Here is a 72,089-nt window from a genome sequence, read left to right on the forward strand (position 1 = left end):
TTTCTTTTGAAACATGGTTATGAACCACATGAGTTCTTGTGGAAGCCAAATATTGAAGCTCAAGTGACAATCATCAAAAGGGAAACAGACATTGAAGAATGCAAGAGCATAATTCCCTATTCTAGAAACTGGTTATGAGACTGATGAGTCTTGTTAATTGGTTTATGAGGATCCAAAACCAAATGAAATGGATGATGATGTTGTTGATGACTTGCAAGATACAATATCTTGTGATTCATCACTTAACTGATCACTTTCACCTAATGAGCAGGAGCAGTCCATAGAAGTGAATGATGTATGGTACATGGACAATGGATGTTCCAGGAGCATGACCTATGATTAAAGATCATTGGTCAATTATGAAGAAAAATTTGGAGGCCCGATTTCTTTTGGTAGTGATAAAAATGGAGGGAAGATTGTGGGAAAAGTCATTCTAACCAATGTTTCTTTTGATAATGTTTTTCATGTGGAAGGTCTGCAATACAACCTTTTGAGCATATCACAGATGTGTGATAAAGGTTATAAGGTTGGATTTGATGAATCTCACTATTTCAATTTGAAACCTGAGTTTGTGATTCCACCGGATATGATTATGATGAAGGCCACTAGAAATGGAAACTTGTATAAACTACGAATGAAAGATGTCATTTCTAGAGGTGGAACATGCTTTGTCTCCAAAGCATCTGAAAATGAATCAAAATTGTGGCATAGAAAGTTATGTCATGTTAATCTCAAAAACAGGAACAAACTTGTTAGAGGTGAACATGTTATTGGTTTACCAACAAGAGAGTTCAAATTGTATGATAAATGTATTTCATGTCAGAAGGGGAAGCAACATAAATCATCTCACAAAACAAAACTCTTAAACTCCATTGAACAAGTTATTGAAATGCTTCATATGGATCTCTTTGGTCCTGTGAGTGTTCCAAGTATTGGCAAAAAGAGATATTGTTTGGTGATAATAGATGATTATTCAAGATTCACATGGGTAGACTTTCTAAGTTCAAAGGATAAAGTTGCAGAGATAATCAAAAGTTGTGTAACCTGGATTGAGAATCAGCTAGATGCAAGGGTTAAGGTTATGATAAGTAACAATGGCTCTGAGTTTAAGAATGAGACAATGACTGAATTTTGTCAAGTTAATGTAATATTTCAACACTTCAGTGCCCCTAGAACTCCAAAATAGAATGGTGTTGTAGAAAGAAGAAATAGAATATTAATTGAGGATTCAAGGACCATACTTGCAAATGCTTATTTACTTGTGACATTTTGGGCAGAAGCAATTAACACTGCATGTTATGTTCAAAACAGAGTCCTACTCAAAAATAGATAAGACAAAACTCCATATGAGATTTTATACAAAAGAAAGCCCTACATCAAGTTTCTCAAGCCATTTTGTTGCAAATGTTCTCTATTAAACACAAAAGATTATTTGAACAAGTTTTAGCCAAATCTTTAGACTATTTCTTTGTTGGTTATTCTTCACACTCAAAGGCATATAGAGATAATATGAAAGATTATTTGAGTGTGATTAAATCATCTGATATCATTTTTAACGAGAATCAGTTCAACATTGTTGATGGAGCAACATGGTTGTTTGATCTTAAAAAGTTGATCAAGTCTTTCAAAATCTATCCTGAAGACGTTGATGAAAACTCTTATATAACAAGTGTTCCTAAAGTAACTTTTGATAAGAAAATTGATTTAGACAAATTATAGTCTAAATTTGCTGATGAAGATCATGAGTTCTCTTTTAATTGGAAGATTTCTGAAGGAGATGAAAATGAATATAAGCCAAATGAACAACTTGATCATCCACAAGATCAAGAAAATCATGACATGAATAATGATCAAACAAGTGACCAACAAGACAGTCAAGATTTGAAACTTTCTTACAAAATTTGAATATGGGAAATGATGTTGAATCAACATCAACTCAAAATGTTGAAGAAGCTGGAATGAACAACGAATCACCAGATCTGATCATTGAAGAACTTGATCTCAGTGACTCAAATCTTGATTCAAACATAACTTCAAATCAAATTATTGAAACTTCTTCTCTTCAGAGAGATCATCCTGCTGAAAACATCATTGGTGACTTGCATGATAGAGTGACCATAAATGCATCTGAAACTACAAACATTTGTTTGTACTATTGCTTTCTATCTCAAATAGAACCTAAGAACATTGTTCAAGCTTTGAAGGACAATAGTTGGGTAGAAGCAATGCAGGAAGAGTTAGCTCAGTTTAGAAATCTATAAGTCTGGGAACTAGTTGACAAACCAAGAGGAAAATTTGCAATTGGTACCAAGTGGGTTTTCAGAAACAAGAAGGATGAAAGAGGGACTGTAATGAAAAACAAGGCAAGATTAGTTGCACTTGGATGTCTACAACAAGAAGGGATTGACTTTAAAGATGTGTTTGCTCCTGTAGCAAGGCTAGAAACAATAAGAATTTTCTTAGCCTATGTTGCATCAAAGAATATAAGAGTGTTTCAGCTAGATGTTGAATCTACTTTCTTTAATGGAAAGATAGAAGAGAAGGTGTATGTCACTCAACCTCCAGGTTTTGAGGACCTTGATTATCCAAATAGAGTATATATTCTTAACAATGCTCTATATGGATTACATCAAGCTCCAAGAGCTTGGTATGATGAGTTGTCTAACCACCTAATTGCTAATGGTTTTCAAAGGGGAGCCATTAACAAGGCGCTCTTCTACAAGAACAGGGGAAGAGATTTACTTCTACTTCAAGTTTATGTTGATGATATCATATTTGGATCAACAAATGAACATATGTGTTTAAATTTTGAAGAGGTCATGAAGTCCAAATATTGTATGAGTTCTATGGGAGAGATGAATTTCTTCCTTGGATTGCAAGTTCAACAAAATATGGATGGAATATTCATTTGCCAATCCAAGTGTGTACAGGACATCTTGAACAAGTTAAAATGCCAAGCCTTGAAGACTGTTTCTACTCCAATAGACACACATGAGAATATAGTAGCTGATGAAAAGGGGAGCCAGTTGATCAGCATGAATACATAGATAAGATTTCATCACTTATGTATCTGACTGCTTCAAGGCCAGATAAGTGTTTGATGTGTGTGTATGTGCAAGATTCCAAGCAAATCCTAAAGTATTTCATATCACTGCTGTCAAGAGAATCTTTAGATACCTGAAAGGAAAGCCTGACTTGGGTATTTGGTATCCCAAGAACAATGCTTTTGATCTCCTTGCTTACACAGATAGTGACTATGATGGATGCAATATGAGCAGGAAGTCAACATCAGGCGGTTGTCAATTATTGGGACAAAGGCTGGTGTCATGGCAGTGCAAGAAGCAAACAAATGTTTCAATTTCAACTGCTCAAGCTGAATACATTTCTGCATCTGCTTGCTGTGCTCAAGTCCTCTGGATTCAAAATCAACTGCTTGATTATGGCCTGAATTACTTGAACACTCCTATTTTCATTGATAATACTGTTGTTTTGTTCATTGTTAAAAATCATGTTCAACACTCCAAGACCAAGCATATTGAAATTAGACACCATTTTATCAGAGATTGCAATGAGAAAGGACTAATAGAAATGAAAAGAGTTGACACTAGTGACAACTTGGCTGATTTGTTCACCAAGACACTAGATAAAACTAGACTCAACTTTCTATTAAAAGCTCTAGGCATGATCAACTCTGATGAAGTCTGATTGATGATATACGCTCAATTTGCTAACTAATTATTTGTTCAATGGTCTTGAGTGATTTAATTGTTATTTGTGTGTGAATATGTGAGTTTTTTATGCTTGAAATTTTCTTAAATTAACATGTCTGACTTAGGTATCTATGCTTCTTAGGTATGTTTCTGTGATTAAGTTTCATGCTAGTTTGATGCGTATGATTAAATATGCTTTGAAATGTTTATTTGCATACTTATCTAATAACTTGATCATGATTTGATGGATTGAAATGATTATGTGCTTAGGGCAGGTTAGACTATACATGTTTTATCTTGATTAGAACCTCATGTTAGCCTGCTTGTACTTATGCACTAATGTGATCTAGTGATTATGTTTGATTATATTACAGTTTGCTTATGTCAAAACTTGCTTTAGGTGTAAATTTTTTGTGCTTAAATAAACATTTTCAAATACGTTTTCAAAGCAAAATGTTTTTGACAAATGAGCAACTTAATGGTGTTAAGATATGATAAGATTATTCAGTTTCAAGCTTTAAAGAAGCTTAAAAGGTTTTTTTAATAAAAATTGATCCAACCTTTTAGGAAATGACAGTAGATTGATTATTTATACCAATAATATGGATTTAATAGGCTAAAAAACTATTAGTGTAGTCATTGATATGTATATTAGCTTCCCATGATGTGTAAAAACTGAGGTGATATAAACAAATGAATATGTTAAACTTAATGTGGAGATACATTGTTGAAATATGCATGTTTCAATATAAATCTCTCCAAATGATAGGCTGAAAAGTAACTACCCAGTCATACACAAGCATGTTGGTATTTGGTCACTCAAAATGAATCATTTTATATATATGACAAAGAACAAATTTGGGCAAAAGGATTATAAATCAACCAAAAGTTGATAAATTTTACAAACATGAGGGTTTAAACTAAAACTACAAAGGTGGGGCATTAATGTAACTCCTAAACACCTTGAATGTAAGGCATGTAAGTCCGTATTGCGTGGCATGTAAGTCCAACGTTCAACCTCAAGTTTGAAAAGTTTTGAAAAGTTGAATTTATTAAAGAAATTTATAAATGTTCAGTCATTAAAATATTTGACCAAATATCAAGGGGTTGAAGTCAATTTGGGTGATATGGAGAAAGCCAAATAAGCCTTGAGAAGAAATATGGAACATCATAGTGCAATAAGTGTTATTCATTTATGTATTAAGCAATTAATTGAATCTTAAGCATATCACCAAATTGATGAAATTCATGATAAGTAATTACATGCTATTAACCTGTCTATGTGTCACAATAATGCTGAGAATGAAGTATTGAAAGGTGTCTTAATCAATATGATCCCATGTTGAGATCTTTTCATAAAAGAGAAAAGGATTTGAAATGATTACACTGAAATTTGATCTCATAATGCACAGTTTGCTTTTGAAATTTGAACTAAAATGAGAAAACTGTTTATAAACAAGGTTTAAGTCAAAAAGTGTTGAATAATCACTCTGAATATGTATGAATATGTACTTTCGAGTAAGCTTAAATGTTTATGAACTTTCGGGTAAACTAAGCCGTGTTATTTGAAGTTTAACTCATTCGAGCATACTTGATAAATGGTTGATATGAATGTGTGTGACTATGCTTTGAATATATTTATCGAGTAAACTGGTGTGTTTTATTTGAAATTTGTCTATTTCAAGCATACTTGATAATTCTTGACTTACAAGTGTCTGAATAAATATTTTTTGAGTAAACTTGACTATTTACTTGTTGTTTAGCTCTTTCGAATAAATTTGGTATATTTTTAGGCATACTTGTTAAAATATTAATTTACTTAAGTGGTGATTATACTTTGTTCCTTAAATTTCAAGTGTTTACGAGTAAACTTTGTTTATCGAGAAAGTTTATGCTTCAAACACACTTGTATATTAAAATTTTAATATCTCAAGTGTTCTTCAATCACACTTGCAAATTTCACGTGTTTCCGAGCAAACTTTGTTTCTCGAGTACACTCTATGCTTTGAACACACTTTTATGTTACCATTTAACATTATAAGTATTCTCAAGCATACTTTGGGTTTTTGAAGTATTTTCGAGTAAACTTGGTGTTTTTAAGGTATTCGAGTAAGGTTTGACATTTAGGAATATTTCTAAGTTGCTATTTTGGGATCTTTATTGATCTCCAGCAAAGTTGTCTATTTGAACAAATATACTTGATTACATGGCTTGTGAATAACTTCACGAGCAATCCAGTATATTCGAGTAAACTTCTTTCATTTTATTTACTTGGTATATTTTTAATAACTTTAAAACACGAGTAAACTCTAGATTCAAGCAAGCTTGGGTATAATACTTTGTCGAGCAAGCTTTGTGCTTGAATATTTGTAATCGGGGTTTTGGCAGTATTCATGTACTAAATGACAAAAATCATTTAAAACCCACTTTCAAATGCACAAAGCGTACACTATAAAAGAGGGACATAGAAAAATTTTTCATTAATTTTCTCTCTCTCTCTCTCTCTCTCTCTCTCTCTCTCTCCCTCTCTTTATCTTCTATTATCATACACTTGCTCGCGACCTAAGATACCCAAACGTTGCTCACTAATCCTTCCCAAATATTATCATCCACTTAATTCGAACATGGTAAGCTTTAATTTAATGATTTCCGACACTCGTTATATGGGTTTAGGTCTTTAATTTTCAATTATTCTGAAATCTCTATTTTATGTGTAGGTTATTATATTATCAAAGAACAGGTTCATAAAGACTATCCTTTTATACTTTCTTCTTCAATTATATATACTTGCATGTTCAATTTATGTTCACATTGACTAACTAATGCTTTGAATGTGTGTTTCTGTTTGTATATATGGAGAAAATGGTTTATAAATTCGAGCTAAAGCACAACATGAGCGCGTTTCTCCAAATCACCGAGGAGAATCATCTGTTGGAGCACATGATAAATTGGTTGATACTCTTCAACTTAAGGTTCGCGCTGATTGAAAGTCCAATAATTTTACAGAAATCATCATCAAGATTTCTGGAGATCCGCCCAACTAATTGACGATGTGAATGGACGGAGGATAGGGGCCACTGCGCTCGGCCGGGAGGTTGAAATAACGGAACAACTCATAAGAGCAAGCCTCTAGTTGAATGATAACCTTGATGTTCAGTTATCTTATTACCACAGCGTTTATTGAGAATTTTTCAGGGAATTATGGGTTATCAAGGGAACATAAACGAAGGGAATTTTTAGAAAGGGATGTTTCAGTTCTCTACCGTTTCCACATTCATCATATTATTCAAAGTTTAACACCAAGAAGAGGAACGTGGACTTTGATTAGTATGGAGATATCGATTGCAACTGTTGTTGTGATATATGATAGACCATTTAACCTCTCAAGGATGATTTTTGAAGGTCTAGTCACAAATGTGAGAAAGGAAGAGAAAGATAAATTCTTAATGTACCCGAGGTATCTGCAAATAATCTTGAACATCTTACATCCAGATCTTCCAACTGCTGGTACTACACATGTTCTGCAAGATCCTAACGTCTTTAGAAGAATAAACAGATTGGGGGCAACCGTCCAATTTAATCCGGAAGTGGAGTTTGATATCCTTCTGTGGTTGGTGAATAATAACATGGAGGTTATGGAGGTTCCTGTTTCACCAATGGTAAGCAGTGATGAAGAGGAGAGTGATTATGAGAATAAAACTGATGATGATGATGATGGAGGAGGAGGAGGAGGAGGAGATTTTGTTGTTGATGAGGAGGTAGTAAATGTTGAGGGGGAGGTACCACAAGATAATACTGTTTCTAATCCAACACCACATGTTTCACCACCACCACAATCACCGCCTCAATCCCAATTCCATGAGCCTTATATACCTTCACCACCTCATTTTCCCCAAACATTTGAGCCAGTTATTCCTTCACCTCCATCTTCCCAACAAACCCAAACCCAATCCCAGTCCCAATCCCAAACCCAAACTCAAACTCAAACCCAAACTGAACCAGAACCCTATATAACAGAACTCATTCCTTCCCATCTCATAAACCAACCCAACACACCATACCAGTCACCAACACACTCACAAGACTTTAACTAACATGACATTCCATTCTCACCACCTACCCAAAGCCATATACCTTTAATCAAAACCACAAACCCTTTACCTCTCACAAGCTCTCAAATGCTGAATTGAAGGAGAGAAACGAGGAGTTGGAATCCCAGCTAGAACAAGCACTTCTCAAAATTCAAACCGTGGTGTCTGAGGTTGAGAAAAACTTAGATGCACCAAAATAGGGGGAGAATGTCCCTGTAGGTGGAGAAATTATTGTTGATGATGCATTGAAACATATCGAGTGTTATACATCAGTGATGATGATGGTGAAGAAGTGGAAAGGGAGTCTAATGAGGTTTATGTAGTTGATGAGGTTGCTGATGTGAGGGATGAAAATAAGAAAGTGGTTGACGAGGAAGTGAATTTGAATATAATGTTAATAAAGATGTGGGTGCTGATAATGAAATTGAAAATGTTGAGGAGACTGTTGATGATAAGATGGTTGGTAATGATGAGATTTTGATTGATGCAAAAAGTGATAAAACAACTGTATTGGATGATAATATAGAAGAATCTGTTAATCTGGTGAAACTGTCATTCTATCTTACAAAACTGAGGAACTCAATGACGATTATGATGAAGTCAGTTCTCAATTGGTGAAGGAGAAGGAAGTTGGACCATCTAGGTTGTTAGATATGGAGGAAGAGAGGAGGAGATAAAAGGGGAAAGCAGTAGCAGAGATGAAGGCCAACTGCAGCCTATTAAAAGAAAAATAAATAAGTCAATTGACCATCTGTTATTTGTTGAGGAATCTGCAGAAAAAGGAAAGAAGAGACATGATAAAATTATAAATGAATGGGTTCAAAGGGACACTTCGAACTACTTTCTAACACAAAAGGAGATAGATGAACAGATAGTTATTATGGAGCAGATTGAATTGAAGAAGAAGTTGAGTGAAGAACAGGGAGGTAGAAGAGGAGGTGATAAAAGGGCTACTAGTACTACTACAGGCTGAAGAGGTTGATAATGCTCTAGCCCTTGTAGTATATAAATTTCAATTTGAGAATCTTCAATAAACTGTAACAACTGCTGAACCATCCACTGAAATTGCTGATAAACAGTTGGTGACAGACTATGATGCAAAAAGAATTCAAGAGGAGATGATAAAGAAGGCCAATGATAAAGTAATTGAAAATCTGTAGAATGAAATAAAATCAAATGAAAAAGAATGGGCAGTTGATCTTGTGAAGTTTGTTAGGAGGAAGAAAAGGTTTGGAAACAATATACCTGAGGAATTAATACCAAAATAGAAAAAGAAGAAAATTGTAAAAGAATATAAGCAAGGGGACAAGGAGAAGGAGAAGAAGAAGAAGGAAAGTACTATTGAAGAACCTATACAGGCTGTCCTTTTGCAAACTGTAAGGCCAGAAGAATATGAGCAAAATGTAGACATAGAATCCAACGAACTACAAATAGGGCATTGGAGGACATTTCTGATCAAGAGGATGATGAGGAAGGGGAAGGACTAAAAGAAATGGAGGATAAACTTGCTTAACCTCAAATCCATTAGTCTGATATACATGTTGAGAACATAAAGGCAAGACTAGAAGAGTTGAAGAGAGAAGATCTGAGAATAATCAATCTAATGAGACAAGGTTTTAGATTTGAAGAATTAAATGAACTATCTGAAGAAGACCTTAATTTGTTGTTTGAAAGAAAGAGGGATGAATTGTAGAAAGAGAGAGAGCAAAAGAAGAGACAGTTGAAGCAATACATCTCCTATCTAAAAAAAAGAAATGCACATAAGAACAACTGAAGAATATGAGTTATGAAGATATGGAGGATGTTAGCAAAGCTCTGAAAACCCAAGAAGAAGAAGATGAAAGAAAAAGGATTGAAAAGAGGGATATTGATGAATTGAAGGGAAAAGACAAAGTGTTCAGGAGATTTGGTGGGAAATGTGGATTCTTATTAGAACATGGGTATGATTTTGAGCAAGCGAACTCTATGAGCAAAATAGAAGTAGAGGAAAAGTTCAGAAGAATATCCCAAAAAATTGAAATATGAAAGTGAAGCTGCAGCTAAGGAAATGAAACAAAGAAGATTAAAATAATTAAAACAAAAGGAAGAGGAAGATAGGGAAAGAAAGATTAAGGCTGACAGAGCCAGGGCATGGATGGCTGAGGAGAAGAATAAAGCCTTGTCTAAAGACAAAGAAGTTTTTCTTGAGAGACTTATGGAGGCTAGGGGTAAGAGATGAAATGAACAAACTGACTACTGCACCAAAGAAAACACTATATGAGTTAGAACTAGCAAAGTACAGGAAGGAATTGAAAGAATCATACAAATCTGAGGAACCAACTCAAACTCCTTCCTTGATCCGTGAAGTAAAGAAAGAATTAGTTGATTTTGAAGTAAACACTCAGCGGCTGCCATGGGAAGACAAGGAAACGATTAACACTCTAAGTCAAGCTATGTTGAAGAAGGGAATGCCAGCTGGAGTGTTTGATAGTTTGGGTGAATCTCAGTTGAAGGACTTATTTTATAAAGAGAAAGAATATTTTGATCAGGTTGAGGAAGAGAAAAGAAAAATAATGTCTTTGTAGTCTGGTCCAAGAAAACAGACTGTCAGAAGACCAAGATCTCCATCAAAGGAGCATATGGACAAAGAAACCATGAAGATGATCAATTTTTTTCGAAGGAAGGTGTTGACTACCTTTCTCTTATCATGTTAAAGAAAGAAGATATTATGAAATTTTATGAGTCAAAAGGACATGTGAGAAGGCCCCAACAGGTGCAGCCAACAAAGACCATGTGGTAATCATGACCTGGTGGTAATCATGACTAGTGGTAATTATGACCAGGAAAATTCAGAAGTTCAATGAAATGGAAGAATTTCTCAAATACACTATGAAAATAAGACTCATTATTTTATCTTGAAAAATTTTGAAGGTGTGGCTCTGGAAAAATCATTGAAGCAGTCTCTGACTTAGAATATCTCCATGCGGATGATCTTCATGATATAATGAGATGGAACCTTCCAACTCAACATCCATTCCACGAGGAGATATCTATATTTCAACAAAAGGCTACTACTGTGAAGCTTGATAGAAGCACAGAAGCAGGGAGCTCAAGGAGATGAATACTTTTGTTTTTGATTATGTTTATTTGATATGTAATGTCCTTATGACAGCATTTGAATATGTGATGTTATTTCTTTTAAGTAATGTAATTTATTGCTTTGAGAATTTGATGTGTATTTTTAGACAAGTGTATGTAACCTACAAGGGTATTGGTTCATCTGAGTTTGTTCCAATTTATGGGGAGATTGTTGGGATCAGGAATTGATCAAGGAAGATTGGAATCTTCTCAACCTCCTCAAAAAATGGGTATGTGTGGAATTCGAGCGAAATTGGCACTTCGAGCAAGCCTAGAACTTATTCAAGCAAGGTATCTTACTTTTGAGTAAGGTTATCTTCTGGAATTCTTCTAAGTGTTAGTTCGAGCAAACTATGCTTCATCAAGCAAGGTTGTTCTTCAAGTCGAACAAGGTTTGTTTCAGAGCAAAACCCTTGACTTAACCAAGCTTAAACCAAGTAAATTGGGGGTCGAGCAAGGTTTATAAACAGTGATCTCAAGCACACTTGTAGGAAGTTAATGGAATCATACTAAGGACTTTTACGAGCAAGGTTCAATCATGAGCAAGCTACAATGTCACCAGCACACTTAGTTTTTTTTTATAAAGTTGAAGACAAAAGGTTGAAGAGATCAAAAAGAACAGGTTTGGTCGTATGATATTATCGAGAAAAGTTTGATATTATTATGAAGATTGAAGTCTGTTGAAAAATATTTTCTTGGAAAATTATTCTAAGTAAAGCTTGCTCGAGGAACTGTTCCAGCACACTTATGGTTACAAGGTTTGCTCGACAAAGACAAAAGCTTACTCGAAGACCTTTTACACTTGTAATATTTGGAATACGTTTGAATATGTTATGTAACAATCATTAGGATTTCTAGAAGGTGTCAAGTGTGCCTATTCAAGGAATGTTTAAGTCACATTTATGGGTGTGAGTGATTTGACAGATGATTACACTTTCTTAGCAAACAAAATATTTGTACAGAAAGTAGCCACCGCCTGACATTCCAGCTAGAAACCCTTGATATTTTCTTTGTATTCTGAGTTAATATTGATGGAAATTTTTTGAGTGACTTGTGTTTTGTCATCTTTGTGTTATTTAAGAAACAACTTGAATATCATTGATTCCGCCTTTGATGTTCATTGGGTTTTCACATAGGCATTTTCGTAACCGTCTTGTCAACATTTAGTTGTTGGTTACGATAAGTGAACAATTGATCCTGCCAATTACGGTTTTGGCTTTTAGCCGCATATGATAATGAATAAGTAAGTCTGTTATGAACGGTAAATGTTTTAAATGATTTTGGTGAAGATAAATATTTTTGCGCATATATTAATGGTTATATAATAAGTATGTTATGATGCATAATGTAAACAAAAGAAAGCCTGCAGCCCTGATACGTGTTTACATTGTAGTATGCTAAATGGGAAGGGATAAAGCAAATATATGATAAGCTTGTTACCCTAATATATGTTTACATTATGTACTTGGTGTTGCTTCTAGGATTTGAGGATGATATTATCAGTTAATCGATCCTTAAAGTTTGTTGTGGGTCGAACACTGCGAAGATAAACATTTGAAGAATCCATGAATTTTTATGAACATTCGTAGTTTCGCAGAGCTTCCCTGCGAAACTAAGAACGTTTTCTTGAAGATTCAAACGTTTTCTTGATACTTTCGCTAATTAGAACGTTCATAGTTTCGTAGGGAAGCTCTACGAAACTAGTGAATTCCTACAAATGTTCTTCAAAATTCATGGATTGTTCAAATGTTTATCGTTGCAATGTTTGACTCGCTGCAAAATTTAAGAATTAGTTACATGATAATATCTTTCTCAATTACTAGAGCCAGCAGTTCTCTCCTTATGATGGTACTATCAATTCATCACAATATTCAATGATAGCCCGTTAATCATCTTCCCAAGTAAGCTTATGAAAATATGTAATAGACCATAACCGATCAAGTATAGTATGATTTCAACGTAATCTTCGAAGCCTTTGTTTATTGTTCCTCCCATCAGTTGTAGCCCTCATATGTTTGATCGGTCAATTCCCCGTATCTCTCAATTGAGGATAATATATAACACAGACAATGAATAAGGCTTCAACTTTGGGCGAGAGACTTCAACTTCAGCAATAAAACATCACGCTCTTCATACATTAATGTATCACCCTAGCTAGATAATGCTTGGTGGTTGAAGACTACAAGGTAATCTTCAAACATAGCGTAAGGTTCGCAATCCACAGATAGGTGTTTCTTGATCATGGCACACTTAGCCTTTCCGCTATCATCAACCGTTACGTTAGTGATGTCAATGCCACCGACAATCTTCAGCTTGGTTCTCATTCCTTGTAAGTCCCTCCGTTTAACGACATAAGATGAAAATTTGAACCAAATTAAATAGAGTGAGTGATATTATCAATATGACAAATTGATCTTTAGTTCTTCGAGGATTATGATAGTTGGAACTAATCATCATTGATCTGCACACATCTTCATAGAAGAAGACAGAAGATTTCCAATATCACTGTTGATAAGTTCTTTTGAATCGTCGTAGTCCCTGGTCTTTGCAATGTTTCTTCAACTTTACCTTTCAATATTTCCCCAAAATACCCCTTTTTAGGGAATATCTAGGTACTTTCACAAGTAGGTATGCCAAAAAAGATCCGAATGTGCATACCCTCCAGTTTTGAAGCAAAAACGAATTTTCACAACGAGCATATGCTCTGTAAGGAAAATGTCTGGTTTCACAAGATACCAAAAACATTCGCATATCGAAACCTTCGCTATTGTATGAGAAACTTGAACTTTCGTTCGAGATTTGAAAACTACGAGAACAAGGTAGATTCGTAGAATGAAGAACCAACTTTCGTAGGATGAAGATGAAGATTGCCCTATGTTTGTAAGATCTGGAACTTTCACAAAAGGAACTGCTCGTGAGAAAAAAATTCCCAAAACAGGAAAAAATACCCTAAAATCTCCAAATCTGTAATCCTTTAACATCTCTGGCTAGTTTCTAATGAAGATACAACCGAAAACAACCCGAATCAGATCACTATCGCTGTGATACCAAATTATAGGTTCCTAGATCTTGGTTTATGAATTGATTTTTTGTGACGAACGATAAGACAGGTTGGTGTGAGCCAATAGATCAAACACAAACATAAATATAAATAAAAACGATACAAAGCAATGATTTCGGTATACGAGTTCCATTAATCAAACGATTATATCACTTTCTCTCATCCTGGGTTAGCTTGAATAGTGGTGGTGGCTCAGATACATAATTGATCGACCTTCACATATTAGGTATTAGTTCCCTATATATAGACCCTTGAGCCGGTTTGGTTCACCTAGCCGCCACTCGTGACCGAACACATGCACTTTCGCAAAGATTCATGGAGGTTCGCACATGCCATCATCAACATCTGCATAGAGTAAATGACCAGAATCTCATACTCCATCGTGGAGATTCAAATGCTTTATTGATACTTTCACTAATTATAACATTCGTAGGGAAGTTCTTCGAAACTAACTAATTCCTGCGAAACTTCATGAATTCTTAAAATTTTTACCTTTGAAATATATAGTCCGTTGCAACCTCTATGGATCAATTAAGTGAAAATATCATACTCAAATCTCATAACCAACAATTGGTCTTACACGACATTTGGAATGATGGTGTCATGGTCATAGCCCGACAGGTCTGTATGGTCATCTGGGAGATGTGAATGTATGAAATGAAAGTAGGAAAGACCAGCGGACCTAATAAGTGTTAACTTTTCTAGGGTAAACGAAGGAAAGGCCTTCAGCCCAAATTCATGATTAACTTACCTGCATATGTATGATTTATGAATGATGAATAAGTATTTCTTACATGATGTTATTACAACATTAACTTGACACGATATGCTATTATGTTTTTAAGTTATGTTGACTGTGACCTTAAAGTTAGAACACACTCAACGAAGCTACTTTTACTATGCACATAAAATTTATTTCAGGTATCTTATGTTAGCAAGGAGTGCATTGATGGGCTATCCAATTTAGAGCCTGACATCCATTAAGAATTTTATGCTGGGATCATGCTTATTTATTAATGACATTGTGCTATGTAAGAATGCTTTAAGACTCCTTTATGTTCTAGCTGCCTACGTTAATGAAATTATTTGGTTTGAGAACTATGCCTTATGAGTAATCCAACAAATAAACTATCCATGTTCAGGGAAATGTAAATCATAAACTTGTGATAAAGGAATTAAAACAATAATAACTACCCATTAATATAATTCTATTACCCATCTAGCTAAAAATTATAAAAATGCCACATGTAAGTCTAGTATTAATGTAACATATGTAATTTATGTAATTCTCTAATATAATGAAATTTAGCAAAATAAATATAATATAATATAATATGTAATTAACGTAATATATGTAATCCAATATATGTAATTTCATGTATACTCTACTCTACTATAATGTAATGATGTATACTCTACTCTACTATGATGTAATTTAACGTAATGTATGTATTATATATATGAGCATTTGGTTAGCCTTTATAATCTATAACAAGACTTTTTCATATATACAAATACAATAGGCTGCTCTCTTCTTTGTTGTATTCTAATCTGTTAAAATATGAAGCAAACTTCGTTGAAGATGTTATTGCTCGCGTTATTGCTTTCAGCCTATGGTATTCTCGTATATGTATCCTTTTCAAATTTTAACATGTTTTGACATAATTGCTAACAAATCGTATGTTGCAGCTTTGGAATTATCATTAGGTCTTACTAATCAAGCCTTGTTAGTGACAAATCAAACATTATCTACCAAAATTGATGACAATAAGATTGATTGTGAACCTGTCCCGAGATGTAGGGTCGATAGTATATGCTCCAATTGGTGCAAATGTACAGGCCAAGGTACAGTAGGGAAATGTGTTCATAATCATTGTGAGTGTGATAACTAAGTTTTGTTTATCATAAATAAAATCTTAAAATTTCGATAATGATTATATGAATAGAGTCAATTGCGGGCTTATATGTGCTTGAATATTATTTTTAATCAACTAGACCATTTTCTTATTAGTTTTATTAGTTTTACAGTTTTATATGTTTCAACTTATTCCAAACTAAACAATTCGTAATTGTCATATATTAATTAAACTACTAAAGGAAGAAAATGAAAGATTGGGCAATGAGTAGTATCAACAAACATAGGGTATGCGTAGAGTGAGGTGAGTGCAAACATTTTCCTTGTCTTAATAGATAGAAATTTTGTTTCTAGTGAAACTACTAGTTCTACGTGTGTATCTAATAATAAAAAACTATCCACTATCACTTATCACAATTAGGTTAGCCCTATATACTTTAGCCGTTTCTCCTATATCATTTTCACCCGTTTACAATACATTAATTTATAAATTGAAAATATTATAAAAGAATAAATTTTAATTTGAAAAAATATTTAGTTTAAAAGAAGAACTGATTTCCATATCGCCGACTCATTTTCTATCATATCTTATATCACAATATTTTTTTGTAACTCCTAAATATTCATTACTAACTATATAACAAAATTACGAGTAAATATAATAATTATTATTATTATTTTATAGTTTTAAACTACACTAATTACATTACAAAAAATAAAGTAGAATAGTAAATACGTATCTATTTATTTGTACGCCTCTCACGTTAAGATTCATTTGTGTGTGTGTCTAGGGTATGGTTCACGCGAGTAGTGATATTAGTGCGAGAAGGGAATCTTAGTCATTAATTTAGCATAATCAATTGTCCTAAATAAATATAGCAGACTTATAATTAACAAGAATATAATTGACGAGGATTTTTAATGTCAAGACTAATTTGGTCTTGTAAGTTTTTTAAGGTCAAAATGGAGTTGTCAATAGCATTAAATGGTATTTATTACCAATAAATCCAAAGTTACAATTTAATTTGTTTGAATTTATATTTTTAGTGATTAATTTTTTTAATGAAAAGTATTACAAATTATATACCAGAATACCTTCACTCATAATTCGTCAAATGCGTCATATACGGTTTACCAGATACATGTTATGCCTACACAGATTCATGTATGCCTACACAAATTCATGTACTGTGTTGATGGTATTGTAAATGTGTATATGCAAATGTTTCATATATTATATTACTATTATTTGTAAAAAAAAACTTTATTTTGTTCTTTGTATACTTTTATACGTGTAATGTGTGTGATATTATAAATTGTCTAAAATATTGATAAAATATATCTAAAATATAAAAAAATCATTTGTAACTTTTGGATAAAAGATAATAAAAAATAAATAAAATAAAGTACTAAAACATGATTTGGATAAACTACCGATTTGGATAATTAACAAAAAGTGTGATGTGGATTAAAAAACATGATCAATAAAATAACATGCTAATTTGGATATCTACCGAATTCGTAGAAAATTATGGCAAATCAACATCTCAGACTACTTGAATTTGCATCGATATTACGAATAAAAATTAACATGTAAATATAAATGATGATAATGAATAATTAAGAATTAACTGACTATAAAGAAATTGAAAGAAAACAAAACAAAATATAATTAGAAACCTCCATTTATTAGTTACAATAAAAAAAAACAATTACCCTTCTAATTATATATACACAAAAATAAAAAAAGAAAAGTTTTGATTGGTTTATATGATTTTTCGCATTTCTCAGAGTAAGATTATTTATCGCATGAACTTAATCATATATATATATATATATAGAAAGGTTCAAATAAGAATAATGAGTTTTCTATGAATAGTAAGAACCAACAAATTTTTGACATTTGGCAATACAAATGATGGTGAAAGAACAATTCTAGAAAACTATGTCGGTTATAATGATTAAAGAGTAATTCTAGAAAACTATGTCGGTTATTGGTGATTTTAAATCTCAACCATTGATTAACATGATCAAATGGCTATGATTTATTCATAATCTTCCTAGGAAACTACTTATTTTTAGGATAACTCTCCCCTATATATATATATATATATATATATATATATATGTATATATATATATATATATATGTATGTATGTATGTATATTAGTTTGAACCCCCCCCCCCCCCGTTTTACTTATTTAGGTTTTTATTTTTAATCGTTTTGTTATTTTATATTTTATAATGATTTCTTTTTATTTTTTAACGTAATTTTTTTTATTTAACACGTATATATTAGTTTGTTGTGTTCGTTATATTTTTTAAACTTTAGCCTATTTTAGTTAAGATGTGTAGGTTTTTTATATTTTTAACACAGGCATGTTTATCTTTTTAAACAACAAACATGAACACAAATATTTGTCATATGTAAAAGAGGCAGTTGATGTAAAGGTGACGATGGTGAGTGGTAATCAGAAGTTAACTGGTGATGGAGAGCATAGACCAGCGACAGAGAATATGTAGAGAAGATTAATTAAATTAGTGTTTGATGGTGAAATGGTTTCACAACTAAATGAGATATTATAACCCGTTTGAGGGCTATCCGGGTTTGAGGAGACCCATGACCTATAGAAAACGATGGAGCAATGATGATGAAAGCAGGAACCATGATACGAAGCATGCAGTCAATGGTGTATCGCTTCTATTGAATAACGACTCAAAACCCTAACACATCATCATCTCTTGTCACTCATCATAATCAAATACATCAAAAGCTAAGATGAATCTTCAATCTAAGAACTTGAATCATTGTGGATGTGATGCTGGAAGTATCATGGTCTACTTATTTCCTTATTTGTTTAACAATTTATTTGATTTCTTTTATTTGGTTTCTACGAATGAATTCTTTATGGGAACAAAATATATTTCATAAGCATGTTTCTAAGAATGAATTCTTACTTTGAAAAAAATGTTTTTTTAACATTCGTTACATTTTGGAGTTAATGGACTCGTTCATTTACATTTGTTACATTCTGATTTATGTTTGTTAAATTTATTGGCATAATTAAAAGAATTCACTAGTTTACATAATTAAAGTATGTAAACATGTAAAAAGCACATCTGAATGTAAAGCATACATAATTAAAGTATGTAAACATGTAAAAAGCACATCTGAATGTAAAGCATATAAAATTTGTAAATATATGAAATGTCTGTTTTTTGCTTAATTTTAAAATATGTAAGTGAAAATGATTTACGTTTCTTACATTCGATCTACGTTTCTTACATTCTAATATACATTTCTTACATTCCAATTAATTTGTGTTACATTAACGGACGATATTAATATAAAAGTGGAGAGAGAACACATGGGTCTCGATGCCTGCTTTATATGACAACTCCTTAATATTTCTAGAGAGAACCCCTTTTTTTTCTTTTCTTCTCATCAAATTTGTATTCCCATTTTACCTTAAACTAAACAAAAAGTGCATTTTACTTTTTGCAAACAATCTCAACCATTGATCTTGAAGATCAATGGTCTTGATATGGGTCTCTCTCTCTCTCTCTCTCTCTCTCTCTCTCTCTCTCTATATATATATATATATATGGAAAAGTTAACGTACAGATGCAATTAACGTGGTAATTGTGAGAATCAAATAAATTAATTATGTATACATGTAGAGTAATTATGCAATTAGATCATAGAATAATTATGTAATTACTTTATGATGTAATTACATAATTACTCTACTTGTATATATAATTACTATACTTGATTCTCACAATTAGCACGTTAATTTCATTCATTTTATATCCAAACCCTAAATATATATATAGCGTAAGGATCCTAAGAAAACTTTTTGACGTTTTTTCTGGGCCATAAAAGCAGGTCGTCGATCAGGTAGTAGGAGAATATTTCAGGATGTGTACCCCAAATGAGGCGCTTCAGATCTTAGAGAAAGCAGCTAAAAAGAGTACTACATATAATTCTACTCGTAGTATTCATACTCAAAGGGCGTTCATCATGTTGATTTAAACGTCCTTGTATCTGCCTAGTTAAGTCTCTCATCAAAAGATTTGACCAAATGCAAACTAATCTTGTCAAATCTAATTCTCGGTGTGGGGTGGGTGATGGGAAACACCCAACTAGTAAGTGCCAAGAGGACATGGTGATATAGGATGTTGACTTTGTACACCGACAAAACACCTACAATCTGGGATGGAAAAACCACCACAATATTAGCTGGAGAGATGGTGGTAGCAATCAGAATAATCAAAGACCACCGGATTTTTTATAGAAAGCCCAATTGTCATAGTTAAAACCAAAATTAATCTTACCAACAAATGCCCCAATTTTAGGGTTCTAGTAGTGATAATTATTCAGGTAGGGGGTCTAGTGTTGAAAGTTTTTTAACCCTACATTTGGCTAAGACCGAGGCCTCAAACAAATTGGCTAAAAAAAGAATTTGAAGATTGATGAGACTCTACATAGGCATGATATTTTGTTGAGGAATCAAAAAGCATCCATTCATACCATTAAAAAATCAAGGTGGACAGATTGCTCAACTCCTCTCTAAAAAACAGTAAGGTAGCCTTCCTAGTAACATTGAGATGAATATGAATGCTGAGGCTAAGGCTATTACCCTAAAGAGTGGTAGGACTACCATTCAAGTTAATGCATCGGTATCCATACCAAATTCGATTGCTGATGAGATCGAGACAGAGACTCTAGGTGAGGTGCACATGTGTAACATCCTACTTTTGATAATCATAAATAAAAAGAATTGTGTTTATTTAACAGTGTGTTAATATTTAATTAATTTAAATAACATAAAAGAGTGTGGGCTTGGTTAATGAAAGATGGAATAAGAGATGGTGATGGGCCTTAGGTCCATGGGCTTGAGAGTGTATAAATACACCTTAAACCTCCTTAAAACCCTAAAATCTCTCATTCTTATCCATAAGTTTCCTTACACACTCAAAAACACACACAAACACTTTCAACCTTACGGGTAAGATTCGAATCCGCTATTTAGAGAAGTTTGTGTTAGATCTTGTTTAAACGAGCAAGAAACAAGTCCATAGTTGTGTGTTGAAGCCAACCCGTAGCCTAAAAGACGCCAAGAGGTATGTTTTATGTATAAAGGTTTTGCTTTTAAGAACGGTTTTCCCTAAGATTTGGTACTAAGGCAAATCGGGTATTTTTATACCATAAAAATGTAAACTTGATGATAAAAGAGGACTTGACGAATTTACAGGCATGTACGGTTCATATAAAAACCCTAGATCTAGCTTAAACGGGTTTGAAATCAATGAAGGTTTAAACTTTATAGTTAAAGGAGCTAGATCTTGGTCAAGGATAGAAGTGAACATGTTTAAAAGATGATAAAATACTAGAATATGATAATAAAGGTGTTAAATACCCTACAGTGGGAGTATTCGAATGAAAACATGCGTTTGAATACGGAGTATTCAAAAGACCAGCATTTAAATAGAAAAGAATGAAGGAAAGAAAGAAGGAAAAGAGGCAGAAGCCTTTTGATTCGAATGGAGGGCGCATTAGAATAGAATGTTGAATCGAACATAGAGTTTATTCGAACAGAAGGTTGATTCGAATGGAAGTTACATTCGAATAGAAGGTTGATTCGATTAGAAGGTTTCATTCGAATAGAATTTGACCATTGGAATAGAAGGTCCATTCGAATAGAATCTACCATTCGAATAGAATCTGACATTCAAATGGGAAGCTCGACCCCAACCAGGGGATCTGCCCCTTGGACCCTTCTAGGGGCTGCTGCCCCTACACCCTGCTGCCAGGGGCGCTGCCCCTGGATCCCCATAGCCATGGGTTACAATAACTTAGAAGTATGATATAGTTAGAAATAATTAATTGATACTTGTAATTATTATAAATTTAGCCGTGCACAACTAAATAGGGGTATTACTATAAACTCAGAAAGAAACAGGATCCAGGTGAGTCTCTAGCCCCATTCCTTGTTATGTTTTCGGGGCTGTGTGCATACTCAATGTGAATATTAATACACTTACCTTAAATGGTAAGTGTATGCCATAATGATAGATGTGATAGTTATATTTATTGATGTTATGAATGATTTCTTGTTGGTACGTGAACGATCTTCGGATATTGCACATATTGTCAAGGAAGGTAATGTGTAGTATGTATGGAATGAGTATGTAAAGAAAAGTATGTATGGAATGTGTATGTATAGAAAAGTATGTAAGATTGTATAGACAAAAGGGACCAGATCCTAATAATATCTGAGACAGAAGGGACCAGACCCTAATAATATCTAAGACAGAAGGGACCAGACTCTAATAATATCTGAGACCGAAGAGACCAGACCCTAATAATATCTGAGACAGAAGGGACTAGACCTAATAATATCTGAGATAGAATAGATGGTATGAAAAGTATGAAAGTGTTATGATGTGAGAACGTATGTAAAAATGTATGTATGAATGTATGAATCTAATAAAGAAAGGTAACATGTAATGTATTTGAATATGTATCTTCGAATACGTATATATATGTAAGTATGTGAATTTATTGTATGTTGCCTGATTAACTAGAACTCACTCAGCGTAGCTGACTTTTAGTATGCACGCATGTGAATTGGTTGAGGCAGCTCACGTGATATGGACGCATGGAATTGGAACGAAGATACTGGCATCTCAAGAAAAATGTTATGGTGTTTATTTAATTTTGTTTTTTTTTTTAAAGACAAATTTGAAAGATGATAAGACAAGATTTTAAATGTTATGTAATATATATGGTTGAAGCATTATTCCGCGAAAAGTTTTATTTAACTCTTATATTTAGAACTGTGTTTATGAGTAAATCAAATGTCCAATGTAGGGAACCGGGATAGGGGCCTTACAACATGAGGCTAGAACCAACAAGTACAACATAAACCATTGAGCCACTAAGGACTTATGTGCCTCCCATTCAATACCTAGGCCGTTTGAAGAAACAAAAGATGGAGGAGAAGTATGTGAAATTCTTTGAGCTTTAAAAGAATTGCCTGAGTATGTTGAGTTCTTAAAAGAGTTCCTCACGAATAAGAAGTTTTAGGAGCTTTCTTATGTTACTTTGAACAAGGAGTGTTATGCGGTCCTTTAGAAAACACTAGCTAAAAAATGACCGATCCGGGCAGTTTCACCATTCCTTGTTTGATTCGTAATTTGTTGGTTAGTAATGTTTTTGCCGACCAAGGTTCTAGCATAAACTTGATGCCTTATTATGTTTTTTCCAAGCTAGACCTAGGTGAGCCAAAGCCTACACGCATGAGCATTCAACTTGCCTACCGATCAGTGAAATAACCTTGAGGAATAGTTGAGAATATGCTTGTGAAAATCGATAAATTCGTGTTTGTTGTTGATTTGTGATCTTAGACACGGATAAGGTTAAAAATGTACCACTAACTCTAGGTTTTCCCTTCCTAGCCACTAACATGGACCTCATTAATGTCTGCACTGGCAGACTCACTCTCAGAGTTAGAGACAAGGAGGTGACATTTGATATTGGGAGATCCATGCGACATCCACAGGATCTTGATGACATGCTCTACGTCGATGCAATTGATTCTTGTGTGTGAGCATATTCAAGAAATAATTGAGGAGGATTCTTTGGATACTCGGTTGATTAGTTGGGAGGTTTCTCACTTTGTAATTAAGCATCTACTTAAGGAGTTGGTCTATGGTGCAGACCAAGCCTCCTAAGTGTTTGGATAAAACTGAGGATGTCGATCATTTTGCCGAGCCTAAGGCAAAGCCTTTCGTTAAGGACCCGCCATCAATTGATCTTAAGGAGCTCCTGGCTCATTTGGAGTATTCCCTTTTGGAGGGCGAGCCTTGCTTACGTATTCTCATTTCTTCCAGTTTTTCGAGATAAGAGAAGGTTAAATTGCTCACGGTTCTCAAAAAGCACTAGCGTGCGATCGCTTGGAAGATGATGAATATAAAAGGACTCGGTCTATCAAAGGCGTCTTAGGCAAGACATTATGAAGAAAGAGGTCATAAAACTACTTGATGTTGGATTCATTTATCCGATATCTGATTCTCCATGTGTGAGCCCTGTGCAGGTTTCCCGAAGAAAAGCGGAATGACGGTTGTGATGAATGAGAAAAATGAGTTAATCCCTACTCTTACAGTCACGAGATGGAGAGTTTGCAATCAATACCGTAAACTCAATGACGCCACGAGAAAGGATCGTTTTCCCCTCGCCTTCATTGATTAAATGTTAGAAAAAAATGTCAGGAAAAATGTTCTATTGTTTTCTTGATGGCTTCTTGGGGTACTTTCAGATCCACATATTTCCTGAGGATCAGTAGAAGACGACATTCACATGTACCCATGGCAAATTTTCCTTCTGTAGGATTCCCTTTGATTGTGTAATTCCCCAGCCACTTTTCAATGATGTATGGTGGCGATTTTTCAAGATATGATCGAGGACTCCACAAAGGTTTTCTTGAATGACTTTTCTGTTTTCAGGAGTTATTTTGATCATTGTTTTATAAAATTGGAGAGAATGTTGTCTAGGTGTCAAAAATCCAACCTTGTTCTTAATTGAGAGAAATGCCACTTCATGGTGAAGGAGGGCATTGTGTTAAGACATTAGGTTTCACAAGCGGGACTTGAGGTCGATCGAGCCAAAATTGACACCATCTCACAGCTCTCAATGTACTATCATGCAATTTTTAACTGCCACCAACTTCGGTGAAGTCTATTAAGAGTTTTCTCAGTGACACGGGTTTTTATAGGCGATTCATAAAGAACTTTTCCCAAATCGCTCGCCCGATGAATAAGCTCCTCAAGAAGGATGCCTCCTTTGTTTTCTCCTTCGTATGTCTTAGTAAATATGAGTTGTTAAAGTATCATATTGGTGAATGTGTGATGAAAGTGATTTTGCAGACGTAGAGGTTTTAGGTCAAATGGAGATTTTGCGGTCGGGGCGGTTTCACTCGATTTACGATGTGATCAGGACAATGAACAATACGCATGATCAATACACGAATACCGAGAACGAGCTCCTTGCGGTTGTGCTCGCATTCGTTCAATTTCGGTCTTATCTTGTCCTTTCTAAGACCATCGTGTTCACGGACCATGCATCAATTCGTTATATTTTTACAAAACAAGATGCAAAGCCGAGACCGATACTTTGGATCTTATTGTTGTAGGAGTTTGACATTGAGATCTGTGACAAAAAGGGTGCTGAAAATGTCGTAGCTGATCACCTCTCTTGTCTTGAGTTCTCAGCTTCATCGGAGTGAGTGGGGGTCCATATAAATGTCTATTTCCCCCACGAGTTCCTCATGTATATTGTGGCGTGTAATAATGATTATCCTAGGTTTGCGGACATCACACATTATCTCGCGAGTAGGATCATTATGATGGGCCTTACTCACTAGGAAAAGAAGAAATTCTTTATGATATTCAGTTGTGAGGATCCTTATTTGTTTCATGTCTAGACTGGTCAACTTGTGCATAAGTGTGCGTATGGTGATGAAGCACGCAAAATCCTGATTCTTTGCCACGGGGGCCTGACCGGAGGACACCATGAAGCCACATTCACCACAAAGAAGGTCTTTGGCGCCGGTTTCTTTTGGCCAACCATCATTCCTGATGCTCATAACATGGTGCGGTTTTGTGATGCTTGCTAGAGGGCAAGCAACATATCATAACGAGATGAGATTCCCCAGTGACTTATTCAGGTAAGAGGTATTTTTTATGTTTGGGGCATCGACTTCATGGGTCTTTCCCTGATTCTTTTGGTCTCCGTTACATTCTAGTAGCCGTAGACTACGTTTCAAAGTGGGTTGCGGCACAAACCTTACCCACAAATGACGCTAGGGCAGTGGTGAAATTCTTGAAAAAGTTTTTTTCTCGCTTGGTGCCCCCAAAGCATTGATTAGTAACCATGTGACACATTTCTGTAATGCGCAGTTGAAAAAAGGCATTGTCCCGATATGATGTTCATCTTCGCTTCTCTACACCATATCACCCTCAAACGAGCGGGCAAGTCGAGGTCACCAATCGTGGCATCAAGAAAATCCTTGAGAAGACTATTACTTAGAACCATAAGGATTGGTCTGAGAAACTAGATGACGCTCTATGGGCTTTTGGTACCACCTACAAGCCACGGACTGGTACGGACCATTTAAATTGGTGTACGGGAATGCATGCCACCTCCCTATCAAACTCGAGCATAAGGTGTATTGGGCTTTGAAAACTGCTAAGCTTGATCTTGCATGCGCGGGTAAATATAGGTTTGTTCAAATTCAAGAGCTTGAGGAGTTGAGAGGCCAAGCTTATGAAAATTCAAGAATTTACAATAAGGGAACCAAAAAACTCCATGGCGCTTGCTTGAAGGACCACAAGCAACTCCAAGTGAGCAATCGAATATTGTTGTATAATTCTCGCCTTTGTCTATTACCGGGAAATAAGAGTATGATGGTATGGCCCCTATAGTGTGAAGCAAGAGTTTGACTATGGTTCTGTTGAGCTTGACCATAAGGGTGGACACATTTTCAAGGTGAATGGTCACCGTTTGAAACACTATTTGGGTGAGCCGGTTGAGGTAGCATTGGAGGTTCTATCCCTCCACCCCATGAACTAACTGTGGGGAGTGTGAGCCTAGATATAGACTCCTTTAGAAATTTAGCATGAATAGGATTTTAGTTAATTTTTGTGTTTCCGTTCGTTTTTCGAAGTCGATGAGTTGTGTTCTTCATATTTGTAGGATGTCGGAATTCTTGCGTTAATTTGCTAGCTTGATATTTCTGTAATGGGCTCATAATGATCAAAATTGGGAGTCAAAATGGTGTTTAGGTCGAAAATCATAAATCTTACCAGCATGGCATGATTGTGCATCAACATGGCACGGTCGCGCGCGTTTGCTGGCACGGTCGTGCGCCATATTGGGACGATCATGCACATAGGCCTAGGATGGTAGTGTAGATCTTAGAAAGGTCATGCGCCTCTCTTTGATTTCCGTGTAAACGAGTTCTTGACCACCTTTTCATCCACATAACTTCCATAACTTCATAACCACCCATTCCCAAACACTCCCAACCAGATTTCAACCCATTTCCTCCAATATCTTGTGATCCTCTCAGATTTCAACAATCAAGGTGTGATTTCGTCTTCTTCTTGTCTTCCAATTCCATGTTTTTGTTAGTTTTAGGGTTTGGTTTGTTAGTTTCTAGGGTTTTTTTGAATCTAGGCCCTTAAGTGTTCAATTTTTTATGTTTTCTCGCCTCAAGGGATAACCTTGGGGTTAAAATTGCCTTTCGTGTGTTCGATTGTGGTCGATTTGGTCGATTAATGCCAAAAACAAGCAAGATTGGCTTGTTTTCACTGTTTTTATAACAAGAGCATGGACGTGTCGTGTCCTCGCATAGTCATGCGAGGCCAAATCAGCGACCACAGGCTCGTGCACAGGCTCGGACACGTTCATATTGATCGCACACAACCGTGCGTTTGCTCGGCACAGCCATGCACCCTTTCCCGAACAAATTGGTTTTCTTCTTTTTTTTTCGTGTTTTTGTGTTTATTCTTCCATGATTTTGTACAAATGTTAGGGTTGGATAATCTGTTTCTGCAGTTCACTAGCAATAATGCCCAGACTATACTGGCGACGAAAAAGTTTGCTGAGATGTGCGGCCGACAAGGCTCAATAGACACGGGTAGCACCTCTTTTGACGAGCTCAAGGAACTAAATCAGCGCGACCGGTTCGAGGAGATGCTAACTGCACCTGTGTTAAGATTGTTTAATATTCGTCAGCCACACTGAGTTAACTATCGATTTCCTTGGCTCCAACACATTCGATCACCTCTATGAAGATGTGCATGACAAAGCAAAGGGGGTACAATTCTTTTTGGAAAGAAAGTGGTATACTTGGTCCATTGCCACATTTTCTAGAAAACTCGGGTTGTACACTAAAGAGGAGATCGAAACCGACTCGTTTGATGGGTTGCATGACTTTCCCGATGCTGATGAAAGTATGAGTTTTGGCTTCGTGTCACAATTGAGCGCCAAAGTGGTCGATCTTCAAAGTCCACTAAACTCATCGACCCCATCCACCGCATACTTTACCACACCATATTTCACTGTATTTGTAGGTGTGGTGACGGTGTGGGTAATGTTGTTACACATGTCCTGTTTCATCTATGTAGCATCATTGATGGAGGGATTTTTTGAATGGTCTAAAATGGTTCTTAAAGTTCTCATTTTTCAAATGATTCTCACACGATCTCAAATATATATATATTTGTGTGTATGTGTATATCTTTGTGTGTGTGTGTATGTATGTATGTATGTTTGTTTGTTTGTATATACGGAAACCCAAAGGTAGAGAAGTTGCATTCAAATAAGGTTTGCGGAATGAGTTGTATACACAATTATACATTATATACAAACGAGGACCAAACTAGCATGCAGGCAATGCAGAGGAGCACGTAAAAAAACATAAAATGAAAGTAATGACAGATTCAGAAGAAGTAAAGAAAGCAACATATGAAATAGAAATAGAAAAACAATGTACCTTTATCACTTTACCGATCAAGATTTCCATAAGTTTGCGGACATTAAAATAATCCCCAATTTGCCCGTCACGCAAAATATCCGAAGCGATAGGACTACCGCCATAGGGGCTCTGGGCTAAAGCGAGACCAGTAACTTTGTCTCTTAAATCGGGCCAATACATTGATAATGCAGCAGCTGCATCTATACCTCCTTTACTATGACCAAGTAGGAAAACACGTTTCTTGGAACCCCAATGGAACTCTTCAATGTACTCCTTTATTTCTCTAGCATTCCTTTCAACTGATGCCTAAAACATTTGATGTTAATGATGTAACTTCAAAAGAAGTAACATATAAATTAAGGACTATAATCTTTCAATATAGTTCATTATAGACGTCAATTTGATGAAATTCTAGATATCGGTTTCTTTTTCTTTTTTTAATCATTTTAATTTATGTTGTATATTCAGAAGAGGTTGACCTCCTTCGTTCTGTCATGGTACTATCCTCTTTCCGCCGAATCACAAATTCTCATTTTAACAAAACATAACCCTAATCTCCAAGGTGTATTTTCCTATTTTAGTTTTAACAGTTTATTTTTTTTATCATATATTTGATATTTTATGATTTTCTTTTATTTTTTTGTCCGTTTTAATAGTTTGGGTATTTTAATCGATGCAAAACAAGTTAAAAATAGAAATATAGATGTTTTAACATTGTTGACTGAAATGATATCGTGACAAAAAGAAAATAATGGACTAACACCGAGAATTTTGCCAAATCACATACACAAGTGTAATTTTCATCTAATCAATATATCTTCCTATACTATTAAAGCAATAAATTTTTTTAAAAAAATGGCATCTAGATATTGATATATCACTATAATTTCCATACATAAAAAGGTTTCTCAATTTTTTTGGTAATTAAATAATTAAAAAATGAACAATTTAAGTTATATCTTAATGTTAATGACTGTGATATTAAATAAAATAGTAACTCCTAATATACATATAGAAAGGTGAATACTATTTACCTCTACACATTTTGTTCATATACATTCAACACATAATGTTGGTGGGTTAGACACATTTACATAAACGATTTTTTAATCCTCTATGTCGTTTGAAGTTAACCGTTATTCTTCGTATCCAGTAGACTAAGGTATGTTATTTATGTTTTCTGTGTAATGTTTATAATTTCCATGTTTTACAATTAAATTATGAACATCCAATAGAAATGAGTAACCATTTGCATAAAAAGTATACTCTCTGTTGTCCTGTTTTTTCTAATTGTTACGTATTTTGTATTAAAATCATTCGTTAAATCAACAAATTAGACAACATGCTATATACGTTTTTTTTCCAGCATTTATGTTGTTCCTCATTTTCATATGATAACCTTATTATATTATATTACATATGTCTTCAAAATTAAAGACAACTAATTTTGTTCAGTTAACCTCTTCCAATATTTCAAACTGTTCTGAGAATTGAAAAATAAGTTACGTACGTAACAAGGCCGGCTCCAAGAATTAAAAATAAGTTTGGGCCGAAGGCGAAAAATATTTTGGGTCTTCAGTAAAAAGAATATTTTGTTGGGTTTAAACAATTTAATTTTTAAATCGACTTCCTTGACTATGATTTAGGTTTGTATAAAAATAAATGTATAAAAATAGACATAAAATGTCTCAAATGAGACTAGAATCCACAACCATTTGATTGGGAGTCATACCCCTTTGCCACTAGACCAAGTTACTTGTTATGTAATTGAGTTTAAACATTAACTACACATATCGTTTTTATATAAATACGTAAAATTTAAAAAAACAAATTCGGGTCTAGCGTGTAGTCGGACCTCTGGTCATCGACCACTCAGCCCCATGCCATGGCCGGCCCTGGTACTCTGGTACGTAATAAATATCATGTTGCCATACCCAAAAATATACTACAAATTATCTTGTCATTTCAAACTATATGTGTTTGTTAGACGATTTCTATTATTCCACTCTAATCGTACACGGATCAATAGCATAATCTAGCTAATAAGTGAATAAGTTGAATAGAGGAACGGTTTGAAAGTCACTCAGATTTCATTATAGTACATGCAACTTTGGAACAACATTATTCAAAGATTTAAATCATTATTATTGTTGGACAGAATTACAAATTTTGTCCTTTAAAAAAAACCAAATTACGGTTCGTGTCTTTTTTTTAGTTTCTTTGCAGGCGGTGTACTTTAAACATTTTTTTCTACACGTTATATCCTTTACGCTAACTGGGTTAGAAAAAATCAGTTAAGTATGACATGTGCCAGACATGTGATGGACATAATTGTAATTTTAATGTATCCTTAAATTTAAAAAAAGAAAAGAAAATATATATAATACTAACTTAAAACAAAAAAAACATTTTCAATCTCTCTCTCTCCTCTTGTCTTCTTCCCTCTCTACACCACCACCACCTACCTGGTTCCTTTTTCCCATTTCTCATTTTTCCGGCGACAAGGAAAAATCACCACCGCCACGCCTTTCTTTTTCCTCAATCTCATGTTGGCTGCCAAACTCTTACTCCCAGCACAGAATATTTCGCAAAGCCCAAACATAACCTCAACCACATCAACATCAAACCTAGGGTTTTGTAATCCAATAGCCTGAGAACCAAATGAATGGTTCTGGAATTTCTTGACCTACAGCTGGACCGGCTGGATCGGCGGCCTACTGGGCAAAATATGCGAATCCCAGAACATCAGTTACCCCCTACGGCTCCGGCCGCCTCGAGTCTCTCGAAATACTTGTCGCCGACATCGTCGCCGTGAACCCAACCCACGTGTTCAACGCAGATCCAGTTAACCCCGCCACCGCCACCGCCGGAATCCAGTTTTCCGGTCAAACTTCGACGATCGGCTACGAACCCACAAACCCAGATCCAATTCACGCCGGTAATCAGTTTCCCGTTGAAACCCAGATCGTCCGTTACGATTCCTACGAGTTTGAACCAAATCTCGTCGGGGAATATAACGCCGATGAGTTCGATAGTTTGGCCGAGGTGTACGGCCGGGTTTTGGTTTGATTTGAATTTGGATTGAGGAATGGGGAGATGGTGGATTTTAGGAACTGGGTTTTGGTTTGATTTGAATTTTGGATGATGAAAATTTGCAGGTAAGTGGATTTTAGGGTTTGTAAGTAAGTGGATTTGGGATGATGAAAATTTGCAGGTAAGTGGATTTGCAGGTTTTGGGGTTGGTGGTAGGTTTTGGGGTTTTGTAAGTTATAAATTTGCAGGTAGAGTCGAAAAGACAAAAATGCCCTTACATGCGCCTCACGTGAGGGTATTTAACTGCGTTTTTCTAACCCAGTTAGCGTAAAGGACATAACGTGTAGGAAAAAAATGTTTATAGGACACCGCCTGCAAAGAAACTAAAAAAAGGACACGAACTGTAATTTGGCTTTTTTTAAAGGACAAAATTTGTAATTTTGTCTTATTGTTGTTTTATCATTTTAATCGTATTAAGGCATTAATATAAAAACCAAATAATAAAATGAACTAACATAAAGTGTGTTGCAAGTGAACCAAACCCGACCTTATAACTATTCTACTCAAACAGTGATTATATATAAGAATAAAGATAATTGTAAATTTACCTCACTATGAATCTTTGCAATGTGACAGGTCAATCCCATTTTCAAAAAAGTGGCCTTCGTGCTGGTAAAATAAAGTGGTCCGTGGTTGCTAAAGAGGCCTCCATTTCGAAAATAACATAATATATAATGATAAGAAGCCAAAATGATTAATTATAACCAGCCAAAATAGGATATTTACAAGGCATATGCATAATGTTTACCAGGAACCAAGAGATAAACCATTGAATTTGGCAGCATGTGAACATCGTGCCTGATATAGGGATTACGATGTGGTCAATAGTTGTAGTCCTTTAGGGAGTGCTAGTATATTAAGAAATTAACTTCCTAAGAGGCTAGGTTGTTCAAAGGAAAAAAAACGTGTTAGAAAATGTAGTATTATAACTTGAGTTATGAGTGGAGTTATATGGGGATACTCAGGGGACTGAAAGGTAGCGAGTTTTTGAACCTGAATTCTTTCAAATAGGACTCCAACTTTATTACGGAAAATTTTCTCAAAATTTTAGCTATTTTCATATTGTTCTAGAAAACATAAATTACAATCGTCTAATTTTACATGTTTATTTACTTCATTAATTTCATAATTTTTTTAAGTTTATAACTTCGAAAACTTAGTAGTTTCTGTCAAATTTAGAAATCTATAAAACATGCACAATTTAGTGTTTCAGTCGTTCAATGTTCAATCAATTTTGTTTAGAAATTATCTCTATGTACCTGATAATTTCAAGAATATTACTAAAACGGTCTGTCCCATCTTCAACGGGAGGCATCTCTGGAGCACTCTGTAGCCATCCAATATCATCAGACGACCCTCGAACTGTTCGTCGAACGCGCTCAACTAGCCTAAAACATAATATCACATAATCATCAAGTTTCAAATAAAAGTTTTGTTATAACTTAACCAGGCTAAAAATTTGAATCTCTACCCTCGAAATATGGGAATCCTACTTCGCGTGGTTGGATCAGGTTGTATGAGTGACCTCTCTTCTCCTAATGTTCTTGTTATTTCATCGCGAACATCAGGCGCGTTATAGGCTGCATTTAACAATGATTCATCTGAAACTGCAGATAGACTTATATCAGGTCCATTATTACTCAACGTTGGTTCTTTGATTTCTAGGATTTCCTGGCCATCAAAGGGTCTAGTCACATTGTCCATTTATAAAATAAATCCTTGATTCTTCCCTGTTGATGTTCATAGATCCATAATTGACACAATCTGCTAGCAAACACATACACATACATAGTTAAAGATAATATATATGACTTAGAATGAAAGGGAAAATTAAAATACGTAGAGAGAAATCCAAAAATTGTATCTTATTAACTGAGAAAAACATTTGAGTCAGATTCCGTTTACATAATATTCTAAGGAAAAATAGTTCTAAGAAAAATAGTCAAGTTGACTAGTTTGTTTCACATTAATCAAATCCAAACACACTTAGTTGTAGGTTGACATCTCGGTTCACAGGAACGTATCCAATAATCCCTTAAAATTTTAAGGCTCAAGACGAGCATAAAATAGGGTCTCTGAAATCAGAAATAATTTGACAATTTTACCAATTTGATTGCATTTTCAAAGCCCAATACGAACCAAAGCAGCAATGATGATGATGATGATAATAATAATAATAATAGCCCATATAAAACACAAAAGAAAGTTTATTTATAAAGAAAGAAAAAGAAATAACACTAATTTAAATTGAATCCATGATTTTTGATTTCATAAACTACCAATTTTTTCGTTGCATCAAGGAGTTATTTTGTAAACTTATGTTACAAAATAAAGTTATATATATATATATATATATATATATATATTACAATTATGGGTCTATTGAGAGAATGAGTATGGGTTCGTCGTCGTCCTCGACCCCCTTGGGCCGGCGCTTTCAGTTCGTTCAGCAGAATAAACACTCGCGTAGCTGGTAAAAAATAACCCAAAAAACAGTGTGCAATAACATCTTAGTTTATATGCATTGGTTTTAACATACTGTGTATGCTAAAGTGCCACATTCGTGTCAATGAGATTTTAACTAACCACTCTTTTAGAGGTGCAAAAGCCGGGTATTTTTAGGAACTGAAACCGGGTAGTTCCAGGTCTGGTCAACAAAAGTCAAAACCGGGTCGGGTGGGAATCGTTACTGGGTATAGTTTGTTATTTAACCGGATTTTGACCAGGTTTTCCTGGGTTTTTTGGGGTTTCGGGTAGGGCCAGGTCAGTTTTTGAGGGGTAAAGGTGGAACCAAATCTGAAGGGTCCGCGTCAGGTCCGGTTTCGCGTACATGTATGTGGATAAACCCAATACCAGGTCGTAACCACGAGTCAGGTACAGTTAGGAATCGCTTTCGGGTTGGGTCCGGAACCAGATATTTTGTGGATGTCTAACCTTTTCACTTTGGTGTAGTGGTTTTAACTAACAATTAAATAAAAGAAAATAAAATCAAAAACAGTGACCGGTTGATCACGTATGGACCCCATCTATGAGACCCCTCACCTCTGTTAAAGGCTTCGTGAACATGGCTTTGGCGTGTAACATTCTTTATTTCCGTATTCGTTGTAACTGACCCGTAGTATAATTCGGGTCTTAAATTTATTAATAAATGTTATTTTATTCATTTATCATGTGTTGGTATTGTTACAATTCGTTCAAGTATTTTAATAATCAAGTTATAACAAGTTATGGCCATTTATCAAACTTTAGGCGCTAGCTATGTCAAAAATAAATCTACAGGGACTGCTATGAAAAAAATCAGAACTGTTGGGTCAGTTAGCAGCTGCAGCAGGTTCGTATCAGCTCGTTTAACCTGATTTTCAGCTTGTTTAATGCTTAATCTTCATCCTATTATCATTATAATTCAAACTCAAGGTTCTAGATTGTTTCTAGATGAAATTCTATCTCAAATCAACAATCTGTATCTCGAATTCATCAAGTTTCATCTCTAACTAGTGCTTATCTTATCATTTGTTCAAAGCTAAAATGTGGGTTAACTTTATATTCGTGATAAACACGATGTTAAACCCGCATCCTATATAAACAAGGGTAGTAGGCCGTTCATAACTTGCTATACAACTCACAAATATCTTGCTCTTTTACGATTTCAAGTTATTGTTCAAGTGTTCTTCAAGAGTTGACTAATCAAGTTATACTTCTAATTTCTGGGTAAAGTTAAGTTTTTATGTTTTGTTATAAACCCTAGAATGAAAGCCTTTAATCAATTTCAAAAGATTTCATGTTCAATTTCATTAATATCAAACTAGGGTTTATGTTGGAAACTAATTTGAGGTTTTTCAATTATATTAAGAATTGACCCGAATTAGGTTCTGACTTTTCAATAACTTATGTTTATAATTAAGTTTTGGACGTGTTGGATCCAGACTCGACCTCGTAACGACATTCGGACCGACTACGAACCGAACACACGTTTAAAGTTCATTTTCTTTCATTTTAGGTTTAAACTCATATTTTATTATTAATTTTGGTTCGTTTTGGTTTTATTTTAACTTTTGAATATTTAACTAATTTTTAAGAAATCATCAAGTTCGGTTTGATCAGCTCGCTTAGGTCGGTTTCTTCCATATTCTTATCTTCTTTCACTTGCCAAATCTTAGAGCATGTTTGGAATTGAGTTTGAAAAATGCTTATTGGCTTATTGGTGTTTTCGAAAAGCCAAAAAGTTTAAATGTGTTTGGCAATCACAAAAAGTTTCTTATTTTAGCTTTTTAAAATGATTAAAAAACAGTTTTTCAAACGCCCCAAATCCTGACTTTTTAAAATGGCTTTTTGAAAAAGCCATAAACCAGACATTTTTCAAACTCAATCCCAAACATGCCCTTAAAGTGAGTAAATTCACATCCCCTTTATAATTTTAAATGTTTTGGAGACAACATGTACTATATAAACATCAAGAATATTATTTTACATCCTCAACCACAATTCTAATATATGCATTTACATTTATTACTCATTTATTTATTACATGTAACGCACTAAAGTGTTTATTGCTTTATTGGTGGCCTCATCCTCATTAGTAAAATCTTACACCATCTTAGTAGCTTGACCTAGTGTTATGATGAACGGATTTTAATATGTTATTGTTACAAATTAATTGTTGTAATTACGCATCCGCATGAGTATTGATTTTATTTATTATGTATATTAAATTGTGTTTTTGTTCACCAACATTGTGTTGATCAATTTATTTTCGTAAATGTTGCAGTTACTTACATGAGTTAGATGAAGACAAGCAAGTGAATGGTATCTTTAGGATATCAACGAATATTTATCTTTATCTAGTTTATTTTGAATTTTGTTGGATAATATTTCATTTTAAGATTATGTGATGTACTTGAATTATTTAAATTAAATAATTATGAATTGTCACTACATTAATGCTAGTGTCTAGTGAGTTACTGTTCAATCAGTTACGTCTCGACATTCCGTCATAGATTGGGGTGTGATATGGCGCCCCTTGTAAACACCACGTAGGTGTTTGGGGATGATAAAGTGCGTGACATGGCATGCCTTTGGGGGCACCACCCTCTTCCACTACACATAGGTTTACAAATGGCATCATCTAGTTATAGGAGTGGCAAATAATATCCATGGCAATAGGATAACCGACTCCGCCACGTATAGGAGAAAGCTGGATTCCAATTTTTCGGGTATACAAGAACCTTGAAGAATATGCAAAAGGGTACTATGTTTATCGACTCTCATATAGCTGAGCCGAGTTACTAACTTGGCGATTACACAATAGCATCAACTACCCTGTAGCAAGATAGGGTGTTTGTAGGCAATCTGGAAGCCGAGTTAGTATGCGTGTAAGATGTTGGTCTGATATTGTGTTGACCCAAGTATATTGTTGTGTTATTCAGTGCCACCTACAAAGGTGTCTTCTCTTCCGATCAGGTAGAGGTGTCAATCTTTGATTGGGTTTTTTTGAATTTGATTATTTATAAGAAATACGATGTCAACTATTATAGTGTAAAAATTTTTGGCGTTCTGTACTATTTTGGAGATTCCTAAAATTTTAAATATAGCAAGTTTACTAAATTTTAGAAATTGAAAACTATCAGTTAAATACTGAAACTATAGATATAAAGCGTAATAAGATAATTACTGATTTACGCGTTTTATAACTAGAAGAGGCGTTGAAAATCTAAATGATGAAACAACCGATGCTAATTTTCCTGAAGGCAACTAAATTGACGATAATAAAATAACTTGTAGGTAAAGTAGAGTCGGTAGTTTCCAAAAGAAAAAAAAGACAAACACAAACTTTGTCTTTGATGGAGAAGTAAATATGGCATAGAAAAGTATGTAGTCCAACTATCCAAGTCTCTGTATCCATTTATATATTTTAATTAAAAAAACTATTTTTTCTCCAAACTTTGTTTGGTTTTTAAAAACTTCACACATTCGAGATTCTCGTATCTCTATCCTATTCACAAATAGTTATTTTATTTCTCAATTTTATACACTCAAAAAGTTATATAGATCATTGAATAGAGGGCCACGGTTGCATTTATTCAAAAAGTTATATAGATCATTGAATAGAGGGTCATAGTTACATTTATCAACATTTTTATTTTTAAAGAGATTCCAATGGAGGAAGGTTTTAGGTGTTTTTTTTTCCTACTCTATATTGTAGAGAAAATATAAGATTAAAGGTTTTAGTGTGAGTGTTCTAATGAAATATCTGAAAATCACTAAATTTGAGAGGGGTGGTTGTTATTGTTTAGAGCTCTAATTAATGGAGTTCAGGTCCGCCATCTTATGAAACAACTTATAAAATTTTTTCACACTATCCGACTCATGTGCTCTCCGTACATTGCTTATGGGCACTAACTTCACTTGTAACCTAAGGGTTTTTTTTTCCGGTTAAGATCCTTCTGGTCTTTTTCACTATCTAGCTGGTATACTGGTATAAGTAGAAGACGGATAACTCTTGGAACACGTCCGTATCGATATACTTTATTTGAATTTATATCGTTGAATTCAACAATATTGTCTACTTGTTTGTATTTGGTTAATAGGTGGGCAGGGAGAAAGAAAGATCAAAGTTGAATATGAATGCCAATATGACTGATTTATAAAGGAAGATATAATTTTCTGAATTTGAAACTAAACATAAACACTGACAAATTATATACGACATCGCGCATGTTGCAGACAAAAATTAAAGAAATATATATATAAATAAATGATCCAATACAATAATCCTACGCGAGTATCTGGATCATCGATTTATGAAAACACGCGGTGGCAATATTGTAATTTTCTTCAAATCCTATTCCTTTCCTAATTAAATCCTTCGCTCATCAAAAACGATCATACATCGACTCCTAAATTGCAGATCAAGATCAGAAACATAATCAAATTTCATTCACAACCATCATCTGCTGTTTCACACAAACCATCAGATACTTGTACATGATAATCAAAATCGATGAAAATTGAGCAATTTACATCAACCTAATTGATCAATTAACCTTGAAATTGATCCAAATTGATCATCAATTTAAAGCTTCAATCGATTAATTATTTGAACGTATTAGTTCATTTTGGTCAGAACGTTTAAACTTGTGGTTTTGGTCAGAACGTATTAGTTGAACGTTTAAACTTATTGTGTCATGTTGGTGTTCATTTTGGTCAGAACGTTTAAACTTGTGGTTTTGGTCAGAACATATTAGTTGAACGTTTAAACTTTTTGTTCATTTTGGTCAGAACTTTTAAATTTGTAGTTATGGTCAAAACGTATTAGTTGAACTTTTAAACTTTTTGTTCATTTTTAGTGTTCATTTTGGTCAGAACGTTTAAAGTTTGTGTTCATTTTCGGTTTTCATTTTGGTCTAAACTTTTTTACTTTAGAAGTTATAGTCAAAAAATTTAGAAGTTCTGTACAAAAAGTTTAGAAGTTCTGTACAAAAAGTCCCGAATGTTTAAAGTTTGTGCAGAACGTTTAAACATGAACCCTAATCGTAGCTCAGTTAAGTGTATTATTCTTTAATTTCATAATCGACTGATTATTCTAAAGCCTCTTACACATCAATTCAATTGATTAAATCAACAATTTTTTTTTATCAAATTGAAGATAATTACACTATAGCGATAATGGGTTTATCGATTTTGATTATGCTTTAGTTTCGTGGATGATTTGATTATGGTTGAAGGCTTGCGGCAAATAACGATCTGTTGTGCGAGAAGTATTTTTTGATTTAATTACATATATGCCAAAGCGTAGTTTTAATTGCAATTAGGATCGGGTGGTGCAGGGTCTCGCGTGCCTAATGTACGATAACCTATTATTGTACGTTAACCCTTCCTTATATATATATATATATATAGGGGAGGGTTATCCTAAAAATAAGAAGTTTCCTATGAAGACTAGGAATAAATTATAACCATTGGATCATATTAATCAATGGTTGAGATTTAAAATTACCAATAACCAACATAGTTTCATAAAATTGTTCTTTCACCATAATTTGTAATGTCAAATGTCAAAATTTTGTTGGTTCTTACTATTATTAGGAAACTCTTTATTCTTATTTGAACCATTTCTCTCTCTCTCTCTCTCTATGTATATATATAGGGTGGGGTTAATGTAAAAAACAATATTTTTGTGAGAAGAATAAGAATATATTTAGGCCATTGGATTTATGATCTAGTGGTTGAGATTGGTAGTTTCTAAATAATTGTATTGTTTCATATTTATATTGTATAGTGTCATATTTAGGTGGTTTGTTTTATTTTAAAGCTCTTCTCACACTTCTCATAAAACACTTATTTTTTATTTGAACTCTTTTATATATATATATATATATATATATATATATATATATATATATATAAAGCAATTCTTATCCCTAAATATCAATGAACAATAAAGGTAGATTACCTGGATCCAAAACAAAACCAACCCAGAATTATATATGTTTCATCATTTAATTCATTTTTATGAACAATCCAAATCAAATCTTTAACACAATAAAATAAGAACATTGAACGCTAACCATGAGATGATGGATTCTCTTACCGCAAACAAGCACGGATCTTGAACAACAACAAGGTAGATTTCAAATGCAGCGGTATTTGTATGGATTGAGGTGATTTTTGGATAATTTATGTAGAACTAATTAGAGAAGGATAAAATATGTTGCTCCATAATCAGACTATTTTGTAGGAATTAATGGGTGAAAAAAAATTATAGATCTGTAGATGTATTTGTTATTGACAAGGTGGTGGTTAAATTGCTACCATCTTTAATGCATGTTGATTTAAAATCAAATGAAACTATTAACAGATTCAAAGATATATAACGTAATGTATGTTTTTATAAAGTTTATTAACAAGCCTCATATATAATTCATTTATTTGTTTATTTATTATCTACTAGGTTAAAACCCGTGTGTTACACGGGATGGTAGGTAATGAAACAAAAACAACAAAATAATAATAATAACATTAATAATATGATCTAAATCTAATCTAACTCCTCTAATAAAAGACTACACTAACTGCCACTTGTCAATCTCTCATCAATTCTTAGACTTTTTAATCCATTTTTTAAATATGGGTCCTATGGGTCATTACCCACCCAGTTTAAACATTTTCTTTCTTTCCAAACCCTAAATCACAAAACTCACCCACCTTCCCCCTCTCCGTATTATTGCTCCTCCACGGCCGCCCCTACCACCACTGCCCGCACCGCCACCCCACGAGCACTCTCCCAACTCCATCATCCTTCCCCTATCCATATTATTGCCCCTCCACGGCCGCTCCTACCACCACTGGCCGCATCGCCACTCCACGACCTCTTTCCGGTTTCCATCCATCCATCGATCGAAAACTCTCCTTCAACGCCAAATAAGAATACCGGACCGGGACTCTTCTCCGATATTGGCAAGAAAGCCAAAGGTATTTCAATTCAATTCGATTCGATTCACTATTATATTCAATTCGCCCTAATAAATTTGTTTGTTTGTTTGACCTAATTATTAATTTGTGTTTGGAAATAGATCTGTTAAGGAGTTCTCATCAATATAGGTTCGTGTAACTACACACATTACAATTCAAGTGTTAAAACTAAATCATAAAATGATTTATAGAAAACTGCTGTTATATTCATGATTTGGGATTAAAGACAGAGATACATTTGTAATGTGATTAACCTTTAAATTTCCTAGAATGAATTATCTTCACCGTCAGTTTTCTATAAATCATTAGAAGATAGGGATAATGGCTTTAAGTTGGGTAAATAGGAAAGGGAAAATCTTGGCATACTATGACATTTAAAAGCAAAAATTAGTTCAACATCTTGATCATGAAAAGTAAACTTTGATCTCTATATCGTCATATAATTAGTTCAAGAGCTTGATTATGAATGTTGTTAACTTTTTTGTTGTTCATTTTTGCATCTGAAATCAATTAAAGATAGGGATCTGTTAAGGAGTTCTCATCAATATAGGTTCGTGTTAAAACAGTCCATCATTTACATCATAGTATAAATGAACAACACAAATGTAAATGTGTGTAGTTGTCATAATAATGTCAAGATAATACATTTTATGTTTATATTCAACTGTTCTTTAAATCAATGAATTTTAAACTTAGACTATATAGTATAAGATAATGAAAATTTATAATTCAGTCAGTTCATATACTTAGATTCAAGGAATGTTTGGAAATAGATTTCTAATATGATTTTGCAGAATAATGTGAGTTGAGTTAGGTTTTAAACTTTTACATCTGATCATGATTTTGCAGAATCAATGGTCAAATGTGTTTGCTGGCATTGTTTTAAGAGCCATGACTCTAGAAGTGCTTTCAACTGGAGTGGCTTGAAACTACAATGGAGCTCCATAAGTGGTAAAAGCATTTATTTGTTTATATCTCAAGTCTAAGAATAGAAAAATTAAGTAAAATAAAATTATTGCTTAGGAGATTAGAAAAATTTAAAGATATATGTTTAAAAGTGAGTAAACTTAAGAAAGCATACAGTTAACTCGATGCGTATTTTACAGATGACACCAAAGTATCAAGTTCCTTCTCCATTTGTCCCAACCAGAGAATACTATTTTGGTCGGTACTGTAAACAACATCCCGACAGGACCTGGGCTGTGGTTGATGTATCTTTGGACAACTTACGCTCTTCCGCGATTTCAAGATCTCGAAGAAGGCCATCGAGATGTTTAATTCAAGAACTTCCCAATGGGTACTCAAAGGTGAACATTATTCCAAGTTATATATTCCAAGTTCTATATTAAAACTGGTAAGAAGCCCAAGGGTATAATTGGAAATTCAGGAAAAGTATGAATTTTAAGGGAATAATTGATTTTCATAACAAGGGGTATGTCTGGGATCCTATTAAGTTTATATTTGGCAAAAAAATACATTATTTTCCATGATCATATTAGAAATCCATCATCTTGATGGAACTTGGGAGACATACTCAAATGCCTAATTTATTCCGGTTACTTTGTTGCAGGAATTTTGTATGGCCAGTTTTGATGGCAAATTTGGCCCGCATTAGAGATGAAGAGAAATATATGCATATGACTTTATGGTATATATTTAACAATTTTGTTACTATTAATTGGGATTATTAGTATTGAAATGAGTTAACACGTCCACATATCAAATCATAGGAGGTCCCCGAAACTAATGTCGAGCCAGTTAAGGTGGTGGTTACAAAGAGCCTTAAAGAGATGGTTTTGGATTCTGAAAATAATGGTAAGTTTATACTTGGGTTTATACTTACACATATAAATATTTGGCATATTGATTTAACTGTTTTAAACTTCGCTTAACACTTACGCATATAAATATTTGGCCTATTGATTTAACTGTTTTAAACTTGGTTTTTCAGTTTTACTAGAGGTCTATGCACCATGGGGTGGACATTACAACAACAACTTGAAGCCTTTAAGAAGGTGCTAATAAGGTACAACTACCACCTAATATTGTTTTTGCGGTTACAAATTATGATACAGAATAATATTAAAACATTACAATTTTATATGGTTAACTTTTAATTATAAAGTTAAACAAAAAAAAAGGATATTTTTAGACTTTTATATGGAAGGTATCTTTAAAACTTTCGTGACAAGATATGATTTAAAGTTGGTTAACTTTTAATTCTAAAATTTTCATCAACTGGTATTCTTTTATTATAGCAAAGATATTACAAATAATTTGGGTCAAAAAAAATGTGTAATTATATTAATTAACTTAGAAATTTATATGGAAGGTATCTTTAAAATTTTAAATTAATTTATATAAATAAACAGGTCAACTTAATCCCCTAATTTTAGGGGAGTATTATTTAAATTATAACAACCGATTTTCCTTATTTACGTAGTTCAAATAATCAATACTATATTTCATAATCTATCTATTTGTGAACAAATTCAAAATAACTTGACCTGTTTCAGGTCAACTTAATCCCCTTTCATAATATTTCTAATAAAATTGGGATTTTTTTTAATAGTATAAACTCATTTTAACCAAAAATAAAAATGTGTAATTATATTAACTAAACAAAGAACCGGTTAAAGACGAGATTTCGAATTCACATAATCCTGAATTCAATAACACATTATCGGTTAAAGACGAGAAAAAATGGTATAAATTCGTTTTTTAAATAATATCTTTAAATTTTCAAATTAATTTCTATCAATAACATGTCAACTTAATCCTCAAATTTTTGACTCCTTCAAATATTCCATAATTTTAGCGAAATATTATTCAAAATTTAACAACCAATTTTCCTTATTTACTTTTTTCAAAAAAAAGATATTTTTTTTGTTTGTAATTTTTTCATAATAACTTTTTACACACGGTTTGTTTTAAAAGAAAATCAGTACCAGATCATCATCATGTCATTTTCAGAATACCAATATAGTAGTTAAAAAATAATATAAAAAAAGGTATAAATACTCAAATGCCCAACATTTTATATACTTAGCACCTTAAATAGGAAGATTAAGATAAGAACACAAAAACAACAAACTTTAATCTTTTATTAACATATAATTTTTATTAACTTTTTGGTATCAATTCTGTTTGGGTCAACTTTGTTTGGGTCGGTTTTATTAAAATATACTTTTTTTTTTAATATTATAAACTCATTTTAACCAAAACTAAAGATGTGTAATTATATTAATTAACGAATTTAGGATTTTTTTTTTTCATATTACAAACTCAGTTTAACCAAAAATAAAAATGTGTAATTAAATTAATTAACGAAAAAATCGGTTAAAGACGAGAATTCGACATAATCTTGAATTCGATAACACATAATCGGTTAAAGACTAGAAATAGATGGTATAAATTCGTTTTTTAAAATAATATCTTTAAATTTTCAAATTCATTTCTGTATATAACATTTCAACTTAATCCCCAAATTTTTGATATGGAAAGCTTTCCATAATTTTAGTGGAATATTATTAGGAGGAATATGTCAACCGATTTTCCTTATTTATGTTTTCAATTTTCAATGAAGATGAAGATTTTTATGAAACAAATACAAACTAATTTTAAAAGCTACATCACAGAAAATCAACTTTAACAAATCACACTATTTCCGGTTTCAGTATCTTTAATTTTAATAAATTCGTTATATTGACATTATGTATATCGGTTTTTTTATATGCTATGTTTATTATAAAATGTATTTTAGGTTACGTTTAAAATGTTGTAACCAGAACTTAATATTGACTTTTTTTAATAAATTCTTAATTTAACATATAACAGTATTTCTGGTTTTTTTAGATTTCAAATAAAATTGGGAGTTTTTTTCCTTATTCCAAATATAACTCTACCTAAAATAAATTGTAGATAACTATGGAAGCAAGATAAATAAGGATTATTAGTTTATGTCTACTTTTTTTTCAAAATTTCCCGAATTTTGAGTCTTCTAAAATTATCCCATAGTTTTAGGGGAATAATTATATAAAGTTTTAAAAATAACATTCCGTATTTACTTTTCTCAACACTATATATATCACATAAGCTTATTTCATCTACTATCTCACACACTCACAAAAACCAACTTCAGAAGAACTATGGCAAACAACAGGTTAGTATATCTTTTTTTTTATATTATTTTTATTTTCATTTCTTATTTATTACTTTCAAATATTTCATATGCTTATATGATTGTTAATTTCAATACAGATCGGTCGGTGACAAGAACATCATTATGCTGAATCAACTTCTCTCATCAAAGGACTGTATGGAAGACTCAATAATCAAAGTGCGTGTGATCCGACTTTGGGAAAATCATATTCTTGATAAACCCGAGCAACTAATCTCAATGGACATGGTCTTAATTGATGAAGAGGTATGTTATGTTATGTTATGTTATGTGTCTACATATATATGTCTTAGTTTCATTATAATTTCATTTATATTGCCTTTATAAATTGATATTAATTCATTTTATATGCTAGAGAAACATGGCCCATGGGAGCATATTAAAAAGATTTATATACAAGTTTGAGAGATATTTAGCTGAAAAGTCATGTTACATCATAAAGAATGTTTCGGTTGGTGACTATAGTACTAAATACAAGTATGTGGACAATGACAAAAAGGTCAATCTCTTCCTCAAGTCAACTGTTACATCTTGTGAAGATTTTGGTGGCGATTTACACGGATTCAAGTTTCAAAGCATTGATGATCTTTTTGACATGGTTACTAAACCGAACATCATTGTTGGTAAGTATTATGTAACTCAAAAAAAGTATATACATTTCAATGATTTATTATTATTATTATTATTATTATTATTATTAGTATTATTATTATCATTATTATTATTATGTGTACATGTTATTTCATTGTTTATCTTTTAGATACTTCATTTGATAAAAAAAATGTACTATTAATAGGTAAACAACCACTACTATTTAATTGCATCATAGGTAACATAAATGAAGGAACATACTCAGTTTATACAAATATGATAATATGGTATATATTACTTTTCTAATCACTCAAATAAACAAGGCAATTAGATTTTTTTTTAAATAACTCAACAGTCTTTACTCTAACTTAATATTAATGTAACATGTTTTCTTTATAGTAATAATGAAAATAGTAGTGGTTGTGAAAATCTGGTGCATATTTATATTAATAATGAAAATCTGGGTTACAAGTTTTCATTATGGTCCTTTTTAGTATTAGTATATTTAATACTTATAACTGTTATGTTGTGGTCTCCGATCCATCATGGGTCGGGTCCGGTTTAGACGAATAGACAGAATTAGGAGATTAAGCTGTTTGAGTTTTGGCCAAGCCCAAAAGCTCTAATCAGGCCCAGTTTAGTTAAAGGGTTAAACCCTAATTGTCTAGTCTATTTATTCTCTCCTGTACTTGTAAGTTTGTATCACTCAATAATAAGAAAACCCTAGTTATCGACAGTGGACGTAGGTCATACACCGTGACCGAACCACTTAAATCCTTGTGTCTCTTTCGTTTATTCTTTCGGTTTTACTTTTGTATTCGTGTTTGTGTGTGACTCCGAGCCTAACAATTGGTATTAGAGCCTGGTTCTCGATTATACACACAGTTCCGCCGCCGCTGCTCCGCTGCTACAGTTCCACCGCCGCTGCTACAGTACCGCTGCCGCTGCTACAGTACCGCCGCCGCTACAGTACCGCGCCGCCGCTACAGTACCGCCGCCGCTGATTAGGGTTTCGCAGCTGCTGGTTCGTTTTTTCTGATCAGTTTCCTGTCCTTTTATTCCTTGGGTAGTTTGGTTGTTTGCTGTAATCAAAACTCAGTTTGGATAATGGCTGAGGACGGAAAGATCAAGATTGAGAAGTTTGATGGTCAGGATTTTGGATGGTGGAAAATGCAAATTGAGGATTTGCTATGTCAGAAAGACTTAATGGAAGCACTAGAAGAGAGGAAACCGGAAAGTATGAAAGATGATGAGTGGAAGGTACTTGACAGAAAAGCCATAGCTGTTATTAGACTCTCACTAGCTAAGAATGTGGCATTCAATATTGTAAATGAAACTACCACGTATGGTCTTATGAAAGCCTTGTCAAATATGTATGAAAAGCCTTCTGCATCAACCAAGGTATTTCTGATTAGACAGCTAGTTAACACCAGAATGAAGGAAGGGGCATCTGTTACCTCTTATGTTAATGACTTCAACACTATTATTTCTCGTTTGTCTTCTGTTGATATCAAGTTTGATGATGAAGTTCAAGCGTTACTCTTGTTATCCTCGTTACCCGAAAGTTGGTCAGGGACTGTTACTGCAGTTAGTAGTTCTTCTGGGAATACTAAGCTTACTTTTGAAGGAGTCCGGGATTTGATTTTATGGGAGGACATAAGAAGAAGGAATTCTGGTGAGACATCTAGTTCTATATTGAGCACCGAAGGGAGAGGTAGGAGAAGAGAGAAAGGTAATGGCAGGGGTAGGTCAAAGTCTAGAAGAAGAAGTCAGTCAAAGCCCAGAAAAGACATTGAGTGTTGGAATTGCAAAGAAATGGGGCATTTCAGAAACCAATGCCCTAACCCCTCAATTTCAAAAGAAAAGAAAGAATCTAAGAAGGAAGTTAATCTGGCCACCGGTTCAGATGATTCAGAAGGTTCAGAAGAGACTCTTATCTGCTGTGTTGAAGAATCAACAGATTCATGGATTATGGATTCTGGTGCATCTTTTCATGCCACTTATAGCACGAAGAAGATGAAGAATCTCCGAACAGGTAATTTTGATAAAGTTCGTTTGGCTAATAATCATGCTGTTGATATCACGGGGATGGGGGATATTGAACTAAAAACTTCATTGGGCACCTCATGGACTCTAAAGGATGTTCGGGTCGTTCCTAGCCTTAGAAGAAAGCTAATTTCTGTTGGGCAGTTAGATGACCAAGGATATGATGTTATGTTTGGTGGGGGTCAATGGAAAGTTGTGAAAGGGAATCTTGTGATCGCCAGAGGTAAAAAGAAGGGCACTTTATACATGGTTGAAATTCCAGCTGATGGGGTAAATGCAGTGACCAGTGGACCGAGTCAGTCTAGTTTGTGGCACCAACGACTCGGCCACATGAGTGAAAAAGGGATGAAAATGCTCGTTGCTAGAGGAAAAATTCCAGAACTGAAGAAGGTTGAATCTGAATTTTGTGAACCATGTGTTTTCGGTAAAAAGAAGAAAGTATCTTTTGTGAAGACCGGAAAACAACCGAAAGCTCAGAAATTGGAGCTTATTCACTCTGATGTCTATGGACCAACTTCAGTCTCTTCTTTGGGATGATCGCACTATTATGTCACCTTATTTGATGATTCGACACGCAAGGTATGGGTTTACTTTCTTAAAAATAAATCTGATGTTTTTGATACTTTTAAGAAATGGAAAACTGCTGTTGAATTGGAAACTGATTTGAAGGTGAAATGCTTGAAGTCGGATAACGGTGGTGAATACGTTAGCAAAGAATTCCGTGATTATTGTGAAGAGTACGGTATTCGGATGATCTTTACAGTCCCTGGCACTCCTCAACAAAATGGAGTGGCAGAACGAATGAACAGGACGTTAAATGAAAGGGCAAGAAGTATGAGACTTAATGCCGGGCTTCCAAAGACGTTCTGGGCAGATGCAGTTAACACTGCAGCTTATTTAATTAACCGGGGATTGTCAGTACCGCTGGGTTTCAAGACACCAGAAGAAGAGTGGAAAGGTAAAGCTGCAGATTATAAGCATTTGAAAGTCTTTGGGTGTAGCGCTTATGATCTAGTGAAAAATGACAAGCTTGATGCTAAAGCTAAAAAATATGTTTTCATTGGATATGGGTCAAACGAAATGGGCTACAGGCTTTGGGATTTAGAAAGCAGAAAAGTAGTCAGAAGCAAGCATGCAACTTTTAATGAGGCTGAGTTATACAAAGATAGAAACACTTCAAAATCAAGGGTTCAGAAAGAGCAGGTTGAATATGAAATTGATGCTCAGAAAAAGACAGTTGAGTCAGCTACCGAACCCGAGACAGAAACTGAAGAAACCACAGTTCCTGAATTTGAAGATGATGATATTGGTGGAAATGAAGAGTCATAGGGAGTCTCTGACAGTGGGAGTTCAGAGTCTGAAGATGAACAGTCTCCACAAGAACCTGACCCGCCTCAGCACTGGGTTAGGAGGTCCACCAGAGTTTCTAAACAGCCGGTACGTTACAAACCTTCAGTTAATTATCTCCTTTTAACTGAAAATGGTGAGCCAGAGAGTTATTATGAAGCACTTAAGTTGAAAGATTCGCTCCAGTGGGAGCATGCTATGAAGGAGGAGATGAACTCTTTGAGTAAAAACCAGACATGGGTTTTAACCAAGTTTCCACCAGATAAAAGAGTTCTACAGAATAAATGGGTCTATAGAGTCAAGGAAGAACATGATGGGTCTAAACGATACAAAGCTCGTTTAGTGGTCAAGGGTTTCCAGCAAAAGAAGGGAATTGATTATAATGAAATATTCTCTCCAGTTGTGAAGATGACCACCATCAGATTGATCTTAAGTATTGTTGCTGCAGAAAATTTACATCTAGAGCAATTAGATGTTAAGACAGCATTTTTACATGGTGATCTTGACGAGGAGATCTATATGGCACAACCTGAGGGATTTCAGGTTGCCGGGAAAGAAAAATGGGTCTGCAAATTGAAGAAAAGCTTGTATGGTCTGAAGCAGGCACCTAGGCAATGGTACCTAAAGTTTGATGATTTTATGGTGAGAACTGGGTACAAGAAATGCGAGGCCGACCATTGCTGCTACTTAAAGAAGTTTAAAGGCTCATATATCATTCTACTTCTTTATGTAGATGATATGTTAATTGTAGGATCTGATATGAAGGAGATTCGCAAGTTGAAGAAACAGTTGTCTGATGAATTTGAGATAAAAGATCTTGGTCCAGCCAAACAGATTTTGGGGATGAGTATATCCAGAAAGAAAGATGGCTCCATAACACTATCCCAAGAGAAATACATAGGGAAAGTGTTAGAAAGATTCAGGATGAATGATGAGAAGACTAAACCGAGAAACACACCTTTGGGAAGTCATTTCAAACTTACCAAAGACCAGTCTCCCAGAACAGAGGAAGAAAGAACAGAGATGGCTAAAGTTCCGTATGCACCTGCTGTTGGCAGTCTCATGTACGCCATGGTTTGTACACGGCCAGACATTGCTCATGCTGTCGGGGTAGTTAGTTGTTTTATGTCGGATCCGGGAAAGGAACATTGGGAAGCGGTGAAATGGTTACTCAGATACTTAAAGGGTACTTCCAGTTTGGGGTTATGTTTTAAGGGGAATGATACAATTCTCAGGGGTTATTCAGATGCTGATCTGGGTGGATGTAAGAAGACGTTTAAAAGCACTACTGGTTATGTTTTCACAGTTGGGGGAACAGCAGTATGTTGGATGTCCAGACTTCAGAAAAGTGTTGCTTTATCAACCACTGAGGCAGAATATATGGCAGCAGCCGAAGCAAGTAAAGAATTAGTATGGTTGAGAACTTTTCTTGAAGAGTTGGGAAAGAAACAGGCAGAGTTCTTCTTATATCGTGACAATGAAAGTGCAGTGAAACTTGCGAAGAATCCAGTCTATCATTCGAAGACTAAGCACATCGGGAGGAGATATCACTTTGTCAGAGATTTGATCAGTGATGGTGTTTTCAGTTTGAAAAATATCTCAGGTGCTAAGAATCCAGCAGATATGTTCACCAAGCCGGTGATACTGGATAAGCTGAAGCTGTGCAGAGCTTCAGCAGGCCTTCAGGAATAATGTTGAGAAGGCGAAGGGTAACTAGGAGGTGCAAAACCAGATGGGTTTTATTTTACATGTACAAGGCAATGCAGGTGAAGACATTTTACGTCTCTAAATGGGAGCAGGTTGAAATGTTTGACGCATCCAAGTGGTGGTTTAGAGAAGATGTCTCGGAGCCCAAGTGGGAGATTGTTATGTTGTGGTCTCCGATCCATCATGGGTCGGGTCCGGTTTAGACGAATAGACAGAATTAGGAGATTAAGCTGTTTGAGTTTTGGCCAAGCCCAAAAGCTCTAATCAGGCCCAGTTTAGTTAAAGGGTTAAACCCTAATTGTCTAGTCTATTTATTCTCTCCTGTACTTGTAAGTTTGTATCACTCAATAATAAGAAAACCCTAGTTATCGACAGTGGACGTAGGTCATACCCCGTGACCGAACCACTTAAATCCTTGTGTCTCTTTCGTTTATTCTTTCGGTTTTACTTTTGTATTCGTGTTTGTGTGTGACTCCGAGCCTAACAATAACACAAGAATAATTTTTCGCAATGTTGTTGTGGTCGGACCGGACCGTCCGGTCGAACCGGTTCGACCGGGATTCGGTCCACCGACCGGTCTGGTTCACACAGTTCGCTCGGCTGTCAGAGAACCGGCCGGTCCGAACCGGTTCGTGGAAAACCGGACCGGTTGAACCTGTTTTGTATGAAAAAAAATATTTTTTAATTTGAAAAATCATTTTTTAAGCTTGACCCTTCATTTTTTGACCAAATTTGTTCGGCCGGTCCGACCGGTTTGACCGGTTGAACCGGTAGGCCGTCCGGTTCGGTGTCCGGTCCGGTTATGAAAACATTGATTTTTCGATCAAAATCAAAGAAATAAAAATTATAAATCAAAACAGAAGATAATTCATGTACTATTTGTTTCGGTTACTTGATTTCAAACAGTAACAGAATTTGTGTAATATCTATTTGTTTTGGTCAATGAAATTTGTAAAATATTGCAATTGGTCAATCAATTTTAACCAATTCCTTACGGCTGTTTAATTTAAAAATAGGCCAAATGTGATTTCTAAAGCCATTCGGTTTTTTATTAATTTAAAGCCATTCGGTTTTTACGGTTTTCAAAATGGGTTTAGTTTGGTTTCGATCTTTTCATTTTTACCATATGACAATGAAAAAATGGGTTTAGTTTGTAATCGATCTTTTCATTTTTACCATATGACAATGAAAAAATGGGTTTAGTTTGGTTTCGATATTTTCATTTTACCATATGAGCTTGAAAATTTTCGATCTTTTCATTTTACCCAATATAATGTATTAGGGTCTATATATACTTTTTAATTAACGATTAATTGATTATTACATATTTGGAACTATAACCTTTTGGCTACAGCATTTGTTGATTTATTACCAAATACTTAATAGTTATTTAAAAAACTTAAGACCAAACCATCGTTCTTTACCAGGCTCGGTTATTTCGGTTTGGTTACGACTGGATTTCCGGGTAATGGATTGGTTATTTATAACTGTCATCACTTATTTCTAATCTAATTTTTGCAATATAGATGTGATTGGCGTTGTAGCTAAATATCAACCAATTGAAGACAAAGTCAAATCTAATGGTGTTGAGACCAAGATGATGTATCTAACATTAAAGGGTTTAAGGTAACTTCATTTTTATTTCAACTTTTAATAAATGTTAAATTTTTATATGATAAAACTTGCTCACATTTTTTAGAAACAACAAGGAATTACCTTTAACTCTATGGGGATCATATGCGGTTGACATGCCAAATTATATTTTGTCAAATCCTGATCAAGCTCCAGTAGTTGTGGTGTTACAATTTGGGTTATTTAGGATACGTGAAGGTTTGATACGTTGATTATTTCTTATTGATAATGTTAAACTTAGATACCTTTAAAAAAAATAATTTTTAATACTTCTTTATTATTTTTGTTTCTTTCAAGGTCATCCCGCTATTTCAAATTCGCTTAATGTTAGTAAGATGTACATCAACGAAGACATAACTGAAATCAATGAATTCAAGACCAGGTTTTGTTTTCATTTATATTTACTACCCGTTGTTTTTTTGTTATTTAGTATAAAATTTATGTCACATCTTATATAATATTTATTTGTCGTTTATTAGGTATCTTGGTTCATTGCCTTCTGAACCTTCATCAAGTAGCCGTCTTTCTGCACCAACTATTCGTGTTCCGTTTCGCGAGGAGTTTCTTAACTCAACCGAGTTCTGTCAAATCATTGAACTCGAACAATTTTATAAGGTAACTAGATCTGTTCAAAACATTTTTAATACTTCATTACTAACATTTGTCTTTCTATGTTTTCTCAGCCTAAACAGGTTATTATATGTGGAAAGATTCGTCCTATGTCGAAATATATGCAATGGTATTATGTGAGTTGCAAGGTTTGCACAAAGTTGTTCAGAGATAAAGTCAAAAAAGAAGGTGAAATTGAGGGATCACCTATTCTGAATCAGTTTTGTGGGAAGTATATTTGTAATCAAAAGTGCAACGGCGCTGTTGTTGAAGCTGTACCAAGGTTTTTAAATTTTTTCCTTAATTCTTCTTTTTTAATAATATATCTATGGTACAACTACTTTTTGTTGTATCTTTACTAAAATAAATATTTGTCCATATATGTAGGTATTGTATTAATCTTTCTGTCCAAGATGCCACTGGGGTTGTCGATTTGAGTTTATGGGAGGGGCATGCTAACAAACTTCTTAAGATTAGTGCTTATGACTTGCTGCTTAAAGTCATAAATGTATGTCATAAATGTATGTTTTAAAAAGATTTAAATATTTTTTTTTATGTTTGTACTTTATACATATCAATTGTTATTAATAGTTAATTACTAACTTATATGTAGGGGCCTCCTGATTCGGACCTATTTCCTGAGGAACTGAAGAACCTAGAGAATAAATGGTTCTCTTTCAAGATTTCCGTTAATCAGTTTAACTTGAATAATCAAGGCTCTCAAATTAACATTTCCAAGATAACTGAAGATGCCTTTTTATTAGCGGAACTTCAATAGAAAGTTAACTCTAACCAGGTACTAACCATCAGTTTCGTTCAACAAAATTTGTCTTGTGTTTTGGTTAATAATTGAATCGAATATGATTTACTTTTAATTATCTTTTCACCTTTTACAAATATTTAAAAGTGGATTAAATTGGAAATAAATCCATTACTATAATTACCTAATGTAAATTCAAATGTAATTATTTATTTTAGGTTGGAAATGAAATGCATTTTTTTAATAGCTCCTGCAATTGTGGCTTTTAAATTTAATTTACAAAATTATTGGTATTTTATTTTCATCAATATCTTAGTATGTTTCAATTGTTATTTTAAACTTTCCATGATCAAACATCGCTTTAAGATATAGATTTTTTTGTAAATTTCAATTCAATTGATATTCAAATATATCATTTTTCTTAAATTCGTTTGTTTAATTCATTCAATAGCATCAAGAATCTGACTCCACTACTGTTGATGCGTCCGTTGACACGTTTAGTGTAAAGGTATGTCACTTTTCATTTTATTTTAGTTTCCTCTATTATACAAAAACAATATAACTAATATACAAGTAAATATTTTTTACATCATCCATTTATATTTGTTAATAGATCTTTTTTGTATTTACTTTAATAGGATGTTATCTCGGTAACCGATGACAATCTAAAAGCAGTGGAAAAAAGCACAGCAAAGACCATCGCATCCAACAATGAGAAGACTTCCCCGACCTGCTCAACTCCAACTTTGAAAAGGAATCTTATTGATGTGTATGATGTGGATGATCCTCCGACTAAGTCTACAACCAAGTCTCATTCGGTGGCAACTGTTGGTGGTGAACAAAATGGCAAGCCCAAGCTCTTGATTCCCAAAATGGAAAAATGAGGAAAGCCCTCATTTTACCATTTTTTATTTATTCGTATCGTCTCTTTTGAATGCTTTAAATTTTTAGTACTTATCGACAGTTGGGTTTTTTTGGTTTATTCACGCACTATTTTAAATATAAAATTCTAATGGTTTATGTTCTAATTATTTCATGTTTTAGTTGTTATGGTTTATGATTTTGTTATTTCTTTACAAAATTATTTGTATTACATTATATGTTGTCTAATGTTGAAGGGACTGTTGAAGGGATTTCGGAGGTTCAAGATTTGTTTTATATGTTGTCTAATGTCCGGATAAATGGTAGCCAGGATAGATGGTATTGGGATAATAACTCGGGCAATGGTTTCTCAGTTGCCATTGTGAAAGAAGCGCTGAGAAAAACGCATATGGGCAGCCAGGTCAGCGAATGAGGTGGGTGAATTGGATTCCGATAAAGGTTAACATTCTTGTTTGGCGAATTGAAAATGAAAGGATTCCTACCTGTATTGAACTGGTGAAAAGGAGGGGTAATCTGCCTAATACTAGATGCGCTCTTTGTGGTGTTGATGAGGAGACTGTTACCCACACTTTCGTTTCTTGTAGTTTTTTATATGGTGTTTGGAGAAATATTTGGAGGTGGTGTAACTTGGTCCCTGCTTGCTTTAATTTGATTGAGGATCTTCTGTCTTGGCAAGATTCGGCAAGTGTTTCAGCTAAGGGTAAGAAGATTCTTAGAGGTATTATTATGGTCGCTTGCTGGGCCATTTGGTTGGAAAGAAATAAGTAGATTTTTCAAAAGTCCGATCCTAAGGTTGTTGAGGTTGTGGCTTCAGTTAAGTCTATGGCGTTTTTGTGGCTGAAGTATAGATCGAATTGTAAAAGGATAGAGTGGAATGATTGGGTTAAATACCCGTTGTATATGTTGTAATCTGTGTTCGGAGCAGTCCTTGATTTGAGGTCTTGCTCGGTGTTTTAATGAAGTTTATTTTTCAAAAAAAAAATTTGTATTTACATTAATCAACAAAAGTTTATATCACAAAATTGGTAAACAATAAATAGTATTATTATGTTTTCCTACTAAGAATTCTTTATTTTACATTAACTAGGAGTACCCTATTTGACTTTACATTAACCAACAAAAGTTTATATTACAAAATCTTTTTATCTAATTTTCACAAATAAAATACGAATATATATTTTTTTTGAATACTTACTATTGCAAATAACTTTTTTTTTTGTTTATGTTTTGTCTTTTGTAGTTGGAACTTCAAGAAGACATTTTCATGACATTGCCAATGATATTAATTCTATATTATATCCTACTAAGAATACTTTATCACTTTCAATAACTTATTTGTTAATTATGATCTATATTTAAACAACGCGAAGCCAATATCACTAACTTAAATCTTAATACAAAAAATATGAGCTATACTTAAACTGTGATTTTTTTCCTTTAGCCGTCGAAAACACAAGAACACTTTTTCAAGACATTACCAATGGTTAGTAATTTACGTTACCGTTTATTATACACACTATTGGTTATCCATTTAACATCTACTTTTTTCCATACAAATTCAAATATTTAGGAATTCTAAATATAATAAATCTAAACTTCTATTTTTTTGGCCTTTAGCTGTCATAAATGCAAGAAGACCTTTGAAGACATTACAAATGGTTAGTAACTTTTCTTTTACGTAACAGTTTATTATACTCACTGCTGAGTTTCAATGTACCATTTGCTTTTTTCATGCAAATAAAAACATATAGGTAATATATTGGGTATTTCCAATGCTCAACATGCCCGAAAGGTTCAAAAGCTAAATTTAGACAACAAGAAACAAAAAGGTCTCTCACCGTCATCAGGCATTCAACCATCAACTCTACGCCAGTCTCCTGCATATGTCAAACATATAAACAATAGTAACATAATTACTCCCCTCAACTTCAATCATCACTTATAATCACTAAAACTAAGTATTCCTTTCTTATTTATTCGCACTCTAGGGGTTCAGATTGATGTTTCCGTCTCACAAGATAATCGTAGATCGAGAAAACATTAATGGATATGAAAAGGGGTAGAAACATATCAACCACATCAAATATCCAGTCTTCAAGTACAAGTCAGTCTTCTCAAACGACAGATGAGTCAAATCAACAGCCTCAAGTATTTGTTGTTGATATTTATTCCGGCGTGTCTAAAGGTTGGTAAAAAACTACTACTTACGTTGTTCCTTATATAGTTTGTTTATTACATTATTTTATTAACTTTATAATATTATAATCAGATTACTTGGATCATGATGATCAAAATGTTGCATGTGTGATATGTCATGCAAAACTTTGGAAATATGAAGCGAAGAGGGGACAAAACAAAAACGCAAAAGGAAGTTACTCGCTTTGTTGCCGTTACGGGAAGGTCGAATTACCAGAATATATCCCATCCAACCCTGAGTATGAAAACCTATTTCGAGGCATTGACGCAACTAGCAAATAATTTTTGAAAAACATTAGACGTTACAACTCGATGTTTTATTTTACTTCAATGCGAGGTAAAATCGATACAGCCATTAATCGAGGAAAAGGTCCATTTGTATTCAGGTTGAGTGGTCAAAATTATCATTCGATTGGGAGCCTTCAACCTGAACCTGGATGCAAAGCCAAATTCTCACAGTTGTACATATATGACACCGACAACGAGCTAACAAACCGACAAAAAATATTTGGGTATATAATCGCACTTACAAGTATCACACATGCTTTCTTTGTTTTAGTACCACGTCACTTTCTTATCCATGCGATATTACATTTTTGAGAATTTGGGCATATATTCATATTTATGTGTTTCATGTTGTTTTTCAGTGACTCGAAGAATATGTCAACTGAGGCTGCAAAAGCAATGGATCTTCAGATTATTCAACGTTTGAAAGAAATGTTAGATTCACAAAATGTTTTAGTTAAGACTTATAGAATGGCAAGAGATTCTTTGCAAGAGAACCCTCATATTGATTTAAAACTACGTCTTATTGCAAATCGACAAAAGGATGGAAGAACTTACAACCTACCAACAACATCTGAGGTTGCAGCTTTAATCGTAGGAGACATTTCTGACTCCCTTCAGCCTCGTGATATTCTTGTAACTACCATGGGCTGTAAATAATACCTATAAGTGAGTTACATCCTTCATATGTCCCTCTTCAATATCCAATCATATTTATTAACGGTGAAGATGGCTATCGAGTTGACATATATCATAGAGTTGTTAACGAGGGTGATGACAGCAAACGGCCTTTTACTACAATGAGGGAATGGTTCTCCTTTAGGATTCAAGATAGGCTCAATCAGTTCTCAATTCTTTTAAACTCAAGGAGGTTGTTACAACAGTTTTTAGTTGACGCGTATACGATGATTGAAAGCGAAAGGCTTTTTTTTTTATACGTAGTCAACAGAAAAAACTAAGATCATCAACGTACAAGAACCTCATGAATCTAAGAGACCAGGGAACATCCGGTGTTTTAAAAGTGGGACGCACCGTCATATTACCTTCGTCATTTACAGGAGGTGCTCGATATATGACTCAAAACTACCTGGATGCTATGACACTGTGCAAATGGTTTGGATACCCTGATTTTTTTATAACAGTAATGTGCAACCCAAAGTGGCCCGAGATGACAAGATTTCTTAAAGACACCACTCTTAACTCAGAGGATAGGCCCGACATCTTATGCATATTGTTTAAAATCAAGCTTGATGCCTTGTTAAAAGACCTGAAGGATAAGGCGGTCCTTGGCAAAGTACAAGCAGGTATGAATCATTTACATATGTTTCTTTCATCGTATTTTCTAATATAATATAGATTACGTTTTTTATAAAAACATATAACTGAAACCCGTTAATGTTTTTACTTATAAACAAAAATTTTCATGAAGTTGTTTATACAATCGAGTTTCAAAAGCGTGGTTTGCCTCATGCTCATATGTGCTTATTTATGCATGCCGATCATAAGCTTCCCGATGTAGAACACGTTGACCCTTTTATTTCTGCGAAGATTCCTGATAAGAATGAGGCCCTGAATTACATTAACTTGTGAGTGAATTGATGATTCACAGTCCATGTGGTGCCCATAATCCGACCTGATCGTGCATGTTTGACAACAAATGTTCAAAAATTTCCCAAAGAATTTCCGTGATGCAACATCTGTCGATTCACAAGGTTATCCCCAGTATAGAAGACGCGATTCAGGTCAATTTGTTCAAAAAGGAGACATTCAATTAGATAACAGAAGTGTGGTCCCCTACAACAAGTACCTATTAAAACGATATCAAGCAATATGTTGAATGGTGCAATCAGGCGTCATCTATAAAGTATTTGTTTAAATACATCAACAAAGGACCTGATCGAGCTACTGTTTTTTTTTTCAAAAAACGAAACACAAGCAAACGTGGAACAACCAGAGGTCGATGAGATCAAACAATTTTATGATTGTCTTTATTTATCTACTTCCAAGGCAGCTTGGCGTATTTTCGGCTATGATGTCCATTACAGGATGCCTTCTGTTACTCTCCTACCTTTCCATCTTCCTGGACAACAACATGTAGTTTATGGTGCGGATGATGATCTTGATAATGTCTTGGAAAAAGTTGAGAGCGTCTTCTCTTCCATGTTTACTGGTTGGATGAAGTGCAACGAAAAGTATGCTAGCGCGCGTAAATTGACGTACGTTGAATTACCTACTGAATTTGTTTGGCATGCTCAACCCCATCGTTGGGAACGAAGAAAATCGGGGTTTTCCATAGGAAGAATTCATACCGTGTCTCCTGCAGCTGGGGAAGCGTACTTCTGACGAATTCTTTTGAATAGAGTTAAAGGTCCACAATCGTTCGAAGACATCCGTACCGTTAACGGTCGTCTTCACCTTCGTTTAGAGACGCCTGCTACTCTCTTGGATTGTTAGAAGATGATCAAGAATACATTGAGGCAATTGAAGAGGCAAGCCATTCATCGTTGGGTCACGGAGTACGCGCGTTGTTCGCTACAATGTTGTCAACTGACAGCCTTTCTAGACCAGAGCATGTCTGGATAAATACTTGTAAATGGCTTTCTGATGACATTCTTTACAACCAACGACGTCTTTTAAAGTCACCAGGTATTAATACTTTGGTAGTTAGTTTTACAATCTTTATATCTATATATATAGTCATTAATATTTGGAAATTAATTCGTTATTCTATTTTAACAGAGTTATCGCTAACCGAAGATCAAATCAAGAACCTCACTTTATTTGAGATTGAAAAAATCTTGCTACGCAACAACTCAAGCTTAAGAAAATATCAAACCATGCCTTTCCCCGATGCCGAGTATATATCTATTGCATCTAATAGTTTGATTCAAGAAGATTTGGCATACGATCAAAACTTGCAAAAATTAGAGTTCCAAACTCTATTTAATTCAGTTACTAATGAGCAAAAAAATGTTTTTGATCGTATATTGATGGCTGTTCAACCGAATAAAGGGGTTGTGTTCTTCGTATATGGGTATGGTGGAACAGAAAAAACGTACTTATGGAAGACCTTATCAACTGCCATAAGATCAAAAGGCGAAATCGTCCTAACTGTTGCTTCAAGTGGAATTACTTCGTTATTGATAAACAACTATACGTCGCGTTGTCAAGAGTTACAAGCAGGAGTGGGCTAAGGATTCTGATTCTTGATAAACAAGGTAATCTGACCAATCCACAGCAAATGTTGTGTACAAGGAAATTTTTTCTTATTTATAAAATACTTGTGTAATGTTTTTTTTTAATTCTTGAAATTTTAATGTAATTTGTAATTATATTAACAATATATGACAAATGTGTTCTTGATTGTATTTTTCTTAATGTTTAAATATTTAAATTTTCATTTATTGCCCGTGTAACACACGGGTCTCAAACTAGTTCTAAATATATGTATATAAACTATCATTATCGAAAAAAAACGCAAAAAGACCAAATGTAATTCATAAATCCATAACTTCATTTCATAAATGAAATTTCATATTACATTACATAAAATTATGAAAACCAGAAAGTTACAACGTTTATTCATAAAAATATCAAAGTTATAAATTTTTTTCTATTATCTACAACTTACTTTCATGCTTTCCATGCTCCATTCATAGAAAATACCTATTTCTATTGTCATCATATGCAGGTGGTATTTCCTGTCAATCCATAAAAAAAATGAATAACAAATTTATCTTTCTTTCTAGATTATGAATCATGTAGAAAACAGTAATAAAAAGTCAAAAACCTAGAAATGACACTCTAATTTTGTCATTTTTGTCACTCATTCACCCTTAAAAAATTCCCAATACCCATATTAGAAAAACGAGTTTAAAAGCGGGTTAAACTAGTCACTTTACTCAACATCACAAATGGCCTCTATTCTCCTACAATTAACCTGAACATAGGGTCCCTTTCACTCTCCTTCAATCCAATGTGAACCAAGGCTTCCATACTTCGATTCAAGGTTAGTACAATCCTATTGATTCATTTTTGGCTGCCAACCGATGATTTAAAACTGATTTCTAACCCTTCTAGTCTCTGAATTTACAATACCTAATCTGAAAGAATTCATACAGAGAAAACCCTATTTTCAGTCAATTGTACACGATAAGGGGTTGTAATTTTATGCATACGCTTAAAGAGAATCATCTCCGTTGTGTGTGAATGTGTCTGGGTGGTGAGACCCAAGTGTTCCGACTATAATTTCTTGAAAAAGTTCGTTTCATCTCAAAATTTAGGTTATATAAGTAAATCGTAGGATTATGTTTTAATTGTAGGTTGATTTTTTAGGGTAACTGTTGTCTGATATCATTGTATTTCTATGAGATTGCGTTAATTTTGGTACTCATTAGTTATTTAGCTTAGTATCTAATTATGTGTCTTTCTATATGATACAGTTAACTTAATCTTGGTTTTGATAAGTTTAGTAGTTAAATAGCTATTATTTTTTGGAGAATTCCTTTGGGCATGATGTATTATGAATAGTTTTCCACATATGGTTATTGCCAATTAGTTAACTGAACAATGACCATATTAAGCTTATAAAATATAGTATAAACTAACCAACTTCATTGCAAATACATTTTAATCAGGGCTACCACCATGGAAACACAAAATATTTGTGAAATACAAGATAAATCTTACTGAAAAGGCTTGAAGCATATACGAACATTTTCCTTTCTAAATTTACAGGCATAACCTTGTAGCATATATCATAAGTTAACCTTTCAACATTTACTAATAGTTATTTTACACTATATACATGTAACACTACAGAGGCAGGTTTTTATGTGAAAACTTATTTAATTTTGACTCGTGTCAATTTAGATAAGCTTTAAATTTTGACCCGTTTGTAATATGAGCTAAAATGATTTAAGAGTTTTGTAAAACACTCCGTTGTAACTTACCCCAAAGCCCATTTATTTGTTTGAAATGATCGTCAATCTTTGTTTGTTATTTACAATCATAGTTGATTCAAAAAGTTCAGTGTTTGACAATTTTAAGTATATTGATGAAATTATAGTAGGATGTTGTTCGTCTCAGTTAATTTCGGTTAATTTGATTTTGATTATTCGATTGATTTTACAAAACTCAAACGGACCGGACCTAAAAGAGAAAAACCTAAACACATTTAACTGATGTTATCTGACCAACTGTTTTCAAAGACACATGATTGCACAGCTCATATTCACCATTTTATAGTATTCGTTCGGGGTAACTCGATTTCTTTTTGAATGGATAATGGATAATTGTTAATGGAAGGTTCAAAAGCAATCTACCATAATTGCTCTTTTACATGTAAAATTTTGGTTGTTTTAGCATGTTATCCATATTGTACTGAGGTCTAAACATTCACCTACGCTTTTATGGGTTTTTTTTTCTTTTATAAATTTCAGTTTTAAAATTTCTTATCAATATTAGTAAAACTAAATGTGATGGTAATGTTATGGTTTAAACTTAAATGTACTAAAGGTTGCAATTGTTGTGCCTATAGTTTGTTTCTTAAATTATATGATGATTTTGACAATCTTACTATACTTATAAACAAAAATAATGATGCCAAGGTGTCATAACCACATTCAATCCTAAATTAAAATTCACTCCTAATCTTTTAATATTTATCTCCTTAATTCATGCTATCCATGGGTCATGGGTGAAAATGGTTTAACCCATGAGTTATATTTGAAGATATTACGCACACATTAATGACTATTAACAACAATTTAATACCTAAAATATTATTTTGCACATTATATACCTTACTTTTTTTTATTAAAGATGTCAACAAATGTTTTAACAATAAAGACTCATGAATTTAAGTTTGAATTATGCAAAACTTCGCACTTCATATATATAAAGTTTTAATTATGTTATTTGATATAAATTTCCAATTAATGTGATTATTAAATTTTGATCTTTCATTTAATTTTCTAAACATATTCATTCTATAAAACACTTTTAAACATTAAAATCATGATCAGTTATATCTAAAAAATTTGGAGTCATACAATTCATATTTTTGTTAAAAATTTATAAATCCGAATTTTTGCTTCTTTGAAATCGTCAATTTTGTTTTTTTTCTATTTCATAAACATTTGTTACATAATCAATATCAACAAAACAAATCTTATCTTACTCTTAAAAATTAAAAAAAATGTTGAGGCTTAGGTGTCAAGTCTACATTCACTCCTAGCGTAATTTTTTTATCCTAATTCCTAATCTATTATCTTATTCATCCTGATATCCATGAGTCGAACACCATTTTATCAATTGGTTTATAACATAGTTAGATGGATTTTATTAATCATTCAAAGGTGTATAAATGTCACGTTTATAATCACCATTCAGAAAAAGTTGATGCTAAATAGAATCAATTATTGGGTTGGTTGTATTTTTTCAACATTGTAGAAAGTATATCTCATAATATTATGCTATAGATTATTGTCTATATGCACATTGATTGTCTTCTTTTAAATATTATTACATGAAAAAGACGCATTTTATAAGTTGTGAAACATGAAAAAAAAATTATAATTCATAAGTCGTTTACTTTGTACAATACATTAGTTTACATGTTAAATGAGACCTTAAAATGATTATTTATAAATTTGAAAATACTACTTTGCATACAAAATTTGTATCACATGTTGCGTTTAATGTGAAGAAACCTTTCCGACCTGCAATCCTATTACCAAATCGTGTTTGTCGCATTTCAGACTACAATTGTAGCACATGTTTCGTTCTGATTTGACATGAGACAATCATCGAAGACGTACATGTCATTTTAGAAAATGGTGACTTTGGTTCATGTCAAAAGTACTTCAATAAAAACTAATATACCTTCAAAGGCCCGTGGAGGACCTTGCATTTGTGTAGCTCGGTTTTATATTGTTAAGGAAACTTTAAGATTTATTATATTGTATGCTAAGTTACACGCAATTTTAGTCATGATAAATATTTTTAAGAACCACAATTGTAATATCGGACCTTAATTATTATATATATTTTTACCTTATTTTGTTTATATTTTTCAAATGATAGAACTTATTTATTTTATTCATTTGACAAACCCTGTGTAATACACGAGTTCAAAATATGGTTGAACTATATAAATGGATTCTTCAATAGAGGATTTGTAAAGCATGTATGCTCAGTTGTTTAATTTTTGAAACATTTTTGTTATTATTTTTATTATCAAATTCTATCTATTTATCCTTAGTGTCACGCGGTTTACTTTTAGTTTTCTTTATATATATATGTGTGTATTATTGGTTGTTTAGGATGTTAGTTAATAAATATTAATAGGTTTATAATAATTTTATACAAATGTTGAGATGCATATGATGAATTTGCTAAAGTTGTCATATCATCTCTAAGGTTGAGTGATGACAAAGGCTGGTAATTAAATTTCAATGGTTCATTCGGGTCATATTTTTATATCCTTTTGACACATTACACTCGCACAAATTGTGCCATTGTGAAACTATATACCATTGACTTCTTGAACAACGTTTCCATACAGTAGGTAAGAAATTTGAAGCTCATACTCCAAATCCACTAATAGCTCTTATAACAATATTAATTATGTCACACAAAGGCTCAAGTTTATTTGTATCAACAAACCCCTAGATACTAATAGTAAGGTCATTTCTTGTATTTCTTCTATGCATTACTATACATTATTACCAGCCCAATCTATACTATACTTATAAACTCTAACCATACTAGTGTGTCTCATATATAACCTCCAATGACTCAATCTATTGACTTTCCTTTTGACAATATGGTCAACGTGACCAAAAAGTCAAAGATGCGAGAACTGCCAAAATAGTCCATAAAAAGTCAAATACATAAACAAAATTTGACTTTTTTTTCAAAGTCATTTGATTATGTTCAAGGGAAAACTTGTTAGCTCAAGTAATACCACACTATTTCCTAGTATACCAACTTCCTCCTGTCAATCCCCTGCCTAGTATAATTTGCATATTTTATAATTGTTATGGGTTTGGAAGTTTTCCGTCTTTTAAATTGGCATGGAGTTTTTAACCAAGGCTTAGGTCCGGTAGACCGGTACACGTTTCAACATAGGTTGCCACATTAGAAACCATAGCATCATTAAAACCATATACATAGAGAACAATAACAAATTTATCAACAAACATCGCCGCTCGCCATCCCCGTCATAAATTTCATCAGAAGCCTTGTGTCCACCCTCATTACCTTTCATGCATACCTGCAAATACAGTAGGTTAATATGTTCATTATCAAAACACAAACTGTAAATAATAAAATACTTGTCTTTCAAGAGTTGATTTTGAATTCTTTTTGAGGGAATGTAAACATTTCAGCTGGTCTTCTTCACTATGTGAAGAACCTAATGCATCGTTTACATAAATCATATATCCTCAAAAAAAACTACAAACTAATGAGTTAAAAGCGGATGAGCAAATCTTGTTGGTAAAATACGGTCGACGATCAATAGAATCTTTTTCTTTGGTGTGAAGTAACTCCGCAATAAGAAATCCATTTTCCTTTTCAACTAACACTCACTAATAAATAGATAGAATTTGAATGGACCTTTGATTTGAACGGACCCCTTATTCGAATGGACCCCTTTGATTTGAATGGTCCCTTTTTAATCGAATGGACCTTTGTATTCGAATGGAACTTTGTATTCGAATGGACCTTTGTATTCGAATGGTTCTTTGTATTCGAATGGTTCTTTTTTCATTTGAATGGACCTTTGTATTCGAATTGTCCTTTTTCATTCGAATGGACCTTTGTATTCGAACGGTCCGCAACTTTTCCTTCTCTCTTTCTTTTCTTATCTTCTTTTTTTTTCTTCCTTATATTCGAATGTTATTCATTCGAATAACTTTCATTCGAACGTCTGTTTCCATTCGAATACACCCGCTATAGGGTATTAATGCCATTATTATCATTTTCGCTACATATTAACATCTATTATCATATTTTAGTGTTATATGGCCTCCTAAACGTTTTCCTTTCTATCTTAGACCAAGATCTAGCTTACTTAACAATAAAGTTCAAACCTTTATTGATTTTAATCCTGTTTGAGCTAGATATAGGGTTTGTTCATACTCACAAGTTCATTAAGTCCATTTTTAACATCAAGTTTACATTTTTATGGTATGAAAATACCCGATTTGCCTTAGTATCAAGTCCTAGGGCAAACCTTTATACATAAAACACGTACCTTTTGACGTGTTTATAGGCTACGAGTTAGCTTCAACGTACACAATGGACTTTCTCTTGCTTGTATAATCAAATATCTAACGCAAATCTCCCTTCCTTGGGTTTGTGTATGAGCCGTAGGGTTTAAGGGGTGTTTGTGTGTGTTTTGAGTGTGTTATGGAGGCTAGAAGATAAGAATGAGGGTTTTAGGGTTTTAGGGAGGTTTAAAGTGTTTATATACCCTTAAGCCCATGGACCTAAGGCCCATCACCATCCCTTATTCCCTCTTTCATTGTCCAAGCCCACACTTTATTATTTTATTTAACTTAAATAAATACTAACACATCCTTAAGTAAACGAGACTTCTTTTATTTATTATTATCACAAGTAGGATGTTACAAGTCTTCCCTCCTTAAAGAGGTTTCGTCCCCCGAAACTTAACTATCACTTAAACAAATCTGGGAAAAACTTGCGCATCTCATCTTCTACTTCCCAAGTGGCATCCGATCCTTTATGATGCTTCCATATCACTTTCACCAATGGGATAACTTTATGACGAAGCTGTTTTTCCTTGCGATCAACGATCTCTATAGGCTGTTCAATGTAGTTTAATTGTTCATCAACCTCGATGTCTACTAATGGCATATGAGACGTGTCATCAGCTATATATTTTCTTATGTGAGAAACATGAAAAGTAGAATGAATTTCTTCTAACTTCTCGGATAAATCTAGCTTATAAGCCATTTCACCCACGCGATCCACAATCTTAAACGGTCCAATGTACCTTGGACTCAACTTTACTTTCTTTCTAAAATGAATAATTCCTTTCCAAGGCAAGACCTTGAGCATCACATTGTCACCAACGTTAAACTCGATTGGACGTCGCCGCTTATCAACATTCGACTTTTGACGGTCTTGAGCAGCTTTCATTCTTTCCTTGATCTGATCGAACCTTGACGAGGTTTCTTGCACAACTTCTAGGCTTCCAATCTCTTTCTGACCAATCTCACCCCATTATACAGGAGTTCTACAACGTCTACCGTATAGCATCTCAAACGGCGGCATGCCATTACTCGAATGGTAATTGTTGTTATACGAGAATTATGCAAGATGCAGATGATCATCCCAACTTCCTCCAAAGTCTAACACACAAGCACGTAGCATATACTCAAGGGTTTGGATAGTCCTTTCAGACTGCCCATCTGTTTGAGGATGATACGCCGTACTAATGTTCAGTCTTGTTCCCATAGCTTCATGGAACTTCTTCCAAAATCTTGAAGTAAATCGATCTGCAGGGTCCCAAATGAATTGGCTTATTCGAAAAAGACATTGTTCTTTGGAAGATCTATCTCGTGTCTGGTACTCCATGGTTCCACTCTGCAAGAACTCCAAATCATTCTCTTGAAGCTCATTCAGCAAGAACTCCGAATCATTCTCTTGAAGCTCATTCTTGCAATGACTTCTTCGTTCTTACAGCTTAGCGCATCAGCAACCACATTAGCCTTACCAGGTTAGTGTTTGATATCACAGTCATAGTCTTTTATCAACTCTAACCATCTCCTCTGTCTCATGTTCAACTCCTTCTGCTTGAAGAAGTACTTCAAACTCTTATAATCGGTGTAAATAGTACACTTAGTACCATACAGGTAGTGTCTCCATATCTTAAGAGCATGCACTACTGCTGTTAACTCTAAGTCATGCGTCGGGTAGGGACTTTCTTGAATTTCAAATGTCCATACACATAAGCTATAAACTTTCCTCGTTGCATTAGCACACAACCTAACCCACCGTGCAAGGCATCAGTACAAACAACCAAATCCTTGTCACCATCGGGTAGAGCAAGGACTTGAGCTTGTGTGAGTCTTTTCTTCAACTCCTCAAAAGCTTCTTCCTAAAACTTTCCCCAACTGAATACTACAGACTTTCGGGTCATACCGGTCAACGGTGCAGCTATCTTGGAGAAGCCTTCGATGAATCTTCTATAATAGCCAGCCAACCCTAAGAAGCTTCATATATCAGTCGGGTTTTGCGGAGTCTTCCAATTCTCTATAGCCTCAACATTAGCTGGGTCCACAGTAATTCCTTTAGGATTGATTACGTGGCCTTGGAATTGTACTTCACTCAACCAGATTGCGCATTTCAAAAACTTAGCATACAACTTCTCTTCATTCAAAGTCTCCAATACTTCTCGTAGATGCTCAGCATGGTCAGATTCTCTCTTGGAATAAATCAATATATCGTCAATGAAAACGATAACTGACTTGTCTAATAGCCGCCGACATACCCTATTCATCATGTCCATAAATGCTGCGGGAGTATTCGTTAGACTGAACGACATCACGAGGAACTCGTAGTGTCCCTACCGCATCCGCACACTGTTTTAGGGATGTCTGTCTCTTTCACCTTTAGCTGATGATAGCCCAATGTAAGGTCTATTCGTGAGAACCAACTCGAACCTTGTAGTTGATCAAACAAATCATCAATCAGTGGGAACAAATATCTATTCTTCATTGTAAGCTTGTTCAACTCACAATAGTCTATTCACATTCTCATACTTCCATTCTTCTTCTTAACGAACAGCACCGGTGCGCCCCACGAGGAAACACTTGGCTTTATAAAACCTTTGTCGAGGAGTTCTTGTAGTTGGGACATTAATTCTTTCATCTCGGATGGCTCTAGGCGGTAAAGTGCTTTCGCGACGGGTTGTGCTACTGGTATTAAGTCTATCTGAAATTCTACCTCTCGTTCCGGTGGCAACCCTGGAAGTTCCTCAGGGAACACTTCTGTTTAGTGGCACACAATAGGAACATCTTTCATTTCCTTCGTTTCGGCCGTGGCTTTGAAAACGTACGCCAGGTAGGCACCGCACCCTCGCCTTAACAATCCTTTGGCCTTTATCATCGAAATGACAGTAAGCCCTGAACTTTCTTTATCACTATAAACCGTCACCGTATTACCATCCAAGGACTTTAACTTTATCAACCTACTCTTACACACTATATGGGCCTCACACTCAGATAGCCAATCCATTCCCAAAACCACATCGAACCCTCCCAAGGTCATAACATACAGGGTAACAGGGAACTCATGTCCCTCTAACTCTATCTTACAATCCTTAACCATTCTCATTATCCTAACCGAGGTTTCACTAGCGGTTTCTACGGTAAAAGTTTCAGGCACATGACAATATTTCATTTTTGCTAATTTTATAAATGTCGTTTCTACAAAACTTCTATTCGCACCTGAGTTAAACAACACTGAAGCGAAAATACCGTTTACTAGGAACGTACCTGTATCAACATCTGGAATCTTCTTAGCTTGCTCCTGAGTCAGCATGTAGGCCCTGGTCCTTGGCCTCGCTTGCTCAACATCTTTTTTTCCACTTCCTCTATCTCCACCATCTGTGCACTCCCTTAACATGTAACCTGTCTTGCAACACTTGTAACACGCAGGCTTTGCGCTACATTCATGAGCATAATGTCCTGCCATTCCGCACTTATAACAGACATTTGATCCAACTCTGCATTCCCTGGAATGGATTTTCTCGCACTTGTGACATGTGTCAGAACCAATTCCCCACCTACACTCACCACTGTGCATTTTACCGCAAATTGCACGAATTATTCTCTTACACTTTCAGTCATTTATCCCTAGGGTTTCAAAACTGAGTACCGGGTCGTTTAGCATGATTGACCCATTTCTTATCTTTCTTTTCTTCCACCACCACAACATCCTCCACAGCTAAGTCATCATAAACCATCTCTGCGAGTTCCACAACAGAGTCGAATATAGCTGGTTTATTAGCCCTGACTAATGTGCGGACATTTTGTGGCAGTCCTCTTATGTAGCACTTGATTCTTTTGGCTTCGGTATTCACCATGTCAGGCACCAGTCTAGACATGCGATTAAATTAGGTAGTATACTCGTGGTGTGTCATATTACCCGCCTTCAAGTTCAGAAATTTCATCTCAGCCCTTTCATCCTTAGCATCAGCACATAATCGTTTCATGACCATCTCCTTCAAACCTCCCCACGTCAACGCCTTACTCTCTTCTCGACTATTCCTCCACTCCACCGACTCCCACCAGTACATAGCCTCATCTCCGAATGATTGGGTGGCATAACCCACTACTTGATCAGGACGACACTTGCTAATTCGGATAACCTTGTCCATGGTGGTTATCCATTGGAGAGTAGCGATTGCGTCCCCCAAACCAGTCAGCTTTGGTGGGTCGCAACCCTTAAACGACTTGTAGTTACACCCACTGCGGCCTCTTTTACTCTCATCAAATTTTACAGATCTAACTTCACTTGAATCACCTTCCCCATCATCGACCTTCTTACCATCATCACCTGCCCTCTCAGCGGTCCTCACATGTCTTCCAACAGGCTTTTCAGGTTGCAGGTTCTTCACTGCAGCAGCTGCATCTTGAGCAATGGCGGCCTAAACCGCATGCTCAAGTTGATACCCTTCATTGTTTCTTGGATTTCGCCCAGTTGCACTTCCTTCCTCCCTTGTGTTAGTAGCTGGTTCTACCGAAGGTTCTCGGACAATATGTGGCCTGCCACGACGTCCAGTTCGACCTCCTTGACCAACAACCTTCCTTGTTCCAGCCATTCGTATTCTATAAGGAAACACAAACTTTATCACTCAAGGAACTATTTAGTACAAGGATATTAAGGCTAACAAGTAATAACAGTGGCCAGCTGTGATTAGCTGATCGCGTTACTTTCCGTGTCCTATACACTTCCCTTTGTGAGTCCACTTGTGCTAGTTCTACTTTTAACAGTTAGACAATAAAATAGTTCATATCATCATATAATCCTATCTCTATCAATTAAGCTAACTTCGTTACACATTCTAACATTACACTTGAAATTAATCATGTATTTTACCTTTACTTAGCTTTCTTGAGTGACACATGGCCTTCTTGAACTGGCATCTTTATTCTTTTCTTACTTATGTCCCATTCTTTGTTCGAGTCTAAGCATGTAGGGTGCTTAAATCTCTTGAACTTATGCTTTGATACCAACCTGTAAGGCCCCGGTCCTGGTGCCTCACTTTGGACGTAGGATTTATTCTTAAACACAGTTTTAAATATCAGAGTTAATAAAAACTTTTGCGGAATATAAAAAAAACTTTCAATACACATTTCATATAAGTACATGTAACAGCCACATTTTAGTTCTATATATATATATATATACACACACACACACACATGGAGAGACTTATGGACATGAATTAAATAAGTAAATGAAGAGGGAGTGTCATGTTGTAGGGTTGAAGGGAGTGTTATGGAAATCAAATGTTTACTTGACCAAACTAGTCAAAGAAAAAGAAAATCCACAGGTTGTGGTCTTGGTTTGGGGTGCGATGCAGAGGAGAAAAAGAGGGAAGGGGGCTACAAATATTTGGTATAAATCCAAGACAAATCAGAGCTTGATCATCTTCTCACGTGCTTTTAATCTTCTTCCTTTTAAAATTGCTTCTCACGGTATATATAATCTTCCCTTTAATCCACCATTGTTGAACCTTCAACCATGCGAATGAATTTTGATAGATTAGGTCGAAATTGACCAAATCACGACACTTGTTATCTTAGATGCTATGTAGATGATGTTTGAATGAGTTTGCATGTTGTTAATTTGAAATTTAATCTAAGTTCTTGG

General features: G+C 34.3%; 2 protein-coding genes across 2 annotated transcripts; one reads left to right on the forward strand and one right to left on the reverse strand.

The window, feature by feature from the left end:
- Window positions 1–28,174: 28,174 nt before the first annotated feature.
- LOC143601208 (uncharacterized) lies at window positions 28,175–40,225 on the reverse strand. The gene is made up of 6 exons (XM_077078677.1): window positions 40,061–40,225; window positions 32,945–33,237; window positions 32,733–32,861; window positions 32,222–32,271; window positions 32,022–32,119; window positions 28,175–28,686 (listed from the first exon to the last, which is right to left on the reverse strand). The coding sequence occupies exons 2-6, from the start codon at window positions 33,175–33,177 to the stop codon at window positions 28,285–28,287; spliced, it is 912 nt and encodes a 303-aa protein (XP_076934792.1). The 5' UTR covers window positions 33,178–33,237; window positions 40,061–40,225; the 3' UTR covers window positions 28,175–28,284.
- Window positions 40,226–58,158: 17,933 nt separating this feature from the next.
- LOC143601209 (uncharacterized) lies at window positions 58,159–60,370 on the forward strand. The gene is made up of 4 exons (XM_077078678.1): window positions 58,159–58,480; window positions 59,188–59,509; window positions 59,602–59,822; window positions 59,916–60,370. The coding sequence occupies exons 1-4, from the start codon at window positions 58,159–58,161 to the stop codon at window positions 60,368–60,370; spliced, it is 1,320 nt and encodes a 439-aa protein (XP_076934793.1).
- Window positions 60,371–72,089: the final 11,719 nt, after the last annotated feature.

The sequence above is a fragment of the Bidens hawaiensis genome, unplaced genomic scaffold, assembly GCF_021521415.1.
Source record: "Bidens hawaiensis isolate Kalapana, Puna unplaced genomic scaffold, B.hawaiensis_p1.1 tig00055896_1, whole genome shotgun sequence".
Lineage (NCBI taxonomy): Eukaryota > Viridiplantae > Streptophyta > Magnoliopsida > Asterales > Asteraceae > Bidens > Bidens hawaiensis.

What these genes read in the sequence shown, in the direction of transcription:
- LOC143601208 (XM_077078677.1), bottom strand. Translation starts at nt 33,177, where the DNA reads ATGGACAATGTGACTAGACCCTTTGATGGCCAGGAAATCCTAGAAATC. An exon ending in AGGATTCCCATATTTCGAGG is followed by an intron (nt 32,862 to 32,944) that starts GTAGAGATTCAA and finishes ATTATGTTTTAG; the next exon opens with GCTAGTTGAGCGCGTTCGAC. An exon ending in GGTTTATCTCTTGGTTCCTG is followed by an intron (nt 32,120 to 32,221) that starts GTAAACATTATG and finishes TTCGAAATGGAG; the next exon opens with GCCTCTTTAGCAACCACGGA.
- LOC143601209 (XM_077078678.1), top strand. Translation starts at nt 58,159, where the DNA reads ATGAATCTAAGAGACCAGGGAACATCCGGTGTTTTAAAAGTGGGACGC. An exon ending in CCTTGGCAAAGTACAAGCAG is followed by an intron (nt 58,481 to 59,187) that starts GTATGAATCATT and finishes CTTCCAAGGCAG; the next exon opens with CTTGGCGTATTTTCGGCTAT. An exon ending in ACGTCTTTTAAAGTCACCAG is followed by an intron (nt 59,823 to 59,915) that starts GTATTAATACTT and finishes CTATTTTAACAG; the next exon opens with AGTTATCGCTAACCGAAGAT.